Source organism: Xenopus tropicalis, chromosome 1, assembly GCF_000004195.4.
Source record: "Xenopus tropicalis strain Nigerian chromosome 1, UCB_Xtro_10.0, whole genome shotgun sequence".
Lineage (NCBI taxonomy): Eukaryota > Metazoa > Chordata > Amphibia > Anura > Pipidae > Xenopus > Xenopus tropicalis.
Genome location: NC_030677.2, coordinates 71,587,121 through 71,659,209, shown reverse-complemented (window position 1 = coordinate 71,659,209; position 72,089 = coordinate 71,587,121). Strand labels below are relative to the sequence as shown.

The 72,089-nt window shown below is 37.2% G+C and overlaps 1 long non-coding RNA gene across 1 annotated transcript; it reads left to right on the top strand.

Moving 5' to 3' along the window:
• Nucleotides 1–33,357: 33,357 nt before the first annotated feature.
• LOC116411109 lies at nucleotides 33,358–53,981 on the top strand. The gene is made up of 3 exons (XR_004222858.1): nucleotides 33,358–33,418; nucleotides 45,073–45,215; nucleotides 49,689–53,981. It is a non-coding gene; the product is annotated as an uncharacterized LOC116411109 (long non-coding RNA).
• The last annotated feature ends 18,108 nt before the right edge of the window (nucleotides 53,982–72,089 follow it).

Here is a 72,089-nt window from a genome sequence, read left to right as displayed (position 1 = left end):
TCCAGGTCATTATATGGTGGAAACACAAACTGGTGAGTTTAGCCATGGGGGCTGCTGGTAGGTTACAGCTTCAGATAGTCTTTCCATGGCTTAATTATCTGGTGATAATTTCTGCCCCTTGGCAGCAGCTGCCATATTGTGTTATTGTTTGAAATATTGTGTTATGGTTTATTTGATTAATAAAGCTGTATCCTTTTCTTCCCCAATGAGTGCATCTGTGTCTAGTTAATGGGGGAGGGAAAAAGGGCATTTTCCTGGCTTCCTGTTTGGTCATTGGCAGCCAAGTGTTTGCTTTATCATTTTAAGTTAATGTGGAGGGAAATGTACAGTATATACAGTGGAGGAAATAATTATTTGACCCCTCACTGATTTTGTAAGTTTGTCCAATGACAAAGAAATGAAAAGTCTCAGAACAGTATCATTTCAATGGTAGGTTTATTTTAACAGTGGCAGATAGCACATCAAAAGGAAAATCGAAAAAATAACTTTAAATAAAAGATAGCAACTGATTTGCATTTCATTGAGTGAAATAAGTTTTTGAACCCTCTAACAAAAAAAGACTTAATACTTAGTGGAAAAACCCTTGTTTGCAAGCACAGAGGTCAAACGTTTCTTGTAATTGATGACCAAGTTTGCGCACATTTTAGGAGGAATGTTGGTCCCACTCCTCTTTGCAGATCATCTCTAAATCCCTAAGGTTTCGAGGCTGTCTCTGTGCAACTCTGAGCTTGAGCTCCCTCCATAGGTTTTCTATTGGATTAAGGTCCGGAGACTGACTAGGCCACTCCATGACCTTAATGTGCTTCTTCTTGAGCCACTCCTTTGTTGCCTTTGCTGTATGTTTTGGGTCATTGTCGTGCTGGAACACCCATCCACGGCCCATTTTCAGTTTCCTGGCAGAGGGAAGGAGGTTGTCGTTCAGGATTTCACGATACATGGCTCCGTCCATTTTCCCGTTAATGCGAATAAGTTGTCCTGTGCCCTTAGCAGAAAAACACCCCCAAAGCAAAATGTTTCCACCCCCATGCTTGACGGTGGGGACAGTGTTTTGGGGGTCATAGGCAGCATTTTTGTCCTCCAAACACAGCGAGCTGAGTTAATGCCAAAGAGCTCTATTTTGGTCTCATCAGACCACAGCACCTTCTCCCAGTCACTCACAGAATCATTCAGGTGTTCATTGGCAAACTTCAGATGGGCCTGCACATGTGCCTTCTTGAGCAGGGGGACCTAGCGAGCCCTGCAGGATTTTAATCCATTGCGGTGTAATGTGTTTCCAATGGTTTTCTTGGTGACTGTGGTCCCTGCTAATTTGAGGTCATTAACTAACTCCTCCTGTGTAGTTCTAGGATGCTTTTTCACCTTTCTCAGAATCATTGACACCCCACGAGGTGAGATCTTGCGTGGAGCCCCAGAGCGAGGTCGATTGATGGTCATTTTGTGCTCCTTCCATTTTCGAACAATCGCACCAACAGTTGTCACCTTCTCTCCCAGCTTCTTGCTAATGGTTTTGTAGCCCATTCCAGCCTTGCGCAGGTCTACAATTTTGTCTCTGACATCCTTGGACAGCTCTTTGGTCTTTCCCATGTTGGAGAGTTTGGAGTCTGCTTGATTGATTGATTCTGTGGACAGGTGTCTTTTATACAGGTGACTAGTTAAGACAGGTGTCCTTAATGAGGTTGACTAATTGAGTAGAAGTGTCTAACCACTCTGTGGGAGCCAGAACTCTTAATGGTTGGTAGGGGTTCAAAAACTTATTTCACTCAATGAAATGCAAATCAGTTGCTATCTTTTATTTAAAGTTATTTTTTCGATTTTCCTTTTGATGTGCTATCTGCCACTGTTAAAATAAACCTACCATTGAAATGATACTGAGACTTTTCATTTCTTTGTCATTGGACAAACTTACAAAATCAGTGAGGGGTCAAATAATTATTTCCTCCACTGTATAGGCTAAGATATGAAAACCTGCATCAATGCTACCAACCTTGTAGTTATAAAGGGTTATAAATGTGACAAAAGCAACAGCCAAGAGCATCTATTTGAATAGCCCTGTACTCCAGGTTCATCCCATTATTAAGTATAAGTCCTCAGTGGCTTCTCTACCGTGTCTTTATATGGCAACACAGAAGTTGTACTGTGATTACAATTGATCTAATGTATAACATTCTTCCTAACTGCATGCAATTTATTCTAGTGCTTGGAAAGAAGTTAATTAACTGTTAAATAGCATTCCTGAAATAACTTACTGTCCTTTATTAATAATGTGTTTGATTGAAGATAGTAATTACGAATTGTGTTTGTGTTATTATTAAGATAGAATATCCAATTAAAAGGTGAATGATGGTGATTTAGCATACTATATTATAGCAATGTTCTGGATTTAACTGGTTATAATTTCATTATCTACTGCCATTACAACTTTTGAAGGAGGGATTTATTGCAAGTAATTGGGATTTTTAAAGTTGTAATTGAGCTGCTATAAGTTGGCTGTATTGTCAAATAGCAGGAATGTAAATGTATATCCTTGATGGCACACTATGCCATTTATATATTTTTAATATATATTATCCAGAAAGCTTCAAAATATGGCAATACCAGTCTCAACGGTGTCCTATATAAATATAATCAAGTTAATCTAGTAACCCATAACAACCAGAAGTTTTTTTTTGTTTCAATTGTTTATATCAAGATTTTTCAGTTTTAAAAACACATATACAGAAAAAGAAAAGCGAGGGTTATACTGTACATTCCCACTTCTACAGTATTGATATCAATGTTTCAGTATGTTACAGCCACAATATTTATCCTCTTTCCGTTTTGTGCACTTTCAATATCTGTGAGGCCCTTCTTGTATATCAATTAACATGTAAAGAGAGGAAATGAAAGAAAAAAAAGAAAAGGGGGGGGGGTGAGGAAAGGTAGAAAGAGGGAACAGTCAGATGTTTGTTTTTAAACAACTGACTAATGAACGTTTAGCTGCACTCCCTACAACCCAAACCATCATTTTACTTATATGCAGGGACCCGGTAGTGGGTAACTAAGTAATAGATATACATACATTTTTCATACCCCTGCTGCAGAAACATAATGAGTCAATAACAGTTCATTGTTAATTTAAGTTCCTAACAGACTTCGCACAAGTCTTAACGGCTACGAAAAAGTCGCGTCAATTTACGAAAAAGTCCTAACGGCGACGGAAAAATCGCAAAAAATATGAAAAAGTTGCAAAATGTTTGTTTCCAATTCGAATTTTTCCCATTCGGATACGGATTTGTGGATTAGTAAATGTGCCCCTAAGTGTTGTCCAAACAAGTAGAGTAATGCCAACACGCTCTGCTACTAGAGATAGTGCTGAGAGTTCAGATGCCACTTCTGCAGCTCCCAGTAGACAGCTGCGTAAAAAAAAAAAATGTGCCAGTTTGAAATTTGAAAGTAAACTTTGTTTTTTTGGTTTAAGTGGCAAATGTTGTATTAAGAAATAATATTAATACACATTAGGCCTATGTGCTTTGTAAATAGATATTTCTCTTTTTGCTATTTGTGTTGGGGGTGGGGAATCACCTGCTGAAATCCACATCAGCCTTAGTTGCCACTCACTACTGCTGTGAGAAATAAAAGAAAGGAGCATTTCTTTTGTAAGGAGAAGTTTGGTGTTTCTAGTTTATGGGATCAAAGATAGTAGGTACTTACAGGAAAAGTAATTGGTAACGATTTCTGCCCGGACTTCATTCCCTCTGGCATCCGCACCTCGGACAGGATCTTGGGGATGTATGGGGTCCTCCAGGTCCTCAGCCACATTGTCAGGTAATCCATGTCGGTTAGCCAGATGCAGTGCAGCACATGCAACCACAATTTGGGAAACTTTAGACAGGCTGTACATCAACTGCCTCCCGACTTATCCAGGCAGCGGAAGCGGCTTTTAAGCACCCCAAATGTTCTCTCAATAACAGACCGTGCTTGTCTACAGACAAAGGTAGGTTTCTCTACAGTTATAATTGTAAAGCCAATTAGAATGTGTTGATATTGTAATTGCATCATGCATGTATTTCACATGTAGTGGGGACAGAGCTGGTTAAGATGCAAGGGAATCATTTGCATAATGGACACAATGTGATTATAATGGTTTTCTGGAAAGTATGGACCTTTTAAATCACTAAGTCACTTTAAGTCACTTTAATTTCTCATTTCCGTTACATTCAAATCACTCAACAACCTTTAATAAAAACGTACAAAGTCTCATTCTTCATTAGATCCATTAATTGACATTTCAATCCAAGATAATGAAAGCCCCTGATGTTATTTAAATCTAACAGTGAAATAAAATTTCAAGTAAATGGCAGACATTTTATGACTTTTAAATCTTTCTGACATTGTCATAATTCTAAATGTAATGTGTAAGTTGCGTATAAATAATATGCTGAATATCACAGCATTTGAGTGGTGGGAGTAAACTGTTGAACCATATACTGTAGATCAGAGTTGCCAACAACACATTTGCTTTAATCCTGGTAAGGTTATATGTTGTAAAACAGCTATAATACAAAATGTATGCTTTTTTTTTTTTATGAGAATTAACTTGCTGTCTAAATTTTTCCTATTGGCTAGATCTATAAAGGTTTAGAAATAACCACATAAAAGATAACGATCGGGTAGTATAAAAGAAAATGAAAAGCTTTATACATTTGCTTTTATTTACACCACTTTTTACACCACCTACAAATACTGCTAGGGCTGCCATTTGCCTGCTTTTGGTCTGAACAATCTGGACGGCTTTTCCGATTGGCTGAAACAAGGACAGGACTCTGTCCTGATTGAAGTGTTTTTGACCAGTCACGAGGCTCCCTTAACCTCACTGACCTTCTCCCTGAATGTGACCAGTCCACACCTGATTTCAGCACACCCCCCCCCCCCCCCCCACCACCCTCTCTGCTTCCATCTCCAGAGCATTCAACATTCAAAGTTGGCAATCTGGAATACTACTCACTTGCTCCTAATGAATCACATGGTAATGCCAAATTCAAAGCTGCATACATATACTCTTATTAAACTGAAATCTGGTAAAAAGTTGCTCATTTATAAAGCTGTGTGAGTAGAGAAGAAAAGCAATTAAATACACCACATATTGCTGTCAGAAAGTCAAGCTGTGTATTGATAGTAGGCGTATGCAAAAGCCAGTGTAAAATTCTGTTGTGCAAACCAGCCGACTGAAAAATGCTGTGTAAAAAAAAAGAAGTTCACCAATGCTGATTGTTATGCTGTTAGGGTTGTTAGGATTCCATATCAGCAAGGATAAGGGTAACCTATCTGCTGGTTTCCTCCAATTAGCTGCAGAAGGAGGCTTATTACAGATCCTGCCCCAGTCAGCTCATTGCCTGGGCAAACAGGTTCTGTAGGTTAGAGAAAGGGTGTTCCTGCATTTAGTTTTAGGGAGTAAAGGTCCCCATACACGGGCCGATTGCAGCTGCTGATATTGGTCCCTTAGACCGATTCGGCAGCTTATCGGCCCATGTAGGGGCAGGAACTTGGGGCATGCCTGACCGATATCTGGACTGAAATTGGCCAGATATTGATCGGGCAGGTTAAAAGATTTCGTCGGATCGGGGTCCACATCGGCTCGCTGATGCCCTCCCCGAACCGATTGCCCTATTGCCGACATTATAATTTGATCGTTTGGCCCTTGGAATCGAATTAGCCTCCTTTTTGCCTGATATCACCCACCCGTAGGTGGGGATATCGGGAGAAGTTCTACTCTTCACGTGTATGAGCACCTTAATTCAATTTGTGTTTTGAGACATTGTCTAATCTAAATCCATTGCTTCTGCATTTTATTCTGTTCCTCTCTGTATTATCCGGCTCTATTCCCTGGTTTTCCCTCTCAGCTAAATTCCCAGTACAGGTATATCCAGAATGCTTGGGACCAAGGGTATTCCAGATAAGGGGTCTTTCTGTAATTTGTATCTCCATACCTTAAGTCTACTAAAAATCACTGAAATGTTAAATAAACCCAATAAGATTGTTTTGGCTCTAATAAGGATTAATTATATCTTATATGGGATCAAGTATAAGGTACTGTTTTGTTTTGTTATTACAGTGAAAAAGGAAATACATTTTAAAAATCTGAATTATTTGATTAAAATGGAGTCTATGGGAGATGGGGGTTATGTAAATAAGAGCTTTCTGGATAATGGGTTTACGGATAATGGATTCCAAACCTGTGCTCATCTTACTATGACCTGGCCCATTGGACAAATCTCTCTGCTTTAATAATACTGAAACATCCTCCTGTACTCAGCCCGCCTCTAGTCTGGGTCTGCTTGGATCTGAGCTACCACACTAAAAGGTTTTGGGAGTTACTGTTACACTACAATTTTTTTCAGTTAGGATTAAATTCTGTGGAATCAGTGGAATTGGTAAATTCCAGACACTATAGGGCCCATTCATTAAACCACATTTTTTTTGTGGTTGAAATCACAATAGCAAAAAATTCAGAGTAACCACAATAATTTCTGATGTTCGAAAATGTCATGAAAATTCTTTTAGTGGTCGTACAAAAATATCCGCAAGTCACGGAATTTTCGGATCCAAATGTTCGTAAACGACGCAAAAATCTTTCAATGAATGATTTTGAAAGCCTTCCATAGGACTCAATGGCACTCTACAGATCCAACCTGGCCAAAAGATAGTCATGATACCAAAGCTTGAATGAATTCCTAAATGGTCGTAGTCTTTGAGAAAAATACGACTTTTTCATAGAAGTTAACAAAAACCACAAAAAAGCTGTGGAATTTTAACGTAATTATCGTGGCCATTATGAAAAGTTCTATTAGAAAAAATACAAATTTTTCTCAAAAAAAATTGTGGTTTAATGAATGTATAATTCTGCCTGCCTTTATAGGTACTGATAAGTGGGGCCACTGCGATGCAATACATACTCTGATGTGTAACCCTAACAGTCATTGTTATGTCACCTGAGTTTTTTCCATTGACTTGAGGCCTGAGGGTGTGTAAATTATGATGTAAAAATGTGTTATTAGAACCACTACTAGTTGTTTCTATGTAATTTCAGGGATCTTGATGCATGGTGTAAAATCAGACTTAAAGGAAATGTTAACCCTTAAATATATATTAAAAAAATAATGCCCAGAGTTGAAATTTTCACTCAGTTTCTCCATTCCGTTTTCTACAATTTTTGCAAGTGCAGGTTTGGACACAATTCGCCTTTATCCCCAGAATAATTAGCAATTCCAGAGCAATTACAGCCACGAGGGGGAGTTGTGTCTAAGCATTTGTGTGAATTGTCAATTTTTTGGAGTTGGGATTGTGTCATTTCCAGTGACCTTGGCTGTGGTGCTAAATGAGCCCTATAATGCATTTAAAGAAAATCACCACCTGCTGTTTTTGCCCAACTGGATGAGGTTTGCAGAAAGTGAAGTTAGTGCAAAATGGAAGTAATATAGATCAGCTTAGAATTGCCCATAGGAAACAATGACTCTTCTCTTCAACTTTCTAAACAGAGCAGAGAACAATCTACTCTTTCCTATTTGTCAGTATTTTTTTTATTGATTGTGTCCAGTCCAATGAAATTTACAGCATTTGGCAATATTGTTTCAAATTATTGAAACCTTGTCCAAAAACCAGTTATCCAGAAAGCTCCAAAATTTTTTAAAATGGCTTGCTTTTTCTCTGTAAAAATAAAACAGTACCTTGTACTTGATCCCAACTAGGCTGCATGAATCCTTATTGGTGGCAAAACAATCTTATTGGGTTTAGTCAGTTTTAAATGATTTTTTTGCAGACTTGGAGACATGGAAAAAAAAATAACTGTAAGTTGCAAAAGTGCTCAGAAGAGCAATTTTACATTCATTTGTTTTGAGAGTTAGCATTACCTTTTTGGAACATTATAGATTTACACAGCTTTATAAATAAAAAAGGAACAAAATGCATTTATATATTAATGTGTAATAATAGCCCAAAACTCCAATGGGAACTCAATAGTCCTGCCTTCTTTAGAATTTAATGCAGTCAGTTTATCGGCCATTGTCTAGCGTAGAATTTATTTGTACAGGACATGTTATTCAAAATGCTTGGAACCTGGGCTTTTCTAGATAAGTGTTATTTTTGTTATTTGGATCTCCATACGTGCAAAATATTTAAACTTTAAATAAAAGTGTTTTGCCAATCTGGATTTATGCAGTTAGTTACCATCAAGTAGAAGATAATAAAAATGGGGGAAAAAAAAAATCAAAATTTGAATTATCTGCTTGAATTTGACTCTATGGGAGAAAGCCTTACCATAATTTTTAGCTTTTCAGACATTGGTCACACATGAAAGAATGGCAGGGCTGGAATTAGGTGGAAGCAGAAGAGGCATGTGTCTAGGGTGCGTCAGTGGCGGGGCAATAGCTTCATACATGCTCTGTTGCCCTCCCCTTGTCTAGGCCCTTATTCCCCCACTGCCCACGCGCCTGTATTGCCGAATGCACTTGCTGGACGCTCATTTGCCCATGGGCACAAGGGGGAGCAGACTAGCCAGCAGGGTTGCCTAGGGTGCCTGGCCGACAAGGCCTGCACAAAAAAATAGTATGTAAAAATGTGATAACTTCTGTATTCCAGGAACAGAATTACTTTTTTTTTCTGAAGTTTCATGGATAAAATTCTCAAAGGAGGTATCATTCAATTTGTGGTGCTCTTTTGTCTATGATTAAACTAATTTCATATTTATTCAGACAAGGCTCTTGTTTGTTGGTAATTTATATCCTTCCTGTTGTTTAACCTGCCACACAGACTATACCGAGTCCCTTATGGAAGCAGACTAACATTTCCTCTGATGATAAATGTACGCTATTACCTGTGGTACCGTCTGCCTTCAGCAACACTTCAGTGCTCAGGAGGTTCATTCTGCATCTTTGCTTTTCTTATCTATAGTGTTAATAATCTGTGTCTGGAACAGCAAATGTAGAGTTTCAGTACGAAAACAATCTTCCAAATGATTTTTTAAATAATTGCTTCTTTAGCTTTTGGCACATTTTCATGATGATGGATTGTACTAAATAGAAAACATCTTTCAGCAGTACAAATCCAGGACTGGATGTGTCCATAAAATACATGTAAGGCAATCAATTATCTGCAATACTTGTGAACTGAAAGTTTAAGGATAAGGGGGTATTTCCTTGTAGAACACCATGCCTTAAAGGTACTTCACATTTATTCTTATTCATGTAATAAATAGTGTAAAAAAATCTATCAAAACATAGCAACCAATCAGCAGATAGTATGTACTGGTTATCTGTTTGCAAACACACATCTGAGTGGTTGCTATGGGTTACACAGGATGCTGTGGGCAAGACTTTTTATTACATTTCCTTGATGGAATTCTAATTTACAGAGGACATGTCGCTTGTTCATATTTTTTGTGCGGTTTTTAAATCAACCCTATCAACCAGACAACATTTTCAGAACATCATGGAAAGAGACAGAAGAGGAAGGCTAATGATTTAAAACAGGTCCATCTATAACAAACTAAAACATTAGGGCCAGATTTATCAAAATGTGTGATTAGAGTTCATCACAAAACCCATGTTCTATTCATTCCTATGGGATTTTTAGAAGCGTAATTATCAAATGGTGAACTCTAACTTTCACCCATTAATAAATACGCTTCTAAAAATCACATAGGAATGAATGGAAAGTGTTTTTTTTCTGTGGGGAGCTTTAATCTCACATTTTGATAAATCTGCCCCTGTAAATGTGGGCTTTTCCTTTAGGGGCTCTGGCACAAGGGGAGATTAGTCGCCCGTGACAAATCTCTCTTGTCGCAGCCGTCTAATCTCCATGAAATGCCATCCCACTGGCGAAAATGTAAATCGCCGGTGGGATGGCATATGAGAGGAAACTTCCCCGTTTTCAGGGGAAATCACGGCGCTGCATATGCCATCCCACCACCGATTTACAGTTTCACCGGTGGGATGGCATTTCAGGGAGATTAGTCACCCGCGACAAGGGAGATTTGTCACGGGCGACTAATCTCCCCGTGTGCAGAGCCCTAAGACTACTAAAATGCTTAATACACACAGGAGTATTATTTTGCCCACAGAATGGTTTGATGTTAGCTATTTAACACATTATCTTAAAAAAATTATCATAGTTCACAAATATATGACATAAGCACATGGAAATCCTTTTAGTGAAATTATGGGGTCAGGGTGCAAAGTGCAAAAAACAGGTAGAATCTGCCATTTTTCTCACTTCTTGTACTTTTCCAGGGCGGCACTTTTCTTATAACATGGTGGGTGCTCTTGCTCCCCTTAGGACTATTACAAAGTCCAGGGCATGGGGTGTTGGTGCCATGGGGCAGGCGCCCTGCAAGTTACCAGCTGCTCATGTGACAACTTTGAATGCCTTGATCATTACTTTTATAGGGAGGCTAAACCTTTGCAATAAGTTTAGTATAAAAAAATATGGGATTTATAGCCATATTTAGTTTTAGGGTTAAGTTCTCCTTTAAAGCATGGAAACTGAAGGATTTTTTAATGTCACCTTTCCCTTCAATGTTAGACAAATACAATTTGGAGGACCTTCAAATCTAAGTTTTAGTACAGCCATAAGCTATTTTATGTAAAGTTATTTACAGGAGCAATTTATGTATATTCACTTTTTATTTTGATAATATCCCTTTTGGCTCCCACTTAATATTTTGAAGTAGCTTCCTTCAGCTCTCAGGAAGAGCGCACATTACATATGGCACCATTTCTCAACTGAGCTCTTGTAATGACCACGCTAATATTGTTAATATTGCACGACCTTTTCGGAATTCATTCAAGCTTTGGTATCGTGACTATCTTTTGGCCAGGTTGGAGCTGCAGACTGCCATTGAGTCCTATGGGAGGCTTCCAAAATCTTGCATTGAAGTTTCAAAACCAGAAAGTTTTTGCGCCATTTGCGATCGTTCGGCTCCAAAAATTGTGTGACTATCGGATCGTAAACATGATATTTTCGTACGACCAGGAAAAGAATTTTCGGGACATTTTCGCACATCAGAAATTATTCTGGATACTCTGAATTTTTTCCAATTGTGCTTTTAAACAACCAAAAATTGTGGTTTAATGAATGGGCCCCTGTGTGTATCTGTAAATAAGAGGTCAAATAAAACCCGCAAACTTAATGTTCACCTTTGAGTTAACTTTTATTATGATATAGACTGTAATATTGTAAAGCAATTTGCAAATGGTCTGTTATTTTTTGTGTTTTTTTAATTATTTCATTAGTTATCTGGTTCACAGTACCTTAGCAACCAGGAAATGGTTTGAATAAGAGACTGGTATATGAAAAAGAGAAGGAAAGAATAGGTAAGTAATGAAAAATAACAATGTAGCCTCAAAGAGCAATAGTCTTTTGGCTGCTGGGGTCAGTTACCCCCCATTTAACAGTCAGAAGCAGTCAGAGGAAGAAGGCAAATAATTAAAAAACAAATTAAAAAAAAATAGAAAAAAATTAAAATAAAGACCAATTAAAAGTTGCTTAGAATTGGCCATTCTATAACAAACTAAATGTTAACTTACAGGTGAACTACCCCTTTAATTAATTATTAGCTCCAACTGACTGCCCTTGTTATTCATTTTTATAATATGAAATATGAATATGCATAGAAATAGGAAAACCTGTCTCATTATTATTTGACTGAGTGTTCGATCGGACTTGTTGAATTATTCCCTGGGGCAAGCAAGGGAAACAGCAAACTGTGACTATATAAAACATATTCCTATATGTTCTGTACAGCTTTGCACTATAGAAATAAAATAACTTAAAAAGCTTTACATGGACAAAGGAGAAATCCACTATATCCTTTCTCAAGTAACAATAAATTGTGCACGGCTCTACATTAGAACTAAAGAAAGGCTACTGGGTTATTGTCATTACCCTATAGGAGCAGATTTAATTAATTGTGTTAACCTTATCTATTGCATCTGATTACATGTAAATGCTGCTTAGAAATGCAATGTTTTAGAACTGCTAATAAGTGAATGCATTATGTAAGTGTCAGTTCATTTAAAGTCTTCCCTCCCTCATGAATATTAAAGGAGACAGAAAAAAGGGCATAAACACATTTTATTTCAAGAATGTATTCTCTCTAGACAGCATTTTTAATATGATATCTTTGTATTGCAGGCAATATCATGCAAAATTAGTCCTAATATATCTAATGTACATCATCCAAATCTCCCACTGTTTATATAGCATTCATTTTTACTTTTATTTCTCTTTACAAATGAGTCAGTAATTGGAAGGCAATTGAAAATGCATGTATTTTTAATGTTATACACTGACACTTTTTCCAATGATGAAGTGTTAACTAAAACATTCTGCTATGCACCATATACTCTCCTGGACTTAAATAAGGTATGCAGCAGGGAGAGGCACTAAATTATATTGCAGAACAGATATACAAGCTCAGCTAGTAAATGGATAGTGTCACTAGTTTTTCAATCTAATATTGCAGCAGTGCTCCACTGCCTTGCCAAAGTGCATACTAAATCAGTGTCGGACTGGGACCCCAGGGGCCCACCAGAAAACCTTAGATCCTAGGCCCACTTTCCAAACTATTTTTCCTCCTTTCCCTGCCCAACCTCTTTATTCTTCTAGTCTCTTTTATTTACATGCTAGGATCTATTCCTCCATCTATTTCTCCTCTTTCTTCCAATTCACAAGTAGGGAATGACCATAAAACAGGCCAAATGGTCAGGAGCAGGAGGGCCCACTAAAACCTGGGTCCACTGGGAGTATTCCTGGTATCCTGGTGGGCCAGTCCAACACTGTACTAAATACACAGAGAATGTGTTCTCCACTCAGAAGTGTTGTTGCTTGAAAATGTGGAGGCTGATGTCTGCTGCAGGAGTTGGCTGGAGCTGATTCACTATTGGAGCAAACAGGACTGGCAAGACAGAGTATATAGGGCACAATTATGAACATAAATGCAAGTATAACTGGTAAATTGAATGCACAAAAGTACTTTTGTATTGTTGTGCTCAGTGCTGCTTGGTCCTTCCTGTCTTCCATTCTGAATCAGGTGCTGCTAGCTCCAGGGTTCCCTCAGCACCCTGTGTCAATAGGCGCAGCGCACTTGTGCCAAAAGTAGGAATAGGAAATGATGCCAGACAGTGACTGAATTTGAACTGCACACACAGTTGTGTCCATTATTGAGAATCAACTGCAGAAGGTGCAGCACAATTGCATCAAGTGAATTGCCCGCTTGCGTCCACCTTAAATCTGGGAAAAAATGGTGCATTGTGGGAAAAAAAACCATATTGATTGCACTCAAAATTGCACTTTAAACACTTTGCCTTGGCAAGTGAATGTACCCTGTTGTGTCTGTCCAAGTTAAAGCAACTAAGTGGAACACTAATGCTGTTATTGATGCTGTGCTCCCAGGCCCCAATTTGTGGGAAGGCCACAAAGGCCCGGGCCTAGGGTGGGTGGCAAGATGTTAGGGACGGCATGCTGTCCAGCTGCATTTATTTTTCTATGGAGCACTGAGGAAATAGGCGAGCAAGAGATTTGTTTATCTCTCCTTCGCACCAATTTCTCAGTGCTCCTGGACTAGCAGTGAAGGAGCGGTGGGGAGTAGGTGAGCTACTGCGCATGTGTAGGGGGTGGGGTGGGGCGCGACTTCAGGTGGCCTAGGGGTGCACCAAGTATAAATCCAGGCCTGTATGCTCCAGAAGTGATGCCATTTTTGCACGAATCCAGTAAGCAAACTGTGTGTCTAGATTTTAGTATGCTAGGATTCAGAGCAATAATGTTGCATTGTGGGTAAAAACAATGAGATTTGAAAAAATGTAAGCACTTTGTAAAATGCACTCCTTTCAAATGTTAATAAATCCTAAAATGTTTCAGATAATTTACAGGCATATGCACTACTGCTAGGGCCATACATGGATCAACTGCTGGAAAGCAAAACAGTTGTAGCAGAAATTTGCAGGTGTCATTTTATTGTAATAATAATAATAAAGTGGGTATTACAGAGCTTCCTTGCATGGGAGCTTCATCCTTGCACAGATTGCTCCACTGAATGTGCAACCATCAGAAAAGTGGAGAGCACAGTGGGTCTGCACTAGTGCCCAGTACAAGCTATATTTGAGTTATGTAATAAAAGAAACTAAGTATGCCCAGGAGCAGTAACCCATAGCAACCAGCTAGAATTTACTGGTCACCTGTCTAAAAGCAGACCCCTTATTGGTTGCTATGAGTTAATGCTCCTGGGCAAGCTCATTGTCTTTTATTACATATGGGAATAAAGGTGGCCATACACGAGCAGATCCGCTCGCTTGGCGATGTCGCCAAGCGAGCGGATCTTCCCCCGATATCCCCACCTACGGGTGGGCGATATCGGGGACCATTTAGGTAAAAAAAATAATAATCCGATCGTTTGGCCCTGGGGCCAGACGATCGGATTATGTGGGCGGCAATGGGGCAGTCGGATCGGGGACCGCATCAACGAGCCGATGCGGTCCCCGATCCGACCAGATTTTCTAACCTGGCCGATCGAGATCTGGCCAATTTCAGGCCAGATCTCGGTCGGCCAGGCCGATCTGCTCTCCCCATACACGGGCCGATTAGCTGCCGAATCGGTCCAAGGGACCGATATCGGCAGCTATAGTCGGCCCGTGTATGGCCACCTTAAGCCTATTACTGTATATTGTTTTTGTCTGTGTTGGTAAATTAATCCTAAAATGTTTTACCCTACTACAGGATATGTTTCTTTGTGGCAAAAGACAGAAGTCCTAACCTGCTTTATGGTAACACCCCAGTGGGCATATTTATCAAAACGTAGAATAATGCTTGCCACAGGTCACCATCACCAGATGGAAATTATATCTCTGTTCACTGTATCAGATTTTTAGGAGATATTGATCAAAGGGTAAAATCTCACTTTCACAATTTGCTAAATATGTCTCATAAAATCCCATACAGATGAATAGAGAGGATAAGATCTCTGGCAGACACCCTCATACGTAGCTCCAATCAGACATTACCAGACAGGAGTGCTGGTAGAATTCTGCAACTCTACCTTAAACCTAGGGATGCACCAATCTACTTTTTTGGGGATTTGGCCAAATCCTGAATATTTTAAAAGCTTTTGGCAAAATCCAAATCCTAATTTGCAGGGCATGGAAAAAGAAATCTGAGTGTGTTCTTTATATACAGGGTATGTGTGAAATTGATGCTTTAGACTGCATTGTTTGTCATTTTCACTAAAGTTATGTTCATTTACACCTCCCCTCTCCCTGTCTTCAGTGAGAATAAGGTTTTTTTGTGAGCTTCTGTGCACCCATTTAGAGATGTAGCGAACCTCACAAAAAAAGTTTGCGAACCCGTTCGCGAACTTCCGCCAAAAAGTGTGAACTTTTGCGAACTTTGCGAACCCCATAGACTTCAATGGGAAGGCGAACTTTAAAACCAAGAAAAGCCATTTCTGGCCAGAAAACTGATTTTAAAGTTGTTTAAAGGTAGCCACGACCTGGGCAGGGGCATGCAGGAGGGGGATCAAGGGCAAAAATTTCTCTGAAAAATACGTTGTTGACACAGTGTTGCGTTTTGTGCTGGAAAGGGCAGAAATCACACTACATTTCTAAACTTGTGTAATAAACTGCTTTATAACATCTGGCATCTACATAAATTACAGTAGCAAAGTAAAAAAACACAAATAAAAAAAAATGATGTGAATGTGTGGTTGGTGCTTAGTGCACTACTATGAGCAGCACACCTGTCTCCAACACACACAGACGGAGCTGCAGTACACAATGAAAAGAAGAGTAACAGTAATCAGAAAATAAAAGCAGTCCTTACAAGGACTATTGGGTTACAGCAGATGAGATCAGCAGGACAGCTGTCCCCAGCAGCTACATACAGAGCAGTAGAAAGTAGATTACTAGTCAGCAAAGCTACATAAACTGTCCCTCAAACCCCTGCACAGCTCTCTCCCTATGCTAACTCATCAAGCACACACAGGCAGAATGTAAAATGGCTGCTGGGCTTCGGTTTATATATGGAAGGGAGTGGTCCGGGGGTGGTCCAGGAGGGAGAGCTGCCTGATTGGCTGCCATGTATCTGCTGGCTCTGGGGTGAGAGGTCATAATTTGGCTCCAGCTAAGGCGAACCCAAAATTGCGAACTTCGCTAAAAGTTCGCGAACTTGCGAACTTGCGAACACCCGATTTTCGTGCGAATTAGTTCTCCGGCGAACAGTTCGCTACATCTCTAGCACCCATATATATTCTTAGGATCAGAACACTATTAGACTTGAATGTCTCATTTACCTTTACTACTACCTGCAACGAATTTAACAGTTAGCGTTATTGAGACAAGAAGGCTCAGCTGAGGCAATGTAATGATGAAATCTGGGCTTGTTAACAATACAGTAGAACCCCCAATTTACATCCCCTGATTTTAAGTTTTCCCGCTTTTTACACCGTTTTTTTGTGGTCCCACCAATTTTAATGCATTCCTATGGGCTCTATTCCCGGATTTTACATTTGTATTTCCCGCATTTTACACTGTTTTTATCATGCCTCTCCCTAGCAAATCGCTTAGTTTTAAGGTAAAAATACAGCTTACTTTAGGAATTAAAGTTTCCCCCATGTCTTGCGATCACAGGCACCATCTTAGGAAGGTCAGCATCACCACTATCACTATCGCCTCATATTTCATACTGCGCATGCGTACCTATACGGGAGCGTACAAAATACCGCGAGAGTTGCACAAGTATGGGGAACGGCTGTACAAGGTGCAGATTTTTAAAAGAGTACAGATTTTTGTTTCAATGCTGTACAGTATTCTTTTCCGCATCTTATTAATTTATAGTGATATTCAAACTTTTAGTAAACACATGCATTAAATGCAAAATGTTTTACAGTACTGTAAAAAGTTGTTTCAGTACTTCTGCTAAAACCTGTGAAATAACTCAGTAAAGGAACTGTGTTGCAAATAAAAAAATATTCCTGTACTTATTTCCTTTAAATCATTGACATTTATGTGTCCTTAACACATTTCCCTGATTTTACATTTTCCCTGATTTTACATCTTTTTTTCATGGTCCCCTGAAAAACGTAAAATGGGGGTTCTACTGTATATAAATATATTATGTGAATCTATGATACCTAAATTATATTGTAATAAAAGGTGGTAATTATGTGATGACATAAACAGTATGAAAGCTAAAACAAAACAAAGACAAATGCAAGAAGTGATACTGAGATGGAAGAACACAAAGTAAAAAGGCATGTATCAACAAAACTGAGCCTATTCCTGATCTTCTATCTTTGTATTAATTTTACTTGGCAGGGACTGGCAGCTGGCTGCTGATAAGAGCTTCACTATCTGGTAGTGCCTCGGCTGCAATGAAAAGACTATTGTGAGAGTGAATGTGGTGATGGATGTGCTGTCTGAGCCAATGTTACATCCCTAGGAGTGTTCTATACATTACCCTCTAGTAAAGCCCAGAGAAGAGACAAACAGGAAGCTTTTTCTTGGTTGCCTTTATTATGATTAACATTTATTTATAAAGCGCCAACATATTCCGCAGCGCTGATATACATCTTAGTATACATTAGACTATAACTGTATTGCATCACAGAAATATAAATCATTTTCTGGTTACAACAAAGAAAATATTTGCAATTGGTATGAAACAAGAGAACTGGGAACTGCTTGAATGACTTGCTGCCGAAAATAGTCAATTACAATTAAATATAAATATTTGATGATAAAGTGAGCAAAAGAACCTTGTGTCAGTAATATGTTTAAATGACTGTGCAGTCAAAAGTTCAATAAGGAACTAAACACCTGGGTGCTGTCAGCTCTAACCTGCTAGTATAGTGTCTGTCATAGCTTTTATGGTTGGTTTTCCCTGTTTTTATTGCTCCCACTTGGGTCTTCCTTTTGTACTCTCATTACTTGATTCTCCTTACTTTTATTTTATCTCCTGTAAACTCTGAAATTTTATTATTTTAGCCTTTCTATAAAATCCTTTAAAAAGCAAGGCTTTCTTGCCAATAGCAGCCCCTCTAAAAATCATTCTATTAAAAAGCATAAAGAAAGGGCAACTCCATAGTACAGCAGTTTTAAAAACATTTAATAAGAAAAATAGACACATAAATGAATAAATAACACAAATAGTAGAGTCACAACTTATACAGGGGGCAATGATTTTATGTTGACTTAATAAATAGTGTCAGTTCAAGAGGAGTTAACTTCTTTCCCACCACCAGAATCTGCAGAGCATTGCCCATATTATTGATGAGAAAGGACATCCAAGTCACCCAAAACAATCAATGCCATATTATATGCAGATATTGAAAAGGAATATAAAGGACTCATTGGCCGCTGTGCACAGTTGATGCTGCTCCCCTCCTCACTGGCCCCACAACAATAATCTCAGTGACCAACAGATATTTAATCCCAACCCCTCCGTCTACCCATATCTGTTACACCCTGCTTGTGGTAATTTTTCAAGGTTGGGGATGGGCTACGCCAATCAGAGTTGGGGGTGGGCCACGCCACTTGGGGTTGGTTGGGGAATGAAGTAAAAGCTTCTGACTTTATGTGCTGCCCTTGTTTGGGGCCCAAAAAGTCCAGCCCTGTGACATTGACAGCTGGGGTAGCCAACTGATCCAACTAAGTGTAGCACGCCCAGCATCCCTAAGATCCAAAACCCACCAGGCCCAGGATGACTGTTTCTCATCTTGCCCTTGATGGTGGCCATGTATTTGATAAATGCATTGGAGTCAATGGAAAGGCATCTGTATTTTTTCTGTGTAATATTTTGTTGTACACAAATGCATGGCAAAATACTAGTAATGATATTGGAGGGTTTTCTTTCTGGTGCAAAAGTATTTTATACTAAAAAAAATAGAAACCTTTTCACAAGGCTTACACAGCCACCAAATTATATATAGAGATAATTAGTGATTCAAATGACTCCTGCCTGTTACAACATACAAGAAAGAGAAATTCATCAATCTCCAGAAATGACACTGAGGGTCAATCACTCTCTTTGTGAATATCTTTATATATAACATCTGCAATTGTGACCCAAGAGGAATCAGCTGCTATAATAATAACACTACTATTGTAATTCCTTTAGCACAATATTGTTATCAGTGCTGATCACATTAGTCACTAACAAATAAATGCTGGAGAAACAAAGGCACAGACATGGACTATTGGTCTTTGTCTGGGGGAAAGATGGGAAAAACAGGAAAAGAATATGGGAAGAAAATTGGATAGTATTAATGAAAAGTAATGATAAGGTGAGCACATGGGATAGAAAGGAAAAGAGAAATGGAAAAAAAAGGCATTGGTGATAGGAAAATAAGAAGGAGAGGAAACAGCTAATGGAGAGGGGTGAGGAAAGGTAGATGACATGAGCAAACTGCAAGTTTAGATAGCCCCAAGATCCCTATGTGAAACATAAAAGGCTCAGTGCAGGCAGTCTGGGAGGGGTTAAGATAGCAGTGTCACAGTGAAGGTGGGAAGAGTGTGAGGCATTGTGGGAAAGAGAAGGTTAGGGAGGTAAGCAAAATGTACAGGGGAGGTTGTCACAGCAGTAGGGCAGGTCCCCAGCAGTTAAATTTGTGTTTCTTACGAACTAACAAAGCAAAATTTCAAACCAGACATTGAATGGGCCCTCTTCAGCAAATTAAAAGGGGGACAACAAGTAACTAAAGTCAATAAAGCATTAGCAGAAAAACTGGCCGCGGCAACCAGAAAAGCCATACTACAGGAGTGACTATAGGCCACACCACCATCCTTGAACCTCGTCACAAACAAATTACACTTCCTGTTCCATGTGCATTGGCTTGAGGCATCAATTAACAAAACAACCCAAACATATAGATTCTTTGACAAATGGTCTACCTCAGTGCTGTGCAACCTTTGTGTAAGCTTTAAATGGTATCAGTTCACACCATTTAATCCCTATATTGTTCACCCTCTGCATTGTTCACACCAGGCTCAGACTGTAAACCCCACATTGTTCACCTGTCCACACCTTTCCACAGACTGTAGGATCTTAAGAAACCCACAAATAAACCCTGCACAATATAAAAAGAACATATACTGAGGTGGTACTGCAAATAAAAAGTTTCTTAATATATAGTTATTATGCAGACTGTAGGAGCAGTGTCAGCATTGTGTCACTGTATGCTGCCTGTGTGCCATACACACAGGCAGCATAGGGCAGGCAGAAAATGGGTCAAACAGGGCAGCATAGGGCAGGCAGAGTATGGCACACACAGGCAGGGTAGGGCAGGCAGAGTATGGCACACAGGCAGCATCAGGGAGGCAGAGTATGGCACACACAGGCAGCATAGGGCAGGCAGAGTATGGCACACACAGGCAGGGTAGAGCAGGCAGAGTATAGCATACAGACAGCATCGGGCAGGCAGAGTATGGCACACACAGGCAGCATAGGGCAGGCAGAGTATGGCACACACAGGTAGCATAGGGCAGGCAGGGTATGGCACACACAGGCAGAGCAGGGCAGGCAGAGTATGGCACACACAGGCAGCATCGGGCAGGCAGAGTATGGCACACAGGCAGCATAGGGCAGGCAGAATATGGCACACACAGGCAGGGTAGACAGAGTATAGCACACACAGGCAGCATAGGGCAGGCAGAGTATGGCACACACAGGCAGGATAGGGAAGGCAGAGTATGGCAGGTTTTTGCTGTATTACTACCATTAATATGGGTATGGTCATGTGATAACACGGGTGTGGTTTCAAGTGGGTGTGGTTTAAAAAAGGGGAGTTGTCAACACTGGCCTCCATTATCGGCCCTCCACCATGTAGGCCGGAAAAATTCCATCCCTCTGTACCACAGAAGTTGGACAGCACTGGTCTACATATATTTTAAACCTCATCCCTGACATCAGACAGCTGACAGTCGACACATATAAATGCACAATCTGGTATGACCAAGAGAGTCTTAGAGGTACCAACCCTCTACTACAGGCCACAATGGCCCCAAGATGAAACAAATCACTGCTGCATCCAAGGATCCACAATACAACAGAAAACAGGTATCTCTGAATAATTAGGCCCAGAATTGGTGAAATCAAATGTAAATAATTTATACTGAGTTTTTTTAAAGTTTTGCATCATATCCTTCCCTTTGTTTTGACAAAATTATAGCTCGGATCCCCACCATGACACATACAAAGTAATATGGCACACCCAAGCATGACATAGCCTTATTGTCTACATATATCTGCAACCCTGTCAACAAGCTTACCAATACAACTGTTCTGAATATTAAGAATACCAGAGACAAGATAATCCATGAACATCACCATACTCTATGTGGATATTATATACACAAGATCTCTTGTTACATTTTTTTCTGTAATGGATATTATTTTGTACGTGTAGAATCCAATTGTTACAAAAAAAAAAAAATCTGTGTTTCTTGTTCCTTAAGACTTACGTGGTGCCTTTCAGTTTCTTTTAAGGTGGTGTTTATGTTTACTTCCTAAGACCAAAGTTCTCTGGGGGGTGGTAAGTTGTTTGAGATAGCAAGTATATAACAAAAACCTATCAGAGCAGCTGGAGGCCTGGAATGGTTATGATATATATATATCATATATATCTATATACTATATATGTATTGTTATATGTAGTTATACATACAAGTTATATAGTTATATATTGATGTTATATAAAACAAATATGTTTCTAGGCCTCTTGTCTATGCCTTAATCATAATCAAGAGTAGAAGAAAAAGTTTGTATCATTATAAAAGTAAAAGGGTTTGGAAGAGATCTTTGTAAGATACCATAAGATTTGAAGAAATATAATCATGGCAAGAGAAAGATTATGAAAAACTTACAAATAGGTATCCATTTTCACTATATTTACAAACATCTGTTACATCTGAGAACTGCCTTGATTCAAGGCTTGCGCCTAAAGATGCATGACAGAGAATCAGCTGCTCCAGACTAAATTCAAAAGGTATTAAAATGAATAATTAATTTACCAAATGCTTTCATGAACTGCAACACAATGGGAAGCCAATTTAGACATTATATTTCACAGAACATTATAAACGAGCAAATAAAAATGTTAACTTCTACATGTGCATAGACTTTTCTGTGACATATAAATGTCTAACTAGGCTTTAAGCTAGCCATATATTTTAGGGGACCATATATTATAAATAACATATATTCAGAACATAATAAAGGCAATCACAAAATCTACAATTTACAAATCCTTATAAACTGTTGTTTACAACCCACTGTAAGTATGTGGTATAATCTCAAGCGTTTTTCTACTAAATTTCATATTATATAGGCACAGGAATGCAAGATTCATTCTATGTAATTAGATGGGTCAGTGATCATTAACAATCTCTAAACTTCTTCCACTACGATTTCCACACAATGAAAAAAGAAATTTGCAAACGACATAAAGAGATAGGAGAATCAATTAAATTAATGATATATCTGAAAGTCAGTAATGAAGGGAAGTGAGGGAGATGAAAATAAACGACAGAATACACTGTGTAATAAAGGTTATATCTATAGGTCATAAAAGAAAAAAATAATTGTTCCTGTTAGAGTAGGGAAATGTGTATATTGTATGTTAACTTCACCAACTAATTAGAATGCTGTTTTTCTTTGTTCTGTAGTCTAAATTTTGCCTTCTCTTCTACCCTCACCTATCAAAAATAAGAATACACTGGAGCAGATGTATAAGGACAATGGCTCATGGGCTATTTTGTTGCCCCCCCAATAGCCAACACATAGGGGCTGATTTACTAAGACACGAATTCGAATCTGAATTGGAAAAATTCAGATTGGAAAACGAACATTTTGCGTCTTTTTTGTATTTTTTGCGATTTTTTCGGCGCCTTTACGACTTTTCGGAAATTGTCGCGACTTTTTCGTTACCAATACGATTTTCGCGAAAAAACGCGAGTTTTTGTAGCCATTACGATTCGCTCGTATCTTGTCGCGACTTTTTCGTATTGAGCGCTCATAAGCGGCGGCCGAAACTTTCAAACTTAGCATGATTTTGGAAGCCTCCCATAGGACTTAATGGCACCCTGCAGCTCCAACCTGGCCCAAGAAAAGTCACCATACTGAAGCTTGAATAAATCCGAACGCTACGAAAAAATCGCAACATTTTGCGCAACTTTCGGAATGGCTACGAAAAAGGTGCGACTTTTTGCGCAAGTTTTAACGCTACGAAAAAATCGCCAGATTTTGCGCAACATTCGGATGGCAATGAAAAAGTCGCGATAATTTTCCGGAAAAATCGCCAAATACTGATCATTACGAAATAAACGCAATCGGACGCATTCGCCCGGTTCGTGAGTAAGTAAATGGGCCCCATAGTCTGTACTGTCTAACCTTCTAAAAGCGCTATCCTTTCCAATTTAATTGTATTATTGCTTGAAAATGTGGCAGTGAAGATTATAGAGTTGTAATATCATTACATTGGCAGGGTCAGAGCAATTACTGCCATTCTGATTTTCAATTTTGACCCCCAATAGTCAGATAGCATTTTCACTTGCAGGGCTTAAAGAGGCATAATGGGAAGGCTAATAATTCGCAAAGCATAAAAAAGTAAGGACCAACTGAATTGGAAAACTCATTTACTCAGTTTTTAAGTTATGACCTGGATTTTGTACTGGAGGTAGAATTGCTGGAAATTTTAAAGCACAATACCCAGTGGCCTAGTATATTTCATGACCCCCTTATGCTTTGGCAGGATTCCCTAATATGTTTTTTAAAATTCCATTTACTGGCATTATTCCATAATTTGCATTAGTATATTCCATTTCTTGAAATGCCAGGGCCTGTTTTGAAGTCCAGTCCAGACATTAAACACATTCTTTCTCACTCTAAGCACCTACACAGCACTATATCAGTCTGATATTTGAGTGTGGGGTAATATTGGCAAGCAAATATTGCACAGGAATCACAGTATGTTAAATAACAAGGAGATGACAGGCATAGAGCTAATAGGGGGGATTCTCATTGAAGAATTGTCTGCATCTGTAATTAAGCTTTAGATGTTTATTTTTGAGAGCTGGTGGGCAGAGTTAAAAAATAAATTGTCTGTTGCCTTCAGGGACGCTAGCCCTGAAGGACTTGAGAAATGTCTTATTAGCAGTCTCTTGCATGTGTAATTAAACTTCTGGATACTGCTATGGAGAGGTAAGGTGTGAAAAATTGTATTGAGACGGTGTATGTCTCTTTTAAAGGATAACTATACCCCAAACAATAAGGTATCTATAAAAATATATTGCGTAAACAAGCTCATTTGTAAAACCCTGCTTTATCTAAATAAACAATTTTCATAAAAATATACTATTTTAGTAGTATGTGCTATTGGGTAAACCTAAATAGAAAATTGTCATTTTAAGAATGAAAGGCCGCCTCCTGGGATCAGAGGATTCACAGTGCACACAAACAAGCCAAGGCACACATACATGCTAGGCCACATCAGCCAATTAATGGACAGAGTTCTGCCTTTTGCTTCGGCACTACTTCCTGTTACAGTCCATCACTAAATGGTGGATCAAGGGAAAGGAATATTTACTGATATATATATATTCCAGTTTGGCGAGATTTAATAGGCCACTTGACATAATATAAACTATCCGTTGGTTAAGCATTCATTCTGTGGGTATAGTTTTCCTTTAAGAATCAATTTCTAAAGCTACTTGACTACAGCTCCATTCATGCTTTTATCCTTTATATTAGACAGGAGAATGATGGGGGTTCCAGTTCACCAACATTTGAGTGAAACAACACTATTAAGGAAAGCTTATGTTCCCTTTAATGGGAAATGCAGTCCTGTAATAAAAGAAATACCGTATATACTCGAGTATAAGCCGATCCGAATATAAGCCGAGGTACCTAATTTTACCTAAGAAAACTGGAAAAACTTATTGACTCGAGTATAAGCCTAGGGTAGGAAATGCAGCCGCTACTGCTAAGTTTCAATAATCAAATTATTTAATAAAAGGACACTCACAAGTGCTTACATGACTACCATATTAATAAACACAAGGTATGGGCTGGAAAATGAGGCGCATTTTGTTTTTCCTTTTCTTTGTTCACAATTTATCTAGCTAACTCCTATAATTATGCGACCCACTTGTCGCAGCAGGTCCACACTAATGTTGCTATGTATGAGCTCCCCGACAGTATCAGGATGATTCTGATACAAGCTACTGAAAGGTTACTTTAGACTTGCATTTTACTATTTGTAATTATAATTTGGTACATGTTTCAAAATATTTCCCCGCACTTAGAGCCTTCACACCTCCTTGGATTAATAATTATTATGTTCACCAGTTGATACTGAAGGACATGCGATGCGGGGGATTTCTATAATGTATGTTAATGTTTTATGTTGCCCTCAGTCGCATTCCACCCCCCTGCCCGTCCGTTCGCAAAATAAAAGCAATATCATCGAAGAACCCTTGTAATGGCAGCACTGACATGGAATTGAGCTGGTGTCCAAAATAGACAGTCATGTTTCATGTAGACCATACTTTAATCAGCGGTAGTGTTTGCCAGGGCTTTGTTATAATATAGGTAATAAGTTAATTTGCAGGAAACCCATAACTTTAAAATGAGAAAAAGCACCAATCTCACCCGACGCATCCTTGTTCACACGGAGCATCCCTTTGTCGCGACGCGAGCACCATCCCCTTCATGCGCTGGCCCAGCACGCACACACGTCGCGTCTTACGAGTACGCGCTGTGTGTGGGCGTGCTGGGGCTGCGCAAGGGGGGGGGCGTGTAGCGACAAAGGAATGCTTCAGTTGAACAAGGATGCGTCGGATGAGATTGGTGCTTTTTCTCATTTTAGAGAGCGAGGGCAGAACAGACGTCCATGGGGGGGGGGTTGGGTTGGGGGGTGCGAACGATGGCACGCCCGAGGGCACGCCAGGAAAATACCGTATATACGCGAGTATAAGCCGATGGTGCCTTTTTGAGCTCATTATTGGTGTTGAAAAACTCGGCTTATACTCGAGTATATACGGTACATAGGCCTGGTTATTAGTGATGATCTGTCCCGTTTCGCTTTGACATAAAATTCGCGAAACGGCAAAAAAATTGCAACATGCGATTTATTTTGTCGCCCGTGGCTATTTTTCCATTGCCCATGTTTTTTTTATGTGACTGCGCCCCAATTTGATGCGCAACAAAAAAAATCTGCGCAATGAATTTTTCTGCGGTGAATTTTCATAGAAGTTTTGCGAAACAATTTGCCAATGGTTAAATGCGGAAATTTGCTGCAAATCCATGCCTGGTCAAAAAATTTGCTCATTACTACTGGTTATAGAAAGCTATATTTTTTAAGTTCAAAGAAAAGATTGCTGGTAGTTACAGTAACACAAATACACAACTTAAGTTATAGATTCCCAGTTTAGTGTTTGTTCATATTTACACATTACATATTCATAGTTACATAGGGTTGAAGTTCAACCCTTCCAAGTAAACCCAGCACACACAAACCTATACTGACCTATCTATACACTCACATACATAAACTATACTGTATATACCAACATTAATACTACCTGTAGATTTTAGTATCACAATAGCCTTGGATATTCTGCTTGTTCAAGAACTCATCCAGGCCCCTCTTAAAGGCATTAACAGAACAGAAAAACCACCTACGCTGCTTCAAATGGAAACTAATGTACTTGTACAGAGTAATCATATCCCCTCCCAAGTGCCTTTTTTCCAGAGAAAACAACCCCAACCATGACAGTTTAACCTCATAGTTTAAATCTTCCATCCCCTTAACCAGTTTAGTTGCAGTCTCTGCACTCTCTCCAGCTCATTAATATCCTTTTTGAGGATTATAGCCCAAAACTGCACCGCATACTCAAGGTCCAAGATCTGTTACGCATAAAACCTTACTGGCACAAACTTATAGTATTGTGAACTGCAATGTATTCAAGTACCCTATTCTTTATTACCCCTTCCAAAAGCTTTCCTACTACAGGTATCGGACCCCTTATCCAGAAACCCATTATCCAGAAAGTTCCAAATTACGGAAAGGTCATCTCCCATAGACTTTATTTCAATCAAATAATTCACATTTTTAAAAATGATTTCCTTTTTCCCTGTAGTAATAAAACAGTACCTTGCACTTGATCCCAACTAAGATATACTTAATCCTTTTAGGAGCCTAAACAATCCTATTGGGTTTACTTACTGTTTAATAATTTTTTTTAGCAGACTTAAAGTAGGGGATCCAAATTATGGAAAGACCCCTTATCCGAAAACCCCAGGTCCTGAGCATTCTGGATAACGGGTCCCATACCTGTACCTGTACTGGCACCATGCCAGACCTCAATGAATCCTGAAAAATAAGTAAAGAGGTTTGGCAATCACAGCGCTCAGCTCATTTAATACCCTGGGATGAATCCCATCCGGTACTGGGCCTTTGTTTACCTTTACATGTTCAAGTCTGTTTTGAATATCCTCCCGAGTGACCAATGCGTCAGTAGCTATTTGACTTGAACTGGGCATATCAAAAAGGAAACCTTCATTAGCTGGCTACTCAGATGTATAGATGAATAATATAGACAAATGTATAGACAGATGAAAAATAAGAGTTCAAAATGCATGCAAAATGAAACTCCTGGAAAGGAAGTCACACTTCTTATAAGTTGAAACTGGGGTTTAGACATGCATGATTGGTGCAGGCTTCTCTTATCCCAGCTACAGACCAACATTGATCTAACCAATTTGGATCTGATTCAGACTGGCGTGAACCCTAGCTGTACTTCAAACAATTCAGATGCTCAACATTACTGTACTTTGTAAGTTTTTCCATTTGAAGAACAGACTATACTTTGATCTTAGGAGTGCTGTTTTGCATACATAAATTGGATTTTACGTCATATTGATTTCCCCCACTATGATCAATGTAGTGTGCCTGTGTAAATCTGCCTATCCACTTCATGGTTGATCTTTGAAGTTTGGTGTTCACTGATGAGATTTAGTTGGAGTGGATGGATAATAGCCCTGTAACCTAGCAACTAAGAAAAACTAAGAAATGAAAGGGTTCAGTTGAAAGCATGGAAACAAATTGTGATCTAGTATTTGGTCTTCCCAAAGAGGATTATCTCCTAGTCCATCAACATAGGTATCCCAAACATATTTACAAATGCCAAATATTTCCCCAGTAAGAATCACCTCTCCAAGCACCATGTCAGGCATCATATTGTTATTTAGCAATTTTAGCAAGAATGTATATAGGACTGTTTACATGTTCCATCCAACTAAAATACTTCCATCTCCAATAAGAGAAACAAATACAGGAAACTATCAGTGTGAAGGGCAGCTAGAATTCTCATTGAAAAATATCCTAGTATTAATGGACCTCTGGGGTATGTTTTATTGAGCAAAATTGCTTTAGGAATCTCTCTTTTTGTGGTTGCCTGTCAATTCCAATCAGTTTTTGGACATTGGTGTAGTCCTTCATGTTATATTCTCAGGTATTATTGGTATAGAAGTACTGTATGATTTTAAAAAAAATTCCCAGTCAACACAATGAACTGCACACTTGTTCAGGCGGGGCCATATAGCTACACATATAACCTAAAGGAAAATAGGGCGTCTAATGTAGTCATGTAGTTGCATACAACAACAGTGGCAAAACCCCTTTATTTACAGGCAACAGAAGCCATATTGAGAAAAACTATAATGGTGTTATATTTAGTTAAATGTTTTTTTCTACATTAACGGGCTTTCTTATCAATTTTCTTATATAGAATTTTTACAATCTGGTGAAAGAGATGATACCTCTATCCCTGAAAAAGGGTACTGGGATTTTTTCATTCATGGCCGTGGAACCAAACGGTTCATAATTTTAACTTTTCACAAAGAAATAGTTAAGGTAGCTTGAGTTTTTTGGTTAACTACAAAAGAATGCATAGGGGAATACAGCTAATGTAATTCTAATAGACATTTGCACCCCCATCATTGCTATTGACAGCTCAAACATTCAGTCTTATCCCAAAGAGCATTTTTACTAAAAGCTGGAATTGGATGTTTCAAACTGATAATGAGAGAATCACTAAAAGTGAGCCATTTTTCAAGTAGTTATGACAGTTGATAATGTGTATTGAAGAAAGAATTGTTGTGTTGGAGAAACTTTCAGTAGGAAAACTTAATGTATTTTTCATTTGCAGTTGATTATTACTGCAGCGTGGAACTTTTAGCCTAGAATCTAGATAAATCAATCCATGCCATTTTCAAATGGCTAAAGACATCACAAGTATCACAACATTATATTTATGTCACTTCAACGAATCAATATTTAGCCTGGACTGTGGCCATGGTGGTGATCAATGAGCAGTGAGAATAGACTGACATAAATTTTAACTATGCACACTAACAGCAAAGTTCCTAGACAAATATAGACTGCACAAAAAGAAAAAAGTGTTGCAGACTTTATAAATGGGGTTATATTAGGTCATGATACAATGATACATGAAGCAAGTCTGCAGATTTGTTAAGTAGGGAACAAATATAGTGCTCTAGTATCAGGGAAGAAAAGTCAAGCTACATGCAGATGAAAATGATCTGCATGTGCATGTGGCAGGGGAGGCAATAAGGCCTTTGTACTGTCTCACCTAAGTGGATACACTGGGGAAAAACATGGAAGGGGTCCCTACCAACCACACATTGGATATCCACAAAGTTTATTGTTTTTGTCTTAACAAACCTACCTAACTGCTAGTTGATCTTTTGTGTAGCTCATACAAGGGGTGCGGTCCAAAACTTTGGTACTATGCACTTGTGTTCATCAGGGAGGCCCAACTAATAACATGTATGGAGACCTAAGCGTCCCAAGGGGTCCCTGGGTCAGAGGACTGTTGAGAAACCCACCAGCAGTAGCGTTCCAGGGCCCCTTACTACCTTGAGGCGGCTTTCTGATGCCCCCCCCCCCCCCGATGCATTTTAAAATTGACATTTTGCCTCTTGAATTTACCAGGAGTGGCTTTTTGGCACCCCTGGTAATTTAATATAAATAAAAATAAATTATCTTAATTGTTTTTTAATAACAATAATATAAGCAGAGCACTGCAAATTACATCACAACTTCAAAAAAATTCAATTATTTTAGTGTTTTTGTAACAAAAATAAAATTTTTAGTAGAAATACTGTATCCTAGCCTCTGGCCTAGTATAGTGGAACATCTTTAGTCTATAGTATGAAGGAACACAGTGTTAATCCTGTTAAGTCCTGTCTGAAAGTGGCATATGCATCTTTGAACACATTGCCCTAACATGTAATGTCCATTATCCATCACTCCCCCATAAAACTATATCTAAAGCAGAATGTAGAAATTATTTAATATTATTCTGCTGGGAAAAAATATATAAGCTTTATACTTTAGAAGGCAAGTCGGAAATTGCTGCATAGATTTTTAAATATCTCTAGTGGTTTTGCTATTAAAACATGAATCAGCCTGAGGTCACTGTTCCAGGTTCCTCCTTAAATCAGTGTTTTCAGGTACAAACATTCAATAAGGACATAAATCAGATTTAAAAGAAAGGAAGCAAGAGGATACAATTATTTTTGAATCCTTTTTGTACCTGGTGTTTTATGAGTTCTGAACAGAGAATTGCCAGAATGGGATCTTCTTATTTTATCCTGAGGTTGCAATCTCATGTGGGATGCTCTAGATTGCACATATAATATAAAAGCCACAGTGGAAGCAGCTGCCACAGGCAGTATGGTCATTGCAGCACAATTAGCTCTAATAAATGTGTTTTCCCTATGGTTTCTAGTCTTGTGGGTGCAGTTTCCAATGCTCACTGTTATTTCTGTTATTTCTAAGGAGCAAATGAATGTTCATTATGTAGAGCACTGCAGTAGTGTGTGTACACTTACAAGCAATATCTGATGTTATTGCAAATATTTTCAAGTACTGATCACAATCTCTATGGTTGTTGTTTTTTGTGACTGCATTGCGATACTGTATTATGATTTTTTATTTCTGTAAAAAGTTTTATCTATGTTTATTCATTTCCATTGTTTATAATGCAGTTGCAGTTAATTATTCCATAGCCACCCACTAAATTGCTGCTTTTGTATAAAACCCCAGTTCACTACCAAGCGAGGATGCGCTGGACCTCAGATGATTTTAGGGGTCATTGAAAATGACACTTGAATGCAAAAGGTGCCCTATTGATACTGTTAGCACAGATAAAGACTGAATAGGTAGACTGTTTGAAAAAGGAGACAAAAAATGAGAAATCATTTTGGCAATGCAAAATAAATACAGAATATAGTAAACATCTTTTCTGCAGACTTTTAATGTTACCTTGGTTGAGATTTACATGATCCATAGCAAGGGGAATATTTAATATAATTTAGTAGATGATGAGCACCATCCGATAAAGATATTTTGATCTCCTTGAAATTCCTTGGGTGGACTGTGATGATTAAAACACCTCCTTAACCTTGGAATTACAGCATGGTTTCTTAATGCTCTCAAATAATTTCTTTGATAATTGGTGGTTCACTAATTATGCTATTGCTTTTTTACTTTGGTTGTCAAATACTTCTTTATACCTCATGATCATGGGGGCCCTGAAATGATGACATCAACAAATAAGTGTTTTATGGCTAAGAGCTAGATAGGAATTATGAAATGCGTCAAACAGAAATAGTATCTTGCTTACAAGAGCCCTACAGTTGGAGAGCATTGCTTTATACATTTTCTCTAAAGAAAAGCTCTAGTATGTGTCAGTCTCTCTTTCCTAGCTCTGAGTATCCTCTCAGTTTGTTCATGTGAACTTTCTTCCTACCTAAAATCCACTCCACAGATCATTGTCGTTAGGTTATTGAAGCTAGTCCCTTTGTTCCAGGGTTCTTTATGCATCCTTATAGGGCATCTTTTAAGATGACAGTATTGTGTATTATATATGATTATATAATATGAGTATTGTATAGCACACGCGACATGAATGGTTTCCTATGTGTTGCCTCTGTGGCCATTGCCATAGGTTCATCCATCTACATGCAGGAAAATAATGCAATTGTAATTACAAAGAAATATTTTATTCAAGGTAATGTCTTATTGCTCACACACGGTATTAATGACAAAGACATTGAGTGGGTGACTCAAAGCTAATTAGCCACCTTTTAAACTGATATTGATTTTGCTCATAATGGAGAAGATACATAGGGTGATTAGTTGCTGCAAAAGTCGGTGATGGTGACTAATCACACCAACTTTTCCACAATAGGTTACTGTATAAGTGACTAATCACATGCAGTTATGCTGCACAGATTTGTCGCCGCGACTTTTTAAAAAGTCGCTGCTACTTATCACCACATGTGTCTTTGCCCTAATGCCAACTGGCATAAATAAAGAATAGTTAAAAAAGAATCCCTTTGACTACTATAATTGTTAAGTTTCTCTTGCATCCCTAAGATGAGAGGATATCATATAGGTTCCCAGATAATAGATCACTTTCATGTATAAAGATATATATATATATATATATATATATATATATACAGTTGTATTCTTAATGAATCAAATAAAAGTGAGTGTAGAACTGGCCAGACTGGGTCCTGAGGTTTTTCACAATACATCTTGTCACTGGGCGCGTGTAGGTTCAGTAGCCAGACAGATCTTCAGTGGAAATTGTGCTTTATTTTTATCACATGCAGAAAAAAATAGTTTTTTTTTTTTGCAATGGTGCAATACAGGCTTTTACCAGCAGGGGGGGGGGGGTCAACTATAACCCTGCAAGCACACTCCTGGAGCTCTATAACTGCCTCTTACAAAGGCTTAAAGGAACAGTAACACCAAAAAATGAAAGTCTTTTAAAGTAATTAAAATATAATGCACTGTTGCCCTGTGCTGGTAAAACTGGTAAGTTTGCAACAGAAACACTACTATAATTTATATAAATGAGCTGCTGTGTCAACACGAGGGCAGCCATTGAAGCTGGGAAAAAGGAGAAAAGGCACAGGTTACATAGCAGATAACAGATAAGCTTTGTAGTATATAATGGGGTTTTATCTGTTATCTGCTAAGTAACCTGTGCCTTTTCTCCTGTAAATGGCTGCCCCCATGGCTACACAGAAGCTTTATTATATAAACTATAGTAGTCTTTCTAAGGAAAACACACCAGTTGTACCAGTACAGGGCAGCATTATATTATATAGTAATTACTTTTATACATTTTCATTTTTTGGTGTTACTGTCCCTTTAACACAGACTCCCAAAAGAAACCAGTCTGCAGCTTTTATAGCCTCAAAACTGCTCTATGCTGCTCCCGGTGGTCAGCATCTACTTTATAAATATTCATTCAGAGAGTCAGCCCACCCCTTTAGGAAGTGGCTTCTCTGAGAGCTCCAGGTAAGTGCTTTATTCAACTTTATTTTATACATGCAATTGCAATGTTCTGTATAGAACCAAAGTAGTTTTATGCACACACTTTTATATACACTTGTGGCAAACATAGCTTCCCATAAGCAGCAGCTTCAGCGCCATTTAAGCACAGCTGAGGCACATGTTCCAAACAAAGTAGGCCTCAGTTTGTTACCCAAAGCTAATACTGTTGCACAGTTTGTACTTTCCACATATATATACAGATTATACATAAAGCTATTTACACAAATAATAAATTACTGAATTAATGAATTACTGGCCAATAAAATTAACATTTAAAGACAAACAAACAAATTTTTTTAGCTTAATTCACTCCTTCACACATCTATATAAAGTTGAACTGTTGAGTGCAGTACTGGTTCCTACTATATTGAACTTATTCACAGGCATTTGATTTGTGTGGGAATTGGAAGTGCACCTCTGTTTATATAGTGAATAATGTACTAGTCTGTGGGAGATGGCCTTTCTTAATTCAGAGGTTTCTGGATAACAGGTTAAAAGAATCCCACACCTGTATATGTATAAGACAGAGAAAGGTCCCAATCCCAATTGAGACCGAAACATAACATTGGCTGTATGTTCCTACTAAATATACACTTGTTTTTTCACTAAAATTCCTGGTCCTTTTGTGACTGTATAAAAATTTATAGGCCCAAGCATTGTCAAAGAATCTTGGATAAGTATACCAGAGCTCATTTGTACTGCTGCTGCTGTGTCTTATGTCTTCTTTTATTATATTCTGCATTATAACCATGTGCAATCTAGCTGATGTACATCCCACATACCATGCTATTTAGAGTATTTGTGAACAATAAAAGAGCAATTTATGAAAATTGACACAGCATAGATAGGATGGCTGATTTTAAAAGCAGTATGCTTTAGGTTGATGTAACAATTCTAGCTTTTAGAGTTCAGAATTCATTTTGCCACTTTAGGAGTTCCTGGAAATAGAGACTGATATGGACTGTGAACATGTTAAGCCTTTATTCTTCAAAGATAACAGAATGAGCACCAAAAAGCTGCAAGCACTGAGAACACAAATCATAATGTGTGCATCCTATTCCATCTCACAGATCACACTGAGCTATTCTTACAGCCTACTTGAATCATGGTCAATGTAAATCAAGGATACATTAAAGTGAAGAACATTATTACTGTCTGGCTCCTGTAACCTAATCAAGAAGCACTAAAAAAAATGACCTATGACAAGATCCCTGCTTTTCAGATCCCTTTGCAGAGTATTTCCACCCCTCCCATGGCCATTTCTATTTTAACATTATTATTGACATTTCTTTCCTCTACAGTTCACAATTTGCTGTCAAACTGTCATGCAGTGCCCCCCCTATTTTATGGACTGCTTAACTATCTAATTCATGTAAATGTTTATTTTTATTATTCTTGTGTAATGCCACCAAATAACCACAGGCACTAAGAAGCATTACACATGGATCACTCTGCTGCAGGTATGATAGTGGAAGCCAATCTCTAATTGGTTGTTGTGTGTTACTGCACTGAGGCAAAAATTTCCCTCAATGTCCCTCAATAAAGCAGCACAACTATGTTACAACAGCAAAATTTAGTGCTGGTAGGGATAGATTATATTCTTAAATCTGCATTGTAACGCTTCTTTTGTAATTTGTTGAATAGGTTTCTCTCTACAAGTAGTTGTAAAGATAGGTGTGAAAAATAAGCCCCTGTTATATATACACTATATACAGGATAATGAGGAACATTTTTAGTAGTAAATGCAAAACATGTATTAAAAAACAATAATACTCAATTGAATAGATATTGGTATATATATTTTATATATGCAAGTGTATAGATGCGCACTGGGGTTCATTTGGTATACCTTCTTACACCTGTCAGTTTCAGCTAACACCTAACTGAATAAGTTCAATTGAACCATTGTGATTGGATGTCTGTATCTGAACTACCCTTAAGGGTTTAAATGCCAGGGAATTCCCTACCAGTCATTTGAACTGAAGAAGCCACTCGGATGAGTGGTGAAACTTTTTCAAGAAAAAAACTCAGAAAAGTACAGTACTTAAGACAAATTATCATAGTATCACTGAAATATCCATCTCATTGGCACACATATAGGCAAAATGTTGCAAGTTAACTCATCACAGATACTTATAATTGCAATGGAAAAGTGTAAGCATTTAGCAGACAAACCCCCAGGTGTATGTTGCAGAGTGTGAAGAATTCTTCATCATTAACTGCTCAAAAAGAGCCACTCTGATAATCAGCCAACCTAGGAAAGTAATCGCAAAGTAATAGCAGTAATAGAAGTAATAGCAGAAGAGTTCTTTTTTATTGATTAGACTTAAAAAATCTAATTATTGAGCAGCCTTTAAGTGTATTATTTTTGATAGATTAATCATTATGCTAAAGCAATTGAAGGTCATTGTTTGGCTTTTACACTTACTAAGGGTTATTTATGAACACAGTGCAGTGTGCAAAGTGCAACTTTCAAACACAAATTACCATGTTTTTACCCATAATACAGTATTTTTCCCAGATTTCCAGCATGATCCAAGGTGCGTCTGCCGCTGTTGCAGCCAATGTGTCAAAACAAACGTGTGTATCTTAAACAAAATGATTTTATGGGCATTTTACTGCAGGGAAAATAGAATCCAACTCATAGATTGCCAATTACATAAACATTACATATACATAACAACATAACCTTGATGGAATCATTTTCAAATGTTTAGTTGTAGTCTTAATTTGATCTTTGTATAAAAATAGAAAAGTCAGTTGTTTTAATAACAAATGACTGTGTAAAACTGCTGTTGCTAGTCATTTAATATTATTGAGCTATACCCTGTAAGCTAAATGACTCTTATTTGCTTATAGCACTCTGCTTTTTTTGTCTAAAAGGAGCATAATTGCATTCCATTATGCAGAGATAATGACATTTTATAGTTGAAGAAAATTCCCCTTAAACCTGGATTCCATATCAAGTAAATAATAGTGTTGGGAGACTCAGTTGAATGTACATTTCTAGTAGTATAATACTGCAAAATACAACAATCACTTCAGCATGCAATGCTCAGGGAAAGATATAAGTAGTAAAGCATGCACATACTGATTCACACATGACATTGCATTTAGATTTTTATGACAGATGAAGAAATCTAAATAGTATATTGTTCTATATTTTATGCTGCATGGTTCACTAAACAGGAAAGCAGAACAGGAAATTCCCTTAAGAAGGATATGGTACAGTATGGGGCACATTTACTAATCCACGAATGCTCAGAGCGTTCGGTCTGCGTATTTTTGGCGACTTTTTCATACCTGCGCGAGTTTTTCGTATTGTCGCGCCGAGTACGAAAGTTTCGGATTAATTCAAGCTTCGGTATCGTGACTTTCCTTGGGCCAGGTTGGAGTTGCACAGTGCCATTGATTCTTATGGGAGGCTTCCAAAATCATGCACAGAAGGATCAAAGTCGGAAAGGTTTTCCTGCATTTTACGATCGTTCGGATACGAAAATTTTGTGACTTTCGGATCGCCAATATGATACTATCGTGACTAATACGATTTTTTCGTAAGCATATTCGTGATATTTGCGATCTTAAGAAATTATCATATCCAATCCGAATTTATCCCATTCGGGATTCAAACTCGCGTTTTCATGAATGTGCCCCATGTGTGTGTTTAGGTGGAACAGCTCAGAGACTTTGTGATCCTCCAGCAAATCAATGTTATACAGACCAATGGAGCGCACATTGGCCCAAAGTCAGAAAAGAATAGCGGCGCTGTAAGTATAAATGAGGGAGGGGGGGCATAGTAAAAGGTATTTTGCTAAAAGGTCACTTTTTGAAAATGCCATTTATAGGTAATTTATTCAATTTATAAACTGGGTAGAAGCTGGTGGGATTGTGGAATAGTCATTTGCCCCCAGGGTAACTGCCTCCTCAGTTTATGAAAAACAGAGTTCCAACCCCCAAATCAGTGTTAGAAAGGGAACCCACCATAAATAAACATCGCTGTTTCACAGAAACACTTATAGAGGAACATGAAAACCTACACTGCATTGCTATCTTCTGTTATGTCAACGGCACTCTGGATTTTTATACATTAATTACAAGCCTCTTGTTTGTCGCCTGTTCACACTAAATAGCCAACCAATTTATGCAGAACTGAGGCAAGCTACAAGGGATTTGTGCACAGTCCATTAGATAAAGGAAGTGAAGAAACATTGCAAAGGTTTATACTGTATTCCTTCCCAGACATGCTGCAGTTTGTGTTTTCCCCATAATAAATAAATACATGCTCAGTTTGCTTAGCGAGTTTTAATATAAAGAAATTGTACTTCTCGATTATGTATCTGTTTACACGCAGCAGTAAGGAGTGATACACATGTGAAACCAAAGCATGGTGCAAATTAAAACAAGGTACTAATAGAAGGTTTTTCAGTCTAATGAAACCTTCATGTTTCCCATCTGACCTTTGGTAACCATTGGAAATTACAGTGCAAAACATGACATTTTGACAAAGACAAAGAAAACTGCAGTCCTAGTCAATGGCTCATTACTGTTACATGAGCAAGAACTGCATATTTTTAGCCTTTAGGAGAGAAATGCCATGTCAAGATAGGTAGACATGGCATTTCTCTCCCTGGATTTGTGTGTTCAGCAACTGGATTCAGGATGAAGTTGGAAAACGGAAGCACAGAGTGTAAAATGTGACACCCTAACCCACACATGTGGAGGCAGATGTACTAAAACTCACATTTTTCTTTTATTTTTTGTAAACTTTATATAAACTCATTTCCACGAATTTCCATTTATCAAAAAATCTAAATCAAAAAAGTGCAGGAAGAAGTTGCGTGAAAGTCGAAAAAACAGTAACTTTTTCGATTTGTTGCATAACTGTGATTTTTTCATATTGTCGCACAAAATTAAGCGTCAAAAATCCAAAAACCTCTAAAGATTTGAAGCAAAGAAATATCTTCCAAGGAAGGGAGGGGACATCTGCCATTGACTTCTATGTGATTTTGATTGGGTTTAGATGGAGTATTTTTTAGATTTGGAACTGTTACATTTTTTACAATATATCTCTGAAAATAGTTTTGACTTTTTCAAATTTTAGCAGTAAAAAAATCTGAATTGTAAAAAAACTAATTCTGAACATTAGTAAATGGGCCCCCTTATTCAGTGCTCATTACTATTACTCATGCTACAGGCAAAAGGTTTCCTCCAGCCTCATATTTTTTAAAACAGTTGCATGGGGTCATTTTTTCCTGTATTTATGTCTAAAACCGAATCAGGAAAACATCAGGAAAGGAAAGCACAAACAGAAATACATCTACAGAACAATTCTGTGCACATGCTAAGAATTCACATTACCCTCCAATATACATCTTAGAAAAATAAATAAACAAAAAGGAGAAAAATGTAATATAAAAGTCTCTTGTTTCTGCTCTGTAGAAAAAAACAAGTTGGTTGCATGAAGTGTGAACTGTTTTTACTATTAGGTAAGTAGGAGGGTAAAGGTTTTGTACATCTTTACTTTAGGTAGTCCCCCCCTGAAAGGTTAATCCAGCCAATGACTGGGCCTGTTCAGAGTTTGGGTGGGATTTCATTTTTTCCGGTTAAGTTTCCCCATATAGTTCTATCTCATTGGATCCCACTTGCTGCAGAGCCTATTTTGTAATAGCTTACTCTAGGGGACACATTTACTAATCCACGAACGTCCGAAAAGCGCCCGAATGCGTTTTTTTCGTAATGATCAGTATTTTGCGATTTTTTTCGTAGCCATTACGACTTTTTCGTAAATTGTCGCGACTTTTTCGTAGCGTTCGCGCCAAGTACGAAAGTTTCGGATTCATTCAAGCTTCAGTATCGTGACTTTCCTTGGGCCAGGTTGGAGCTGCAGAGTGCTATTGAGTCCTATTCCTTGTAGACTGTAAGCTCTTTTGGGCAGGGCCCTCTTCACCTCTTGTATCGGTTATTGATTGCTTTATATGTTACTCTGTATGTCCAATGTATTTAACCCACTTATTGTACAGCGATGCGGAATATGTTGGCACTTTATAAATAAATGTTAATGTAATGTAATATGGGAGGCTTCCAAAATCATGCAAAGTCTGAAAGGTTTTCCCGCCGTTTACGAGCGCTCAATACGAATAAGTCGCGACAATATACGAGCAAATCGTAACAGCTACAAAAAAGTCGCGACAATTCGCGCAAGTCGTAACGGCTACGAAAAAGTCGTGACAATTTACGAAAAAGTCGTGACAATTTACGAAAAAGTCGTGACAATTTACGAAAAAGTCATAACGGCGACAAAAAAAATCGCAAAAAATACGAAAAAGTCGCAAAATGTTCGTTTCCAATCCAAATTTTTCCCATTCGGATTCGTGGATTAGTAAATGTGCCCCAGGAGTTGGGTCATGGCTTGGGTTATTAGTAGAGCACCCCGCCCTTCCAGAAACTGCTGCCAACCCAGTCCATATCATGAGAGAAAAGGGAAACAACATTAGCCAAACACTTTTTTTTTTTTTTTTTGCAGCTTAGGTGGCAAATATTGGAACAAATTATAGGAAGGGAGGGTCAAGACATTAAGAAAATTCTATGACAAAAGGAATGCTATTGGATTTGGGCTTTAAAAACTCAACACCCTAGGGGTCTCAACGAAGAGTGTATTATGTCATGCTTTTTATGATCGCATGGTGGGATCATGATAATGGTTAATTATGTATATATTTTTTTCTGCAGATATAAAATATGACTGATGAATTATGCAGTGCTTCAGGGAGAGGTAATTTTCCTGCTTCAGGGTTAATTATCCCCTGTTTCAGGGTTAATTCATTTGGTAACATTTTGGTAACATGTGTTACCTTGAAACTTGACTAGTGACTCGTATTAGTGACTCGTATTATTGTCGATATTGAATAGTCACTAAGTTACAATAATAGGTGTCAAGTGCACAGAGAATTTTTGGGTGGGATAATGTTTGTGTAACTGTGATGTACATATGATCTTATATTTTTTAAAACTTTTTTACAGATTAAAGAAACAGTAACACCAAAAATGTATATATTTTAAAGAAATTAAACTATAATGTACTGCTGCCCTGCACTGGTAAAAGCTTTGTGTTTGCTTCAGTAACATTACTAGAGTTTATATAAACCCTGGTGTGTAGCCATGGGGGCAGCCATTCAAAAGAAGAAAAGGCACAGGTTATACAACAGCTAACAGATAAACCCTGTAGAATACAATGGTGTCTTATCTGTTATCTGCTAGGTAACCTGTGCCTTTTCTCCAGCTTGAATGGCTGCCCCCATGGCTACACATCAGCTTATTTATATAAACTATAGTAGTGTTCCTGAAGCAAACACCCCAGTTTTACCATTGCAGGGCAACAGTACGTTATGTTTCAATTACTTTAAAACACTTTCATATTTTGGTGTTACTGTTCCTTTAATATTATTGGAATGATGTATTTTTCCATGAGGGTTTCACTTATGGACATTGCTCTGATTTATTGAGAAGTGTTAGTATGAATCATGCATTTGAACACTTTGAAATGGCTTTTACAGATTGTTTAAGGATTAAATATACTAATTGCACAATTATATATGCAAATGAAGTGTGAGACTATTTAACCATGCTCACTGCACTGGTTTGTATGCCTGACGAAGGGGTACACCCCGAAACGTTGCTGCTATTTTTTGAATAAACATGCTAGGGCTAAGCCCACTTGCCTTACACTCATTGTGCCGGTCAACTATTTTTTGCTGGACTGTGCTGGGAGTGCCGACTCTCTGGGCTGGGCACCGAGTAGGAATTGTTGGAGGAGGTAAGGATGTGCTGGGTGAACTTTCTTTGTCATATCATGAAGTTGCCAGGCTTATACCTGGCAATAACAAGCACTTTTATTTATTTACAGTTCATGACATATTACTCCTTCTGTAGGAGTTTTTCACCTCATTGTTACTGACAAGATAACATTGGCCTTAAAAGTAGCTAGAGTATACCTTATTGCAGTGGTGTTTAAACTACTTTAGTTTTAGCCACCTTTTAATTTTAAAGACTGGTCAGGGCCTTTCCTCATAACACGGTTATCAATAGATGAAAACATTGTTATCAACCATGTTGCTATAGCTCCAGTAATATCTTTGACAGCACTTAAGTGTTTATGGTAATTACAGCCTTACTGGGCTTCAATCAGAGCTTCAATCTATGTCAGTAAATATCTATTTACTCTAAGGGAAGGAAAATTGGAAAAAAATCCTTGGGCGTGTCTTTTCTTTTCAGTGCTCTCTATAAACAGATTGCCATCCCAGCATCCATATTAGTTTTATATGCCTCCTTTCTTTATATTTTCTCCCTTTTTCCATTAGTTTTCATTCTCTTGTTAACCCCAAATGAAGATGCATCCCAGTTCTTTTCTTAACTTTCTGACAAATGCCTTTCTGCCTGTTACGCTATCCTTAATTTTTTTTTTCCCAGTTCAATATACACTGTACAGGTATGGGATCCCTTATCCAGAAAGTTCAGAATTACCATCTCCCATAGACTCCATTATAAGCAAATAATTATAATTTTTAAAAATGATTTTCTTTTTCTTTGTAATAATGAACAGTACCTTGTACTTGATCCTGACTAAGATATAATTAATCCTTATTGGAGGCAAAACAATCTTATTTGGTTTATTCTATATTTAAATGATTTTTAACAAACTTAAGTTATGGAGATCCAAATTACGGAAAGATCCGGAAAACTCAAGGTCCAAAGCATTATGAATAATAGGTCCCATACCTGTACTGTATTTTGTGAAGCATCAGGTTCCTGTACTTGGTCTTCTTTTGTCCTCTCTGTATAATCTTTTTGCAGTAACTTATTCATTAATTTGTCAATAAATATAATTTATATACAGATGATCTCTTAATGTATTTATCCATTGCTTACCTGATTGAAAACCAGATGTCTTAATACTTTTTATATCCTCTCAGATCAACTAATGCTAATCTAAAACTGAACCTAACAAAAATTAACTGATTTTCTTTCCTGCCAATATACAGTATATATATACCTGTATTGGCACTTAGGCCCAATACCCCAAACATGGTGAATGTCTGTGCTTCCTTCATATCTTAGTCTAATCTTTGTAATTACATATTATTTTTTTTATTTATTATACTTTTTCCTCCATGCAATTATTGAGTGTAAAACCCCTGCAGCATTGCATAGAGTTGTATAAATAAAGCTATAAAAACATACCTTTATCTTCATCCAAATTATCTGATATGTTACCTCAAGATAAAGAAGCCATACTGAAAATACAAATGCAGGCTATTTTCCAAAACCTGAAAGCAAGGATGCCAAGCATACTTATCTGATGGGAAAATAAATAAGACCTCTACAAAATAAATGACAAACAAAAAGATGTTGAAAGAAAAGATAAATGCTCCCTGATGATATAACAGAAGATGTGGACACAGCTAAACAGAATAAGACAAATTAAAACACTTACATCTTGCATTACAAAAAAACACATGGTGTTAGGGTGTTAAGAAATGTATGAACATAGTCAATACCAGTTTATCAGCATAGAAGTATCTGTTCAAAGCACAAAAAACAAGGAGCTGCTCTTTGCCAAATAGGTGGTTCTGTCTTTAAGGCTTTAGTTGACGTAAGTAAGGCTAGCTTGAGAACAGAATCCATCTGAGTTAGGAGGGCCTGTGAGTGAATCTGAACACACAGAATATATTCCTTATCAGTGGCTAGTCCCTATGGAACATAGTTGTTGTGAAGGATAAGAGTATAGCACTTTGAAGCGATTTCTCTAGCATGACATAAAAACTTACTATAAAGACAGGTCGTAGAATTATGTATGACCAGCAATACACATTTCCTTTGCTTATGAAATAACTAAAGGGAAAAACCTTCTTTATGATGGAATTTTTTTTTTCACATGTATATACGCATCCAAAATCCAAATTCCTATGTATACAATTTGCCAAGCATTACAAAGTAAATCAAATAAAAGCAAATATGCAAACACTAATACACAGCATATATGGAAGTGGCATCCATATGCAGGTTTGTCAAAAACTCTCTAGGATCTTTTTACCTTACATGAAAAGTAACTGATTTTGGTCCATAACATTTAGTTGCAGTACTGGTGTCCCAGGTTCAATTGTGTTATTATCTGCATGGAGTTTGCATGGTCAACTCATGGTACCTGGGTTCTCCAGGGTCCTCCATGAGTCCAAAATCATACAGGCTGGTAAATTGGTTCCCGTTGAAACTGGCCGTAAGCTTTGTGCATGGTAAGAACTTAATAATAAAAGCTCCACTAGGGCAAGGACTAATGGAAAGAAGGCAATCTCTATAATTTGGTTTGTATCACATCTGCCTAAATCCTCAAAGAATACACCCAATTTAGCAAAGTTTATATATATATAGTGTGCTAACACAGTTTAATTAGACAATTTATAAAAGAGATCAAAGCTAAAGACAAAAATCTTTACCTAAAACAGGTGTTGACCTGGGTGTATATACCCCAGGTCCCTCGCCAAATATTTCAAATGCTAGTACACATGCAGTGGAGATCACATAAATATACACACACCGATGCTGAAAATTGGTTTGGGTGCTTGGAGCCCCGAACCCCCGCGTTTTGTGCGTACCCGCACTTAATCATAGGCATGCCTATAATTAAGTGCAGGTACGCACGAAACGCGTCAGTCGTTCTGGGTTTTTAAGAATGTAAATAAAGCGAGTTTTATCCATTTTCTGGCTGACCATGATGCTTTGCAAGCCACTTTCTTCAGAGATTTGTATCACATCTGCACTATATAAATCAAAGATAATGTTAGAATGATTAATTGATGTCTGTTTACCTTCTGTAGTGAAGTCACTGGCTAATTGGCATGGTGTGCATATGAGTTTGGCAGGGCTTTGTGCACACACTTTATAAAGTTTATCTACACCAGAATATCTAGGCATTGTAAGTGATGTTTCTATGTTACTGTAATTTCAAAAATATAAATTTAACAGAAGCCCCCTTGAAATTCTATGTTCTATTCAAAACCACTTACTTTCTGAGTTAAGTATTATAATCTGGAAACAATGCATTTTGTTATTTGATTTCTTAACTTAATAAACAAGTAATATCAACAATTACTGATCATACCGTATGCAAGCCTACTGCATTTTATATGTGTATATATATATATATATATATATATATATATATATATATATATATATATATATATATATATATAGAAATATAATGAAATATGGGGCAAATTGTTACTCTTAATGGACTGCTGCATTATATACATTATGCAAATGTATATCATTTCTAGCATCACCCCTTGTTTTAGATTTCATTAAAGGCTTATACCAAAAAGATTCAAAGCTCTGTTCCCTTAATCACTTCTTTTAGAGAATTCCAGATTTTCACTGCTATTGCAGTGACAAAACCTGTGTTAATGCCTTGTTTCTTATCTAAAGAGGCGTTTTTTTTGTGAGCAAAGAGTTCTCAAGAGGTTTCACGCTATTGATTCATAGATACTTTAAATGAGTTTTAAGTTCAGAAAGTCTACGGTAGTACATATATTAATCCAGTCATGTTATTGTTCATTTTGCAGCGATGCTTCTGGAGCACATTTTAATCTCAATTAGTGCCTTGGGGAAAGAACAGCTTTATTTTTCTATCTTCTGTGGTTATATCATGGTGTAGCAGACAAGTAAATAACGTAATCTCTCTTCAGAGAATAAAGGACTCCTTAAGGTAAGCTGCTTTGCATGCACTTTTTAATTGTCTCCTGTTCATATAGTCCACTGCACATGCCAGCCCTATTTCCATTTTCATCAGCTATTTGTTTTCAAGTTATAGCCAAACATTAAATTTGCTTGAACATGAATACAACTATTGTAATGATTGATTTTAATGGTTCACATGGAAGAGATTAGTGCTAAAGTTATGCTTTATTTATTTTTACTTTTGTATATGGGTAAGAATTATATATGGGTTGTATATGGGTAACAATTTTAGAATGATAAAGATTTGGAGAAAGTAAAAACACTTTGTTGGAAATATAGATACATTTAGAGCAATATAAACACTATAACATTATACACACACACAAACACACATATATATATCCATATATCCATTCAAGGACATATGAATGAGTAAAAAATGTATTTAATTATTCTCAATGTTGCTGTGAGTGTTCCATTCATTCTTATGGATATTCCCTAGTGCACAGTGTAAGTTTGACAACCGGTGCCCAAACTCTAATGATATCACAATACAGAGTAAATGTAAGTGCAGAACCAGTTGTTTAGGTGATCCACCTCATATTAATCGCCCATGGATACCAATGGTAAAAATATATGGTAAAATATGTGGTAAAAATACAATCAGATAACCCCTAATAGATAAAAGAATGTTACACAGTAACAGAGATAAGAGGAAGCAAAGTAATATCAAATCAAAGAATGAAGTAATCAGTTGAAATAAAGAACCTCTGGCAGAAATTATTGGACATCCAAAAGGAAATCTGGTGTCCTTGTGGATTTTTGGTAGTGTTTATTCAGTGAGATACTGGTTGTATCCTTCTCAAATCATGGTTTTTAACCGTTTGTAAGGGCTGTGATAGACGGGGAGATAAGTTGCCCGCGACATATCTTCCTTGTTGCGGGCGACCAATCTCCCCGATATGCCATCCCACCGGCTTGTAAATCGCCGGTGGGATGGCATATGCGGCGTTGCGAATTCCCAAAATCACGGAAGTTGCCTTGAGAGGAAACTTCCACGATTTCAGGAAATCACGGCGATTTACGTTCAAGCCGGTGAGATGGCATATCGGGGAGATTAGTCGCCCGCAGCAAGAGAGATGTGTCGTGGGCGACTAATCTTCCCATCTACCACGGCCCTTAAGGCACTTTCAGAAACCTTATCTATGTCCCTTCTGAACTGTATAGTAGGGTTACCCAGAAGCCTTTGATAAGTGGGATTATCTAATAATTGTGCCAAATTTCTGAGCAAGGATAACAGCACTTAGCTTATTAGCAGGATGAATAACTATGGCGGCAGGCCAATTGTTTCAGGGCTTCCCATTGAAATTTAGACATGGAAAGAACTTACGCCATTGCAGGTTTAAAATACATTTATTGCCATTGGTGCAAAGCAATTTAGGAAGTTGTGTTTTTATGCACACAAACCTGCTTTCCCTTTTTATACTTAGCCAAATCTATGATATGTATGAAACTCACAACACGTGGCCTTTTTCCTCACAAATAAAGCTTCTAAATCATTGATTTGTGGGCAGAACACAATTTTTATTATATTTGTTGGGCTCAACAGGAAACAAAAATCTGTTTGAACTGAACACCATAACTTAGGATTCACCTGTATTATATAAGCATGACGTCAGTCACAGTGATAAAATCCTGTAAAAGATTTGTATGCAAAATGCTGTTTTGCCATGGTCAATGGTTTATTTAAATGGAATTAACAAATTTATAGAAATTATACTTGTGGACAATAAAGGACTTTTGAATGTACTGTATTAATAATATACAAATAATTCCTGATATTCAGCAGCAGTTATGGGTTTTGTCAATCCTTTTTTAATTTCCCAAGAGGAGTCATAAAACAATCACTATTACTAAGTTGGTGTCATTCCTCTGCTGTTGCATTTATCTGCAGTGCCTATAACCATTATCGGGTTTTGAATTGCAACTTTAACCTAATGTTTTTTTAAGGACATTGCATTTTACACTTGCTCTTAAAAAACCATGCATGCAGGTGCTATAGGAATAAAACATCCTTGTTGACTGTGGGTACAATAAGAACAATAAGAATGATTTAGGGTTAGTGATAATAAAGGACTTTTTTGTGTATATATATATATATATACAATATGCTGCAAATGTTTTGTTTCAATTGGGTTAAATTGTATGTAACTACTTCTCTTGCTTGTGTGTCTTTTAAGTCCTGAGCAGTGCAGACCCTTACTACACTTTTGATATTTTCACTTCTGGACTGCACTCAGGCCACAACTTTGGACTTTTACGTGAGTGCCTGCTATATATATATATATATATTGTGGGGATTTATCTGGTAGTAGCAGTTAGCGGACTGGAACCTTGGCTCCACAGACGAGACAGGCCACTCCGGTTTGCAACAAAACTAGCAGGCTCCTGTATATGTATGTATGTATATGTATGTATATATATATATATATATATATATATATATATATATATATAAACGAGTTGCTGGAAAGCTGCACACCATAAGAGCAAGATAATACCTGGGTGCCAGTGCTGAAAGCGTAGATACACAGGGTTGGAATGACAGCACACGCAGGATGTTTTTCAAGAAGAATCAGAGGTTTAGATAAATAAATGTGAGGCTTTATTCAGTCCGACGTTTCAGTTCCTATCTGGAACTTTCATCAGGGACAGGGACTGTTTCAGTTCCTATCTGGAACTTTCATCAGGGACAGGGACTGTCCCTGATGAAAGTTCCAGATAGGAACTGAAACGTCGGACTGAATAAAGCCTCACATTTATTTATCTAAACCTCTGTGATTCTTCTTGAAAAACATCCTGCGTGTGCTGTCATTCCAACCCTGTGTATCTACGCTTTCAGCACTGGCACCCAGGTATTATCTTGCTCTTATGGTGTGCAGCTTTCCAGCAACTCGTTTATATATATATATATATATATATATATATAATTATATATATAATTATATTTGATTTTTAAAAGTATTGTTTATGGTATTATGTTATTTTTAATTTCCCCAGAAAGGTTATATATTGATCGTTATTGCCAAACTGTACTCTTTACTCAATATTTTGTAGGACATTAACAAATTGAACACATATCAAGTTATAATATAGATGATTTTTGTCTGGCATGCTTGATGTATGATTTCAGTTCAACATTACATGCCACCCATGTGGTATGTATGAAATCACTTTTTCCTTGATAGATTTTTTGCTTAGGGTAGAATCTGCTTCAGTTTTAATAAAAAAAGGTTCACAAGGACACTTGTTTTGGCCTCTAGCCATTTTTTTTTCAATTTAAATGCAATATAACAATGACAGACATAGATCTGGGAACAAAGGGAATGCAATACTAAACACATTTGGGGAAATATATATTCTGTTATTGCAAAAAGGGGACAATATAGTAAACAAAGCAAAAGTCCTGTAATGATTTCGCCCTTTTTTTTTTTTACCTTACAGCAGTGCTGTCCAACTGGCGACCCCCTTCTGTGTGGCCCCCCAGCTGTCTGGCTGCTGTGACTGCTTACCTTTGAGTAAGCTTTAAATGGTATCAGTACTGAGATTAACTGGCCCCCTGCCAGGGCAGGCAGAGTATGGCACACACAGGCAGCATAGGACAGGCAGAGAGCTGTCTGTGTGTGCCATACTCTGCCTGCCCTATGCTGCCTGTGGGAGGTGAACCTGGCAGGGGTTTGTTCTGGGAGTTTGTTAGCAGTTGGAAATAGCCATTAAATGATCCCTAAGGTTTGTGATTATGTGCTGGGGGTTGCTGTGCTATCCACAGGGGAGGAGGAGGCATATTTCACATATGAATGACAGTTGATATCCCTGCAGTAAGGACCAAGCATTTGAGTTTTTGCTGCACTACCACCATTGTGATAAAATGGGTGTGGCAGTGGCCAAAACTGGCTTCCATTAGTGGCCCTCCACTATGTATGCTAGAGAAATTCTGGCCCTCGGCACCGCAGAAGTTAGACAGCACTGCCTTACAGTATATTAGCTACAGGTATGTAACAGATATTCACAGACTTTGGTTCCCATTTGATTCCCAATGTACCCTTCTGTGTCGGTTATAAGAAACTGTATTATAGTATGTTACATATTCCAGCAGATCAAAACTATGGACTGTTCAATTTCTGGTTGATAGGGGGAAGTTCTATTAGACAGGTTTGAAATTAATACTTAGTAACCTAAATAAAATATTACATAACATTAAAATGTTAGCGTACAATTAGAAAATATTATGAACTAAAAATAAAGTGCCTAGTTCTTTTGGTAACCAAAATAACTATGATATTACCAAGGGAAAGGGGATGACTGCCGAACAAGACAGATGCAGAGTGAGTGAGCTCCGTGTCTGTGTCCAGATTAGTGCTGGGTCGGTATACCTTTTAATACCGAATACCGGTATTTTTTTTTTTTAAATGATATACATTTTGCAAATACCCCCATACAGGTGTGTCAGAACCCGGGAGTTGAAGCTAAGGAGCCGGAAGGCGGAAGTGTTTGGGGCCGGGACTTTGATGGAGCGCGGGAGAGGAATTCGATCGCCGGCAGCGCTTCACCCGTTACCATAGCAACTGTCGGGCAGCCGCGGCCGGGGCATGGAGGCATGAAGCGTGTGCTTACATAAGCCGGGAATCGGCTGGCAGCTGTGTGAGGCAGTACTGCTGAGACCTGCGCAATGAATAGGAAGAAAAGGGGACAAGGGCTTTGAGAGCCCCCGACATTACAAATTATATGTTTCCTTCTTTATGGCCCTCTTATTGTGCCTATCAGTATGTGCTGTCATGTATTACTTGTTTATTTGTGTGATACGTTCCATACATACCTGGGGGGGGGCATCTGAGTCTCACCCTCTCCTTATAAATCTCCCTCTAGCAGTGACCTGTGCCTCCCCCTGTGTCTGTACCTGTGCCCCCCGTGTGTCTGTACCTGTGCTGCCCAAGATCATGCATGGAAAAAAAAAATACTGTCAAATACCGTGACACCGATATAATTTTGAAAAATACTGTGATATAAATTTTTGGTCATACCGCCCAGCTCTAGTCCAGATCATGCTGCAAACATAGGAAAACACTCCAAAAGCAAAAAACCAGGGGGAGAGGAAGGCAAAACATAAAAACTTACAGAATCCCAGGGGTTGTTTAAGCAGTTCTTCAGCCCTGCAGATGGCAAAGCTGCACTTCATCCATCCAAGATGATGCGGCATCCTGCATGGAACCCTACAGATGAATCAGACACAGAGACTGCAGCTCTAAAAAGTCACTTCTGACTAAAGCAGACAACAGAGGCAGATGGAATAATCTGCACATACACTGCCTACCTGAGCTCCCTGAAACAGTAATGAAACTTTTTCAACAAATCTTGGAGCAGCTTACCCCCTATAAAATTAATATTGAAAGGGCACACAGAGCTCTTAAACCAAAAGGTCTCCCTATGGATAGACCTAAAGTTATAAAATGTTTTTAGGCTTGCAATAAAAGAAGAAATACTTGCCAAAGCTAGGAAATTGAGAATGATAAAATCTGATGATGCAGACATTATTGCAGGACCTTTTTTGGTATGCTCTGCAACAGAGACAGATGATTAGACTACAACAATTAAAGGAAAAAAACCCTTATGTTCCACTGGACGTATCCATTTGGCATTCAAGTGTTTACAGATGGCAAAGTTCATTCGCTAACTAACCCAGAGGACTTAATTTCTGGCAGGTTTGTGGACTATATGAACCAGAAGTCGACAAATGGAGAAAATTTATTTTAACACCCAGAACCAAATGGTACCAAATGGTATTTCCTTTATGTGAGCAAGTTTTGCTCTGTACACATTTCATATAGCTTTTGTAAATGGAAGAAAGTACTTTTCAACCCCAATTATCAGTGGAAAAAGTGGATTGAACATTTCATAATTTGCATCAGAAGTGCAATGAATGTAGTAAACACAGGTTCATTCACTAACTAACCCAGAGGACTTTATTTCTGCCAGGTTTGTGGACTAGATGAACAGTTGACAAAGTGGAGAAAGTTGACAAATGGAGAAAATTTATTTAAACACCCAAGGTCCCAGATCTTCCAAAAAAAAAAACCTCTTGGACATTGGTCTTAACACCTAAAAGTCAAAGGATAAAGCAAAAACAAACACCGGAGAAAGTCACCAAGTTGGAGACTTGAGGGGCTGAAAATTTATTTGGATGTTATGTCTCATTGATAAGAATTTGATAAGAACTTGATTTGTCCAGTGGTAAATCTAATATTCCCCATTCTGTCCTAAATAAGATTAAGAAAGTTCTTCATAAATGTCAGCTGGTAGTTAATACTTTTTTCATATGCAAAGAATGTAAACTCTAGACTAGACTATATTCTAATTTTACAATATCCCTTAGAGATGGTCAGATTAGCTAAAAACAACAATATTATTTGGTCTGATCGTGCTATGACACAAATCCAATTAGCTATTGCTGAAAGACCAATTACACCCTGGAAATGGAGGTTAAAGAATACACTACTAGATGATCAGGACTGCATTAAAGATCCGGATACTGTATATAACAGAAAGGAAAAACAAAATATTGGAAAAAGCCATATTTAGGAATACACCATAAATAGAAACAGAGTCAATTCTCAAGCAATTAACAGAAGCACGTCTAGAACTCCACAAGCATACAAACTCCCAAATTAAATATACACTCTCTAGATTGAAGCAACAATATTTTGAGCATGGTAACAAGTCAAGGAGAATGCTCACAAGAACATTAATGGCCATACAAACACAAACTTTTGTCCACCAAATAGGGGATACACAAGGTGAATTACAAATAACCTCACAAAAAATAGCAGAAGTTTTTAAATTATACAATCTGCATGAAGCTGAAAACCATAACAAAAACATAGAGAAATATATAACTAATACCCTACCTATTATATCAAAGTCAACGGCTAAGCAACTGGAATAACCATTTATAGGAGAAGAAATAAACCAAGCCATTAAATCTTTGAAATTAAATAAAGCACCAGGCCCAGATGGATGTACAGCCAAATTTTATAAAATATGTAAACCTAATATTAAATCTCTGCTTCTTCCCCAGTTTAATTCTTTCTCTAAAGAATCCCCTCCTAACTAGGAATTCTTACATGCTCATATCTAAATTATCTACAAAACTTGGAAGGACCATCCGGTCTGTAATAATTACAGACTGATTTTCCTGTTAAATTTAGACATTAAGCTGTATGCAAACTTCTGGCCATTAAAATGGATCACATAGACCAGGAAACCCAATACCATAAAAATGTGTATTTTGCTAAAATGTATTTACTGATTCTCAACTCTTCCCCAGTAAAACATTATTCAGAACTAAATGTTACAATAGGCTCATACATTTGGGATTGGAAAAAAGCATTAGAGTTGAGACCTTATATAGAGAGGATTCTTGGGTAGAAGGTCAGTTGGGTGCTTTGATATGAAATAAAAAAGAAAATACCCCAATACAGCAAAATCGCACATATTAATAATAAACTGCCCCATGTCCATCTCTGCTTACTCCCATATGAAAAAACAGGGAATTCCTACCTGGTATGTTGGACCCGGGATATGCCTGTGCCTTTGGTGTACCTAATTTAGTCCTGACAGATTTTCTTTCCTCTGATACATACCCAATACCAACGAGGTTTCTTGGGTACACTATAACTTGCTAAATCAAAATGTAAGGAAGTTAACTCCATTTGAAAATATATGTCCCATGCAAATATAACTGAGACATACTCTTACATTACTGTACAAAATACTTAGAGAGAATAAATATCCAGATCTCCCTTCAAATGTTAAGGCATGGAAAAATCAGCTTAATACCAACATTTCGGAGATGAGTTTTGGCAACATTTATATAAAATTTGCACAGAGATTACTGGCTGCCAGGTTAACTATTAATGCTCTTTTATAAACTGAAACTTATTGACTCCACTAAGTTGGAGCTATTGCTTCGATTATTATTGCCCGCTAAAGCATTAATCCCAGTACACTGGCGCAAAGAAAACCCTCAAACTATAGCCAGATGGTACCGATTGGCAAATGAGATCTATAATATGGAAGACATCTTGACATCAATACACAATAAATACAGTATATTGATTATAAAGCCACCTGGTTATTCTGGAGGGTATTTATAGGGAGGAAATCTGAGCCAACCAAAAGCCCCCTTAACTAGCTTGACCCCCCCTCACCTCTCCCTTATCGCATAATTTCTAACTTTAAAAACTGTCCCTATCGCTAACCCCAACCTAAAAGAGCAGTGTAGCACAGCTGCGTACCTGGCCGACATCTTCCCTGCAAGCGAACAGTCTTTGGGTCTCTCCACCGATACGGACCCTGTTTGCGCATGCACATTTGGAGGTAGCAGGAAATCTGCTTAAACTGCGCATGCAGTGTGCAAGCAGTCCGTTCTAAATTAGGAAGCCTATTTTCTATGTCAGTCTATGTTTACATAGTATAACAATAGGTAATGGCTTCATTTTTGGGTATATACACTTACCTTTAATATACTTACCTGTTTTTTTACCCATTATTCACTTTAATTCTTTTCTTCTTTCGTGAAGCTGATTTTCACCCTCTCTGTAAAGTAAACATGATGAATGTTGTCTATAATTTTGCTCTGTATAAATGGATATATGTAGTGCTTTGCATGTTTCAAAGCCTGTAAAAATGTTTGTTTAAACCTTGGATATAAAAAAAATAAAACTATTATATCCCCAAATTTGTAATCTGGCGCTCAGAACAGAGTGCAGTATTCTCCAAGAGGCAAGTGCTAAGTAAGAACTAAAGGCCACTCTTGCACCCCTTAATTCTCTAGTACTTGCTCCCTGGGGATATGTAAATAAACCTTGTATTTTTTTAGGCTTGAGTTCTCCTTTAGTTTGTCCAATCGATTTCTTACCCAAGATTAAAGTAAATAGTTCAAAAAAGTCTTAACCTTTACTCCTACTTCTCAAGCGAAGTACTTAGTACCTTTTATTACATAACTCCATAATTACACTAAAAACAGAAAGGAATCATTTTCTTAAGATCCATTCAGTATTTATACTTGTTATGTAATAAAAGTTATTAAGAGAAAGATCTTACACAAAGCAAATGGTATTTTCTTTATGTGAGGTTTTCCTCTGTACACATTTAATATAGCTTTTGTAAATGGAAGAAAGTATTTTTCAACACCACTGACCAGTGGAAAAAGTGGATTGCACATTTCATAATTTGCTTCAGAAGTGCAATGTATGTAATAAACACAGTGAAAGGGTCTTAGAACATGGGCTATGTGCAATTCATAAAGCAATGTCATAACTATCTATGACTTCTATTGCATTTTATTGTTCCCATACAGTAGATACCAGTGTAATGCGAAATGTAAGAAAATGAAAAGATAATTAAATAAGGTACATTTTGTATCAACAGTATTCTTGGTATTGACTATTATAACTGAATAACTCATGAGCACAATATTATTTAAAAACGTATCCCATCTGCCTTGGAATTTCTAATTTACATTTCAGAGCAATTTTCTAACCACTAACATTTGATTAAGTGTATTAATAATACATTGTATGTTTTCTTGAAACACTGTTATATTGATATTTCATTTAATGCTAATTATGGCAAATCATGATTAGCTGTAGATCCATGTTTAGTCAGGGTAGGATTATGGATATGCATTACCATTTTTAAAGGTTTATAATTATAATATTGTCAGCACTTTTTTTAAAAGATTGCCTTTACCATATACTGTATATAGTTAATGACATTTGTGAGCATGCCTGTTTTCTGAACTACAACTCCTAAGATCCTATCAAGACTGACAGGTTGTTATCTGTGGTTCTGTAAAAGAAACTGCTGGAGTTGGAAATATACATGGTCTATGGTGATACCCACATTCATAATATATAATATTAATATTTATATACAATGAATACAAAATGTATAAAGTGAGTGCTTGCACTGTAAACAAGAGTCACAATATAGGAAACATAAAATACCGCATCACTTCATGAAATCCCATGGCCAGTATTACCTTTTATTTAAGGAATGCTGCACAAGCAAACTCTTAGGATAAAAATGCCTTTTGACATGCCTTCTTGTTAAAGTTCCAGAATGATGGCTGGGCAAAGTAGCTGAGTCAGTGAAAACTGGGTGACCATTCCTGTTAATGTTTTAACATTTCCTAAAAAAAAACACGAGAATCAGCACTTTGGTCACAGGTAGATGTTATACCCCTTCCATGTGTAATGTAAATAATGAACAGATGTGAGGAATCATTTATAATTTACCAACTAAAGGATTAGCAGAGTAAACTGAATTTTGCCCTCAAGGGTATAACTACAGTATAGCTTTAAAGCCATCTACCAGAAGATCATAATGATATATTGATGTATTATTCATTTTTCAGATAAGGTTTATATGTATTTTTTTTTTTAATAGAGTTAGAGGTTATTAAAGTTAGTTCAAAAAGTCACAGTTCTTTTATGTAATAGGAAAATAATGTTGCATATTTATTTAGGTTTCAGATAGAGCACATTGGTGTTGGGGACGGATGGTCTTTACATGGCAAGACTATGTCCGTAATGCAATGGCACTCAAGGCTAAAAACAGGATAAACCTTTACTTCAAATCTTTTATTGCGGTAGTGCAACGTTTCGGGGCAAAACAACCCCTTTATCAAGCATGCTTGATAAAGGGGTTGTTTTGCCCCGAAACGTTGCACTACCGCAATAAAAGATTTGAAGTAAAGGTTTATCCTGTTTTTAGCCTTGAGTGCCATTGCATTACGGACATTGTTGTATTTTTGGAGGGTGCCGATCCCTCTGGCAGTGAGCACCGGGCGCTCGTTTGATCTGGAGAATTAAGGGTGTGCGAGGAAGGTCTTTTCTGTTGGCTAGTTTCTAATTTGTGCCTGGTAACGCTCAGCCTATACTAAATAATTCTGATCACTAAAAAACTGCTTATAAATCACCCAGCTAGGTTGATGGATTAATGGATGTTTGAGTGTGGTAAAATGAAGAATGTAGACCCATTTTAGGTCAGTTTTGTAGCCCCTGTTTAAATATGTTGTTACAAATTTTAGAACAACATGTTTGCTGTTTAAAAATGCTTTTTATTATTTGCAAAAACAAGGAACTGTAATGGGGAATTAATTAGCAATGCTCAAAACATGTAACAAACATGGCTTACATTTGCTTACATCTAGTAACTCTTAGCAAACATTCCGATATTGTTGTTTACAAATCTGACAGATTGTTTGCTATGGGTTACTATGCATGTAGCAAATTAATTTAAAGGGGCATATACCTCTTTGTTCAAGATGAATTTAATGAATAGGGCTTGGGCTGAGCATACTTTTTGCCCGTTGTCTCCATTATCAAAAATCTATGGTTCTTGTTATTTATTGAGCAAACTAGATAAAGCAACTTCATGATTTGTTTTACCAAGGTAGAAAATTGGATTGCCAGTATACAGTACATCCCCCTCCCTTGCCCCTTTGATGTCACTTTTACTTCAGTCCATTATGCAGACGTTTTATCTATGTACAGATAATCTGATATAATTAAAAAAAATATTTTAAAAATACAATCCCACTGACTTGAACTATAGAAACTTCTGAAGTTTTAAGTGATTTACAAAGTAAGCAAATTTAAATATAGGAAAAGGCTTATAATTTATTTTATTTTTCGCCCCTTGCAAAAAGATGTTGAGGAAGTGAGACAGAGGCACTGTATCAGAAAGTTAAAAAACAGTGTTGTACATTCAGACATTTTGTATTTCTAGCCATGTTCCCCATATGACATTACATTTCTCTGGATACCCTCTTGCTAGGTAAGCCAATTTTTGACTTGGAAGGGAATCATTTACCAGCTTTTGCTGGTGATTCTAGTGATTTCCAGTGCATAAGGATGTCCTTTTTGGTGTAGTAAAGCAACTGTAGGTAACGTTCTGGAGTAGGACCGAAGTTGTAAATCCCTAATTACTAATAGTAAGCACAGCTCTGGAGTACGGATATTTGGGAGTGCTAGCTTCTCACTGATCTGACTTTATATTTATTTTTTCCCATGGTAAGCAGTGGGTTTTAACAGGAATGTGTCATTATGCCTACTTAAACCCTAGCAACGCTGTTGTTTTCTAACTGACGACTCCCCCCAGCTCACCTCCTACTGATCTGTGTTGTCTCAGGCACAGCTCGGAATTACACAGCTTTCTGAGTGATGGCGTGCTTGGGGACAGGATAATGCTCTCATAGGCTGGTGACAATTGAAGAACAATCAAAACATTCTCCCATCCCCAGGCATGCTGTTATTTAGGAAGCAGTGTAACTTCAAGCCAAGCCAGAGGCCAACACAGGTAAGTAAGAATGAATTAGGGAAGGCAGTTAGAAAACAATAGCTGTGCTCCGGTTTATGTAGGCATAATGACACATTCCTGTTAAAACCTGGAATGGTCCACTATCCCTTTAAAGTAATTTATTTAATTCTGACTCTGATAGACTCCAGAGGCTGCCTGCCTAAAAGCCTGCCACTGTCGGTTTTAGTGTTGGTTTTCAGGTCCTCCTACAGCAGTGATTCTCAACCTTCCTAATGCCGCGACCCTTTAATACAGTTCCTCATGTTGTGGTGACCCCCAACAATAAAATTATTCCTAAAACCGTCGGAAATATGTGTTTTCCGATGGTCTTAGGCGACCCCTGGGAAAGGGTCATTCAACCCCCAAAGGGGTCCCGACCCACAAGTTAAGAATCGCTGTCCTACAGTATTTCTGCACTAGACTTTGGCCACATAAGAATGTTATTATATATACATAAAAAACAGTTAAAGGAACAGTAACACCAAAAAATCAAAGTGTATAAAAGGAACTACAGTATAAAGTACTGTTGCCCTGCACTGGTGCAACTGGTGTATTTGCTTTAGAAACATTACTATAGTTTAGTAAATGAAGCTGCTGTGTAGCCATGGGGGCAGCCATTTAAAAGAGAAAAGGCACAGGTTACTTAGCAGATAACAGATAAGTTCTGTACAATACAACGGTGTTTTATCTGTTATCTGCTATGTAACCTGTGCCTTTTCTCCTTTTTCCAGCTTGAATGGCTGCCCCCATGGCTACACATCAGCTTTTTATATAAACTATAGAAGTGTTTCTGAAGCAAATGTGCAAATTTTACCAGTGCAGGGCAACAGTGCATTGTATTATGATTACTTAAAAACATTTTTATTTTTTGGTGTTACTGTTCCTTTAATGATGTTTGCTTCAAATTACATCTACATATGAATGAGTTAAGAGCATAAAAATCCTGTCACTGCGATTACAGAATTATGATTTTCCTTTTCATTCCTATTTGCTTTTACACATGAGTGGGTAGTGAATATGTCTTGCTTCAGCTGAGGCATTATTCACTGACAGCCATCAGACACTCAGACTATTCTAGACAGCCATAGATAGAATAAGCTTTCCTATGGAAACTTGATCTAAGAATTGTTAATTTTTTTGGGGAGGCAATATGGTTTCTCCCACACTCCCATAAAAGATATTGGGGCTTATTCACTAAAGGTCGATAACGCTTATCGCATGCTTTTTGCGTTAAAAAGTATGCGATAATTAAGTCCCGATTCATCAAAGTCATTTCCCATGGGTTAAGACGCATATCACATGCGCAAAAAAACCCAATGCATTATTTACCTCGCATTGCGCTAATTCTCACATAGAAATAATACTAACGCATGATTCACAAACACATATGAAGCGTTAAACGCGCTAAATATCGCATTAGTCTGTGCGAATATTAACACCTACTTGGGGTAGGCGGTACTTAAAGAAAATTGTGGTTGGTGAGCTTTTGGCAACACAACAAGGACTGACGCCTGTCCTTTTAGTGAATCGAGCATTAAGTCGCAAAAAAAAGGAAGCAATAACATTTTTAACGCATGCTATAAACAGCACTCGATTTATCACCCTTTAGTGAATCGGCCCCATAGTTTCACAACTGCACTATTTCCAGGTGACCAATATTCACCCAAAAAAACTTTGCAGTTACCAGGGACCTTACCAGGGATCTATAATAAGGCAAAATAATGTTTTATTAAAGGGAATATAAGAGAGGTTGTACTAATACTTTTGTGGTGCTGTCTTTTGTTTGATTTTTCTATATTCTGCACTTGTCTCTGGAGTAACTTAACCTGCATAGTTTTAAAAGTACATTATGGGGCAGATTTATCAAAGTGTGAAAATAGAGCTCATTACAGAAAAACTCCCCCATTTTCTATTCATTACTATCGGATTTTTATTAGTGCATTTATTATTTTAGTGAGCTCTAATTTCACACTTTGGTAAAATCTGCCCTCTTATGGTTGATTTGTTACATTTAACAATAAACCAATAAAGAAAGTTGCTTTTTTTGCCGAAACCTAAGAGAAATGAAAAGACAAAACCTGCTTATTAATATGTAAAGAGAGTCTGTTTACTGCTTTCTGACAATCTTTGTTTTTAATAATCCTATTCAATTGATAGGGGATACACTGATTACACTCACTCTGACCTATCATAATCTATTGCTTTTTTAAATCTGACCTGGCCTGGCCTGGCTTTCCTGACCTTTCTGTTTTATATTTTCATAATCTGTATTTGTCAACATTGTATTAACCCTGCTCTGCTTCAAATTTAGCTCTACTCTTGTAAGCATACTTCATTGTGCTCTTCTAGCTTCTTCTCTGTAATTTAGAGCAAGTATGACTTGCTGAATCTTCTTACAGGTCACTAATGATATATAGCTAAATGTTTGTGGAATACTATCCCAGGAGATGCTCCAGGGTGTACTATTGACATTCACTCCCATGTGGCTTTCACCTTATTCTAAAAGCTTTATGTCAGATTTGCTGCACCTAATTTAATGCACAGTTGGATCTTTTAACTGCAAACCTACCAGTTGTAGATTTAGTATTTCAGGAGCAGAAAAAAATCTAAAGAATTTGTGCATCAGCTTTGTATTTAGCACCCAACTTATTTAATACTTCCATTGGCATGTAATGCATTAATAAATAAAATACAGTATATAATTTTTTTTTTACAAAAATGAAAGTGCTGCAATGGAAAAGCAATATCAATAGCCCAGGTGCTTTACCATGTTAGTAAAAATAATCCATAACACAAAAAACAGGAACACTCATGGGTCTTTAGAAAAAGAATTGATACTTTAATAGATCAATGGTTCAGTTCTACGTGGGATCCTTTATCAAAAATACAATACACCAGAATGCTTACAACCATTACATACCCAAAGTAAGGGACTAAAGTTCCCCCATACACGGCCGCTAGTTGCTGCCGATATCGGTCCCTGTATGCCCGTGTATGGGCACTCCCGACAGGCCTGCCCGACCGAGATCGATCGAGCAGGTTAGAAAATCTGGTCAGATCGGGGACCGCATCGGCTGGTTGATGCGGTCCCCGAACCGACTTTGCCATTGCCCGTTGTTGTAATTCGATCATTTGGCGCCAGGGCCAAACGATCGTATTACCCTGGATTCTCCCAATATCGCCCACCCGCAGGTGGGGGATATCGGGAGAAGATCCGCTCGCTTGGCGACATCGCCAAGCGAGCGGATCTTATAGTGTATGGGGACCTTAAGTCTTGAAAGAGAACTACAGGTGTGAATCTTGTCACTTTTAAGGTTCTTTAAGGAATTTCTAATTACTAAAACAGGCAGAACTTATCAGATCAACAAATATTCGAATTACATAGATACATTTAGTTACATAGTTAAGGTGGGTTGAAAAAAGACCAAAGTCCATCAAGTTGAACCCTTCCAAGTGAACCCCAGCTTACACACATCAGTCAAAAGGGGTTGCATACCTGGTGACCTGCTACCTGGTTTTTGGAGCATATTTCAGCTATTGAAATGGAGGGATTGTAAATCAGTTGTCCCTAAGCATGTGATTAAGAAACATGGTGGAGCCATGACTTTACAGTTTCAGTTGATAGGTAAACCAAATTACCAGATTAGAAAAGGGGATGAGGGTTAGGAGGTTATTGGAAAAAGAAGCTCAGGTTGTATGAATAGAGAATTTGAGATTTCTTGTTTCTATTTATTTTTGTTTTCTATCTCTTTCTTTCCCTTTTGTATAATGCATTGTGTTAATTTTATGGTTAATGTTGAGTATTGTATTGTTGCCATTGGTTTCAGTGGCAAGAGCTTTGTGATTAGTGACACAAAATGTTAATGTGTTTTAGGTGTGGGGAATATTGGGTGTATTTATACAAGAAAAGAAGTGGACCATTTAATCGCTTCTGAGGAAGTCACAGGAAAAGAATCTATAACCACAAGTGCAATTTTGGTGCAAGTTGCCATGTTTCCCCATATATAATTCAGGTGTAATTTTAGTCTGGAGCAGAGATGCGCCTGACACAAAAGTTCATGTATAAACAGACGCAAAGGCAATATGAGCCAACTTTGGGCATCTCTATTGTTTAACCTATGCATTAATCAATACATGGTAACATTTCATTATATTTAATTAAATCCCTTCCATTTTCTTTTGTTAATGGTTCTTTTTCCATCTGCTTAATTTACGTAGTTTCCTAGTATCCTATTTCCATGAAAAAATACAAAATCTGTTGCAAATATCCTGTTACTGACTTTATAAAATCAGTGTAGGCAGTTCCTATTGCTTGGATCAGTATCACTTCATCTGCCACTCACAATACTAAAAATATAAAATGGATAACTATGTGAAGTCATTTGAAACATCTCAGGGTAACTTTCATTTTGCTTTTCCCAACACTGCAACTTCATGAAAATTAATATTTCAGTAGATTCACAGCAGATATCATGACATATTCTTAACTGCCAAAGTTATTGTTCTGCCATGAATTTCTCTCTGCAAGGCTGATGGCACACGGGATTACTGTGGCTGCTTAGTATATTAGCCAACGATTGCTTCAGTGAACATCTACAATAACAGCGTGCCACAGGGAAGATGTACTAAGCTAGGGGAAACCTCACTGCTGAAAGACAGCATTTCATCCTACTTTTCGATCTCTGCCTGATAATATTTAATACATCATAAGGAGGCATCAAGCTTTGTTGGGGTGTATGAAATGAGAGACCAGATAAAAGACCACTACCCACCCTGTTTCCTGCAGGATTTCAGTTTACATTTACATTTGTTGTAAATAACAGCCACTGAATTATATACTTCTATAGGTAATGTACTGTATTTTGTTTAAAAACTTTCTTTTTTTAGAAGGCATAAATTTTGCTCTTTTTAGCTCAGCACAACCATTTAGCATGTGTCCTAATTTGGTGCATCACTTACAGGAAGTTTTGTCTGAATTAAAGAAAAAGTATTGTGACTTTTGTCTGGTTATTTGCCAATACTCCAAAAAAATTAAAACATTTTATCCAGAACCTTACATATTTCAGAAATATATTTTCTGTAGTAACTGTGGATACCAAGAAAATATCCTGTAACAGACTGGAGGTAACTAACTGTGAGAGAAGGACTTGAATCCTCTAGAAGTTGCATGGTTTATTTACACTCCTGTTTCCTGCATTACTCCTAGCATTCATTAGCAGTTATGGCCAGGTCACCAGCACACAACTTTGGACATGAGTTGTAAGATACTTTGGTAATCCTATCAAAGTAACTCCACAGATTTCACACAGAGTTTCATGTGTCACCTGAAGAGTTACAATGTGCCATTAGATTAGTGGAAGAGTACATATGCTGAGGACTTCCCATAGCAGTCAGTTGAACTGCTCGAATGATTACTTAGCAAGTCCAGTTGCTTTAGATTTACTTATACTAGATATACCATGACCTGAATGAATGAAAATCTTCATTGTCATTTTGGATTGAAACAAAAAAAATGTAAAGAGGAGCAGTAAAGCGAAGCAGAATTGGGGCAGCGGGGACTGGGTGATGGGCTTTTTACTCAGGTACCTGATGGGCCCCAGGTACCCTAATTCGACTCTGGTTAGCTTCTTTTAAGTGACTAGATTTTTTTTGTTGGAGTTGATGGAACACAGGGCTTATCCTGCTGGCCTATTTCTGCAAATAATCTCCAAAACTGCCACTGCAGTTCCCACTGAATGTGATTGATGTGGCAGCAATGGTACTAACCAGGGGCAGCAGAAGATGTTTTTGGTTGAGGAGGCCAGAAGGAGGAGGATTTGCGGCACATGACAGAAATTTTTGAACACTCCCACTTTTTGTGGCCAAAGAGAGCCCCTTTCCTGCCAAAGCCACCCGCCCCTCTGCCTCCATTTAGCCACAACTTCCAAAACTATGCCTATAGTACTAACACATGTCTAAAGACACCTCCTAGAGGTGGAATACATCTCCTGGTCTATAGGTGGTAAATGTAGAGATCTTACATCTGTACATAGGATTAGAGTCATAGAAGCATACAAAACAATTCAGGTAGACCCCAGAGCTAGCCTTTTGTGTATCTTAAAAAAAGCTGTGTTTAGTTACTGACAACTTTGTAGTGCTGGATTTTTTTTTCATGAGTAAGCAGGTTGAATGAATTCTTTAGAGGGTGTCACAAGAGTTTACCAATCAGATATCATGAACAACAGCTTTTGTGTATGGCCAGCTTTTAGCAGTTTGGCTGTAATACAGTACTTGTGGATATCAGACCGCTTACAGCATATAAAAACCATGAAAGCACATTATTCCAACCCGTTACAGATTAAGGGAACAATACAATACGTCAGACAATTCTTATAATATAAGAAGATGGGTTGACTTGGAAGGGTTTAACTTGATGGACTCTTTTCAACCCTGTGTAACTATGTAAGCTTTTTTTTTTTTTTTTTTAGCTTAGTGATGGTACTTCTGTTATTGGTAGAAATTAAGTTGCAGATTAAATGTGACAGCAAATATTTCAGTAAGCAGTAACATCACCGGACTCACTTAAAGGATAATGAAAGGTTAATATAAATTAAAAGTAAGTCTAAAGGCATTCTTTTTAAGTACTTACTGTTGCTTCTCTGAGATATGGTGCTGGCAGCCTACAGCAGTGTGAAGACTACAGTGACATCACTGAAATCATTCTGTTCTTCCTGTAGGTGCCAGCGGCAGCCTTCCTGTTCTCTGAGAATGTGTGTAACTTGATCCTGTCTGCTGTTCTGAGCTACACATACCCACCAGCCAATCAGAAGCGGATCTGGCAGAGGGGAGGGGGGGAGGGAATGAAACACATGTGCAGTATGAAGCAAGGAGGGAAAGGAAGGGAGAATACCTTTTTAGAGATGGCTGCCTGTTCTAGAAAATGTGAAGTAAGTGTGACTGAGTAAATATTTGATTAGGTGAGCCAAAAGTGTGGCGTTTTTACTAAACAATAGGAGGACTATTGGGCAGTATGCTTTTTAAATTTTGACTTGCATTCTCCTTTAATGTCACACTCCTTTAATGCCCTAGAGTGTGCTTAAAACTGAATGTTATTGCCAGATCATCAAGTTTTAGTTACTCATATAACCCTGGCCACAAAACACTAATGGACATTCTACCATACTACCTGGCCACAAAACACTAATGGACATACTACCATAGCAAAATAGGAATTTGCAATCCCTAATTTGTGCTTACATACATACTTTCTCATAGTAAAAGTAGACGAAAAAAAGTACCATTATTTAATGGTACTTTTTTCATCTACTTTTACTATGAAAATGATCTTTCAACAATGTACCAACAAGATGTATCTCTGCTTTTAGGATCTTTTTCCATGCAAAAGGCAAAAGGTTTATTGGATTACCAAACAATTAATGCAATGCAAAGTAATGGTAGACTTAACAATCAGGAAAAGGTAGTTACTGCACTTAATGAATCATTATAGCAAGGAAAAGTATACAACTAAAGTTTTTTTATACCAGTGCTACTGCTCAGAAAAAAAATCAGCCCCTAAATAGTGATGTATAGAGAGATAATCCAGTTTTACTTGAAACTACTGAACTAAAATTTCCTAGGCACTTGTTTAGTTTTGTTTTTAAAAACGTATTTCCCCCCTGGCAACAAATCATTAATACAGTAATGGAAAAACATATGTGCGCCGCGAACAATCTATTCTTTGGAGCATATTAGTGTTAATAAAATGCCCATAGGTGCTGAGGGACTGATCAGAAACAGATGCAGTGTGTGTAATAAAATTCTCAATGGAAAAATCATTGTTTTTAAACAGAAGAAAACATGGCATTTTAAAGCAAGTCTGTAAAAAAAAGCACTATGTGTTATTATAGTTCACAAAGTACGAATTGTCTAATAAACAATATTACAAAGAAAAATACTATTCTTGTTCTGAATTTTGAAAAATGTTATTCTGTTACATCCCCTCATTTACTGGGTAAGAATGAATTAAAATCACATGATGGTTAAAAGTAGAGACATTTACCAGAAAATATGTGCCCAGAAATATGACAATATAGGTATGGCACTGGGTATCTAGAATGCTCAGGACCTGGGGATTTTCCAGATAATGGATCTTTCATTAATTTTGATTTCCATACCATAAGCCATAATGATTAAAACATAATTTAAACATTAATTAGACCAATAGGATTTTTTTGCCTCCAATAAGGATTTATTATATCTTAGTTAGGATTGAGTACAAGTTACAGTTTTATTATTACAGAGAAAAAGCAAATCATTTGTAAAAATTAGAACCATTTGCTTATAATGTCGAAGGCCATCTCTGATTTGCTATGGGAGATATCCTTCACTAATTTGAATAATGGGTTTCCAAATAACAGATCCTATGCCTGTAATATATTTGTATATACTGTATGTGTCTGTATATATATATATATATATATATATATATATATAATATATCCTATAAATTATATCCTTATTAAAGGTGCCTGGTTATGTAATCAGTTATAATTGGTGCTTAGTGATGTAATTTTTATTACATGACTCACTGAAACATGTGTATTATAATAAATAATGTACTCCTGTTTTAAAACATGAGGATATTCGACATCACCTCATCTATGACTTATAATATCCTTATATTTTACTAAAGGGGGTACATTATTCACTATATATTAGAGCATAGTGTAATTTCATATTTTAAGCCTCTACAGAAGATACTATTTAAGATTGAAGTGTTTTGTTAGTGTTAGTTAGTTAGTGTTAGTTATTGTTAGTGTTTTCAGTGCTAGCATATTAATACTGAACAGGATATGTTAATTAAAATGTATATATATTTTTTTTTCTAAAAAAAGAGGCAATGAATACATATCTATCTCAAACTGATTTGATACCAGACTAATTAATTATTTATACCCCAACTGAAACATGGTTCTTCTTTAATCACCTTTAAATCCTAACCTCTTTAATATAATTGAATTAATTTGCCTAGCCGCGTGTACTCCGGCTGTAAATAACAATGTTTATTAAGCCGACTGCCATCCGCCAATGCAGAATTAGATTATTAATTCAAATTTACACACATTGAATGAAAAATACTTGCATGTAGTACATACCCTGATTCTCAGCAACAGTGGCGGATGTATTTATTTTGCACTCTGTTCCTGTTATTCCTATGCACTGTGCTAATGTATTTCGGCGACTAGAGAAGCTTTCATGCTCATGAAATTCATATTTTCCTAAAAATGTTAAAGTTTTCTTGAGTAATTACTGAGGTGCAATGTTTATTTCATGTAGGTAATAATCTTATCTAAAGAACCCACTTAGGGGCCAATTATTGTATTAGACTGACATTTTTGTCTTCCTCACAAAATTCATATGACGTATTAAGTGGCAAGATTTTTTCCTAGCATTATGAACAGGAGAAATGTTTTTTCAGTACAAGACTTTAAAAAAGATGTCAATTAGATTTCAGAAACGTTAACAAACGTTTTTTGGCCCCATGATACCTTCCATTGATTTGAATATGAAACAATGGGAACCGACAGCCAGTCAATGGGAGGCATCAGGGGAAGATTTGCGGCACTTTTTGAAAAAGAGCCATGTGTGCCATAAGCCTTATGATTACTCTCTTCAGGCCACCGCTGAAGAGGAAATATATGATTTACTCCTTACTACCTCCCAATTTCTCCTCTATGTAATGACTCCTCCTTACTGTATATATAAAGCTCAGCATAGAGTTTTCAATATACTGGGTTATACCAATGATATAAATAATATTGCCCCTTTAATTTGAGAAGTAACCCAATGCACCTTAACATCTGTGCCAATTCAAACTGCTAGATGAATGCTCAGAGGAAATCTGTAACAGATTGGTTGTTATTCACAAAAAATATAATTCTTATTTCTGTTATTTGTGGTGTGTAAATTACAATGATTTGTGATGAATCGTCATATGATAATTAAATTACTCATCTCTAGTAAAATTGCAGCTGATATAAATCAACAAGTGATAACCTTAAAAGCTAGATAAAGATTTTGTACATCTGTTGTATGAATCTGATGCAAGCTGAAAACAGTTTGTAACTACACACTACACAAGTTAAAGGTGTATAAGGCACAGACTTTTAAAATGTTTAAATTTTTAGTAGACATAAAATATGTAGATCGGGATTATGAAAAGATCCTTTATCCAGAAAAACGCAGGTCCCGGCCATTCTGGATAACCGATCCCAAACCTGTATATATTTAGTAGTAGGTGTATGTAGCTACTCACATAGCTACATTTGCATTTAATGACTTAAGTGTAGGCTTTGGATTTGCCCACATAAAAAGTAAAGTGTTTCTGAGGTAGAATAACTAGATTCTGATTTAGGTTTTTATGTGGTTGGTTGGCTGGCATCAATAATATGTCTTCTTTCATGAATACCTAAACCCTGAAGGTATGGACATTAGAGAGGACAAGGTCTTAAACAAATAAACCCTTGATATATTAAATACATTATTTGTTTAATACCTTATTTTGTAAATAATACCAATAATGTTTACTACTTTGATGAACTTCACTGTTTTTGTTGAAATTTCCCAATTATTAAGCTTAAGAAAGTTTCCATTGAGGTCAGAGTGATATAAAAGTTGTTAAAACTGAAATGTAATCAGTGTAATGTTATGTCAATGTAAAATGTTTGTGAACAAGCAACTTTAGTATTATTAACGGGTAGTAAATACATCAGAGAAAGCATCTCTTTTTTTGCCTAAAAATATGCCTCAGCAGGTTCCTTATACAGATATGGGATCTGATATTCAGAAACTAGTTACTCAAAAAGGTCTGAATTTCTGGAAGCCTGTCCACCTGTGGCTCCATTTTAACAATTTTTTTTTCAATTATTTACTTTTTCTCTGTAACAATTAACAATGCCTTGTACTTGATCCCAGCTAATATATATAATTAATCCGTATTGGAGGTAAAACAATCCTATTGGGTTTATGTAATTTTTAAATAATTTTTATTTTAGTAGACTTAAGGTATGGAGATCCAAATTATGGAAAGAGCCCTTATCCAGAAAACCCCAGATGCGGAACATTCTAGATAACAGGTCCCATGCCTGTATATAACATGAAGTGAGGAACAAAGGACCAAAGGTATATGAAATTAGTAGTACTGGAAATGGAACTTTAAACTTTGACTGGTCTTAATACTTTGCTGCCTTACGTCCTAAAAATAAATAGAACTGTGATACTGCAGCTGTAAAAAAGACTAGGGTAGAAATGGAGGTTCATGCAAGGACTAAGACGGGCACATTTTCAAAAAATTCTGCTGCTGCATTAGGCAAAATATATGTGACTTTTTTTGGAAAGGGAAGAGTTGTGCTAATGAAGTTCTGTCCTACGCCCTGTTTCTAAGCTTTTCTGACCTGAAATCTGTTTCTTGAATATTAGTATGCAATTCCAGAAAACCTGCAGTGCTAAATAAATAGCAGTTAAATAAAGAATAGCACTAATATAAATCCCATGTTTATTAGTTGGATGGGTTGTCATGTCATTTTTCACCATTTTTCATTTTTTCAGTGGTGGGAACAAGTTCTCCTCTTTGTAGGTTAATAGCTAAAAGAGTAATGTTTGTTCTCTGCTAATAATTCATATGAATGATTGGATATTTAAATATTACATATCTGAATTATCAATAGTTGTATTTTAAAAAAAAATCATTATACATTTGATTTGAAGGAAAACACATGCAATATTTATGGATTTATTTAAATGTTTAACTGGATAGTATTGTTTACTTTACTGTAATTAAAATATAAAGCTCCTGGGAATCATACAGAGAAGTTCTTAAATTATGCAATATATAAAGACTGTTAGAGGAAAATATATAAAGGGGGCAAAGATGACAGAATGACATTATGACATTTTTACAGTACAAACACAAAGATCCTATGAAATTGAAAAAGACAAATATGTGTGTGTCCAAAGGGAGGGGAGCATATGTAAAATTTTAAATGATAAAAGATATGAATACAATATTTAGTTATATTCATATCACTGTGGGAGCTGGACATGTGTATTACTTTGTTCATTATGTTGATAAATAGCATGGATAAATAAGAAAGAAAGAAAAATAATCAGCATTTGTAACTGGCATTTATTGAAGCTCTTTATAAGAAATATATTTACTTCTCTTACAATATTCCAAAGGAATCTGGTATAAAACTCATACTTGATTCATAATACTGAACATTCTCTACTGCTCTCACAGTGGAGGACCCTTTGTAATACTCAAGGTAAATATCATCTTTTCTGAGTTGATGGAGTAATCTCTTGTAGTTCAATGTATATATCTGTTAATAAGAGGAGGCCCACTCCATACATTTATTGTTCTACGATTTGCATTTAGCCTTCTGCAGTGCTACTCTGTCGCAGGTTTCTAAACTGGGAGGGCTAGCTCTGTTAGCAGGCCCTAAATAATGCATACTGCATTGCAACAACACTTCTACAACAATGTTTGCTTCCCTGAATTCTTTTAATAGGAGAATATGGAAAAACGCTCTTTCTCTCTTGCAATTAGAAAACCTCTCTAGCTGAAACAGTAAAAATGCACTTCCTGGCAAATGGTTCCATGAAACAAAACGATTTTTTAGCGTGAGTGAAATGTATAGCCCACTCCAGATACCTTGTGCTTCGGTTTTAACAAAAAATACTTAACTCTGGAGCGCCCTCCTCTGTCCTGACTTCCCAGATGAGGTCTTATGGGGTAAAATAAAATAATATATATATATAGCGTAATACAGTAATATGATATTAATAATCACCCCTCTAAACGTGTTTGTATCTAAAACATATCTTGTGAACACCACTACCAAATGTACTTCACTTTTCTGTGAAAACACATAAATACAATCCACTGCAAATTGTTTAAAGTTCGTGTCTATTTAAATAAGTGAATTTCCGTATTTCACACTCTTCCGTGACTTCCTTTTATCCTTAACCAATTGTGCATATACTTACAGAAGTATGCGTTGCTCCCCCATATAGCCCCTCGCATGAAGGAAATTTAACCCACTACATGTATATATCCATACAAGCTTGTGCTGACTTTAGTATTAATTGTGCCTAAGCTTCTGCTACTAATATATGTATTTTATACTTACCATTGGTGCTGACTTAACCATTGGTGGAATCAGAATTAGATCAGTTGTATACAGCAGCCATAGTGTCAGTTGTATACAGCAGCCTGAACTACAACTCCCTAGGTCCCATAATCGGACCGTTTCTGATTTATTATTTGATGAAAGTAGTAGAATGTTGAATACTCTATGAATGAGATATTATTTATCAAACCCCGACCCGATCATCCTGTCAATACTTCCCGATCGTAGTTGATAAATGGAAGACTCAGGGTGATTACGTTTACTCCCAGTGGGGAGAAATATAAAGCTGTTGATAACATAGTAGCAATTGCAGCAGTGAAGCCTAGTTCCTAAGTTGTTACATTGTCTTGATACTTGTAACATGTGAATCCCGTTTGTAACTATTGAAGTTGATATTATATCAATTCGAACAGACACAGGGTTATTTTTTATTTTAACCTTTCCGTTTCCCTTGTATGTTATTTTAAATCGTTTTTAAAGTGAGTTAAATAAAAGTTATTTGATTTTTATAGTTCTATAGTGGTGTGCCTTGATGAAGTGTGTGCTTCTTTTCCTTAATAAAATTAGTCTGTGAATACATTCAAGTGCACCCACACAGTAAGCTTTAGTGCGGGGTTTTCTCAATTTCTATATACTTACAGACCAACACTATGGTCTTGGAGCTTGTAACAAATTCCCTCGTGGTAGAACTATAACTCCCAGCTTCTCTTTTTCCACTTTCTCCTGCTGCTGGACAAATATACGGTACAACGGACATGTGTAAAATCAGCTGGAGGCTGCAATCAAGAGACATTTGGACTAATAAAGTTAGAAACACTTTAAACTGTGCGACTGTGTGTTTTAGATACAAACACGTTTAGAGGGGTGATTATTAATATCATATTACTGTATTACGCTATATATATATTTTTTAATTATTTTATTTTACCCCATAAGACCTTATCTGGGAAGTCTGGACAGAGGAGGGCGCTCCAGAGTTAAATGGTTTCATGAGTCAGTACTCATGTTCTGTATCTCAGCACCAGATTTATATATATATTGCTGGTTTTACCTTTGGATAGCAAAGGAATAGATGTTGCCAACTTGCCCAGTCAGTGTATACCTTTGTGACTACAGCTACAGGTATCAGCAGCACTTTAGCTCCCTCATGCTAGCCTTTAATGTACAAATATCCTTCTTTGCCAGCCTGTTCCACTTTACAATCTTTCTTCTAGAATCTAGGTAAGGCCTATACTTCCTATTGGTCTTGGCTAAAGTTTTGAACTTAAAGAAAGACCTCAATGTCTTCTCCCAGCAGTTGCATAAATCAATTA